We start from the raw sequence: 72,089 nt of genomic DNA, 5'->3' as shown, positions 1-72,089 counted from the left end.
TGGTTGCCAACGGTACTGGAATGTGTGATACTTTTACAAATCCTCTCCATGGCAAAATCTGATCTTCACAAGGTACATCACAGTACGTGCCTAAGGCCAATGACATAGAGCTTTGTAGCTAGATTACCAAGCATTTTACTTAGAGGCACAATAGAATGTAGAAAAGGCCATTTCTCCTTCTGTCTTTTTCTGCTCAAAGGTCACTCACCATCTCAGAAGTTTTCCATAAACTCAGACTATATAATGTCACTTAATGTGAATGTAGCTCAACATTCTGTTTTAGTACAGCTAATCTCACATTATTTTATTGGTCCTAAATATGTAAATCATCAGCAAAGTTTTGTACTTAACTTTTTTTTTGGATGTGGACCATTTGTTAAAGTCTTCATTGAATTTGTTACAATACTGCTTCTGTTTTATGTTCTGGTTTTTTGGCTGCGAGGCATGTGGGACCATAGCTCCCCGACTAGGGATTGAACCCACACCCCCCTGCATTGGAAGGCGAAGTCTTAACCACTGGACCGCCAGGGAAGTCCCTGTACTTAACTTTTAAAAATAATTAAAATAAGCTATTCAACACATTTTTCCTAAAAAAAAAAAAAAAAAAGTAATTCTTCTTAGGCTGGCCCTGGGCACATACATGACTTTGCCATTTTTTCCATGGATTATTTTCTTATCTGATCTACTGTGTCACATTTCTTCTACCTTCTCAAAAAGAAGCATTTAAAAATTCATCTACGCGTTCATGCATTCATACATTTATTAAATAAATCTACTGAACACCTACATACGGCACAGAAAAGGAGGCAGAAAACTAATCTGGGTTGCACAGAAAGTAATGAACTCAGTTAAAATTTTTGGTGAAAACAGGTGTTACTCAATCTACCGGAAATTACATTTCATTATGGGGACTCACACACTCAAGGAAAACCAAGACCTAAATAATAATAAAGTAATAAAAGCACTAGCCATTTACTGAGTGCCTGCTTTTACCTGACTCTGAAACTCTAAAATCATTATGGATGTTTTGAGGATTGTCTGATATAATTGTAATTTCTATTTTACAGATGAAAATAACAAGGTTCAGAGACATTAGGTTACTTGCCTAAAGTGAAGTGGCCCAGAAACTACACAACTGGAAATTGAACCTTAGATTTCATAATGCCACAATCTGTGCTTTTAATCACAATGTGTGTGTGTGTGTGTGTGTGTGTGTGTGTGAGAGAGAGAGAGAGAGAGAGACAGAGAGAGACAGAGAGATAGAGAGAGAGAAAGAGAGAGAATGTGTTTAATAGAGAACTTCTGAGAAATGGCAAGAAAACTGCCAGGTACCCATAAAACAATAATTTAGGAGCTTCTTACTATACAAGTAATTGTTAATCATATGGCTGAACTAAGGATCTCTCACTTTTGAACTAAGAAATCAAAAGCTTCCAGAAGTTGAGTCTAAATTTTACACTTACATAAGATACTTCATACAGAATGCTAAAGTATACTAACTAAAGAGTTCTGAAAATACTGGAAGCATTCATACTAGTATGATTTCATAATGTGGATAATAGAGGATTTAAGAAATTGGCAGAGGCAACTGCAGACTCATTTCTTATCATTTCTGTGAAGGGCAAGATAAATCAATAAAATGAGAAAAATGAAAAAAGAATGGCTAGCAATTTTAGGTAGTTTGCTTCATCTCCATACTAGAAAAGACTAAGCAAAAAAAAAAAACTTCTCGAAATTTTATTTTGAAAGCACCTACAAGTGTATATGGTCTTTTTATACCAAATAACTTGGAATTATGAACTGTCCAATAAGTCTAATCTTCTCTGATGATAAAATTGCTGGCTTTATTTGAAACTATGAAATGAAAAGTGAGGTAATAATCAGAAATTCTTAAGAAAAGGAGTAGACAAAACAAAATTCTAAGAGTTGTGTCAAAAAATATTTTGAAACGAACATAAAATCCCCATTACTGGTACAGAGCTTTTAAAACTTTATCTTGGTTTTAAGCTTTAATAAATATTGATATGTTTACATAATTACTGTCATAAGGAAGACACAATTTTAGGTCAGCTTTCTTCATTCTTTCTTTATTAAGCATTATTTTATTTTGCTCCATCATCTTGTAATTATAATATAGTAACTGTGTCACTTTCTACTAAGTGGATATAATTTCCTAAACTGTTGTCCTATTCTTAACAATTAAAGGTGTTTCCAATGTTTTGTTATTACAAATGACATGACAATGAGCATCTTTATATAATAATTTTCTGGATTATAAATTATTTATCGGCATAAGCTTCCAGAATTAGAATTAATGTGTAAAAAGCTATTAACATTTTTATCTTGCTAGACATTGCCAAATTACTTGTCAAAAGATGGAACCAAATTATATTGCAAAAATCTTTGCCAACAGAAAACATTATATACAATTTTTGATTTTGCTGAATTATTAAGTTGGAAACCTATGTTCCATTTCTTTGAATTCTTTGATAACAGCGTGCTGCTGCAGGCTGCGAGGGCAGCCATGTCCATGAAGGCTCCCCAGAGTTGGAGCGGGGAAGTGGAAAAAGGTAAAAAAAAAATACTAATTGTATTTTCCCTCGATTGTTATCTCTCATTCTTTTCTGCCTCTGTGTAACTTATATCCAGGTAGCTGGAGAAACATCATGTGGCAGGGAAAATTGGTATTCCAATAAATTAATAAACACCAACTTCAAATGGATTTTCAAGACTGGAAATATTGCTCTGACTTACAGTAAGTTCTTTCTAATTCTCCTTAAGGACTATTTTCTTAGAAGCTTTCCCTACCCTCCTCAAATTTTCCTCCATCCTCTCTACTTCCTTCACTCTGAGCTGGTGAGGCGCTTCCTAACTCATTAGGAACACAGAAGTCAGTAAATAGTCCACTGCCAAATCCGTTAATTCATTAGCATTTGCATTGATCTTTGTATTCCCTTGCACTACAGGAGTTCAAGTTCAAAGGCCACGTGCACTACAGATAGCATTTCATTTTCTCTCATCTTCTCAAGTACTTCACAGCACTGCATTTTCTACAACCCATCTACTCCTTATGAATGATTCTTGCCAAAATTCAACCTCATTCTAGACTAGTAACTCCAACTTAAAATGTTAAAAACTATACGTGTAACACGAAAGCCTCCCTCCTCCTCTAATCCCTGCATATCTTCTTTAGCCAATTCATGTCTGAACTTTTCAAAATTGTTATCATCATATATTGTTTCCATTTCCTCACGTCCCATCTACTCTATAATTTACATCCATCTGACTTCCCTCACCGTAATCTCTCTGCCCACTGTCCTGAAATTTTACTTATGAAGGTCACCAGCGATCTCCATGTCAGTATAGCCAATGAATAGTTTTTGTCCTATTTCTAGGCTCTTTCCTTCTTTAAAAAAGAAAAAGAAAAACAAAACCCATTTTTTTTCCTCTATCCTTTCACACTCTCATCATCTTCTGTCCTGGTATATTTTACTGGCTTTCCGTGTTTAATCTGATTTCTAATATTCTATGAGTTTCCTTTATCTTCAGTGGAATAAACCACTATATGAAGGATTATTCTCAACAGTTAGTTCTCATAATAACAGTACTAGTAGCAGCAGTCAATACTTCTATAATGCTTATCATGTGCCAGACACTATTCTAAGACACTGTTTAAATACATATATATAGACACACACACACACACACACACACACACACACGAAGTTTTCCTCCTCATAGGCGTATGAAATAAGCCGATTATTATACCCATGTTACAAATGAGAAAACGGAGGCAATGAGAGGCCAAGGTCACATGATCAGTACTTGGTGAAGCCCCGCCTGAGTTAATGCTGGAACTTTAGAGGAGACAAGTTAAATAATGTCTCACAGATTGGCCTTAAAAGTGAGCAACATTTAATTAATGACTTGTGAAAGTATCAGAAAAAAAGGGGACATTTTAAATTGAATGGGATCTACTAAGTCATGGATCAGTAACTAAGAATGACTCTTATTGAATGAAATCATTTTTCATTATTCTTTTGAAAGAAGAATAATCTTGTGTTAGTGTTTCACAGTTTTTTTTTTCATTCACATATTTATTCTTTATTAGACACACATTTCCTACACACCTACGTGCCAGTGTCCGCTGCAAGCCTTGGAAGCAAAAAATTACAAAGTCCCTGCTCTTAAGCAAATGTCCAGTGGTGGAGGAAGACAGAGGAAACGTGTAAATAAATGTTGTACAGTGACAGAAATACGACTGGACAAAGGGATGGAGAGGCACTGAGGAGGCAGGTCTCTTTGGTCAAGATAGTAGTGGTGGCGTTTGAACCGAGACCTTAACGATAAGAGGGAAATTGGTCTGGGTAGATGGATTAGCCAATCTAAAGCTGGGAGAGCAAGAAGTAGAGCTTGTTGCATCTGAGGGACTGAAAAGGACAACTGTGCCTCGAGCCCCATGAAGGTCAGGGAAAGATGTAGTAAGTGACCAGAGCACATGGTCTCTGTGAGCCTGGCTAAGTAGTTGAAAATTTCATCTCTTTACAATAGATAGCCTTTAGAGGTTAGAAGCAGTGCAATAATAGCGTCTGATTTGTGCTTTTTAAAAGACTACTTTGACTGTTGAATGTCCTACAAAAGCAAAATACCTGTGTCTCTATGAAGCGCAGATAGTAAATTTTAAAAAGCCCAATGAGCTCATAAGCAGTTGGTTGACTAACTGTTATCATTTATCTTAACTAGACTTCATTAATAGAAGCTTGGTGACCTTGGGGTCCTGGGACATATTAGATTAGGGCAACCCAGCTATTTTCAAATAGTGTGATTTGAAGAATCCTTGAAATTGTTAGGGTCCAGGAAGATTATTTTATTGCTGGGGCTGGATGGGAAGTTTAGAATAAGAAAAGAAAGTATGATGGCTGGCTTCCATCTATTCTCCCTTTCTCTGGGAGAAATGATGGTGGGGTGACTACTTTGCTGTTGACCCAATGCTTCAATTTCAGAGCTGGTTCAATCCAGTAACTATTTGCTGAACAACTATTATATGTTAGGCACCCAGCTGCAACTGGGAATATAAAGAGAATAATTAATAAGAAAAGCAGGTATTACTAACAAGAGACAGGCACTGTGCTAATGCTTAACACGCACCATCTCAAGTTACATTAATTTACACACTAACCATATGAGGTAGATGCATTTATTATACCATTTTCCAGGTGAGAAATCTAATCCCTTTAAGGGGCTTAAGTTACTTCTCCAAGGTTACACAGCTAGTTAGGGGCATAGGCAGTATTTGGACTCAGGTCTGGTATCAGCACCAATTCTCTTAGCCATTATGCTCTCTAAGGACCTTACTTGAGAAGTTCAGATTATACATATATGGGTACAACCAACCCTAAGACCATCTGGCAAAACTGGCTGCTTGAGAAGTCCTGGATTTATGTAAGATGCTCTTGGAATGGAGAAGATCGTGAAGGAGGGTCCCCAAAACACACTCTCTATACTAAGGGGCAACAGAAGAGAGAAAGAATTAGCCTACAGCAGTATGATATTGAGGACCAAGAAACAGTGTTTCTCTCTTTTGTGAACAGTTATTAAATTATTTCTACTTCAGAATATCAGAAAGAAATCACAGGACTATGGACAGTTTGCTGAGCCACCCTATCTATCTTAGCGTGAATCCTGGCAGGTGTAGAGCTCATAGTATGACCCTGGCACCTAAGTGTAGTTAAGTAAGCTTTCATTTTTCTTCGGCCTTAAAGCAAAGCAGCTTTCTGATAGGTATAATTTAGGAAAGTCTTCCAAGAAAATAGTTAAAGTCCACTTTAAATATCTCAGAGAAAAGCAATTTTGCAAAAGATCTATCAGCAAAAGCAAGGCCAAACACACCAATTATTTAGTGAGACTTGTATTGTTATATCATTGCTCATGTTGTTTCTTTATGCATTTACCTGGAAGAAGGCTTTTAATGTTCAACAATTCTCAAAGAGATAAAGACCCACACTGATGTGCCAGAAAGAGCTTTGCCCTGGAATTAGATCAGTTTAGGTTTGGCTACTTACTAGAATTAGGTAACATTCTTAATCTTTCTGAGCCTGTCTCCTATCTGCAAATAGGGATACCACTATCTATTACAGAGGGATGTGGTTAAATTAAATGACACATGTAAGTGAAATATATCCTTCCAGGCTGAGAACATACCTAGTAAATGTTAAGTGATCTGCAAATATTCTGCTTTCTTGAAACGGATGAAACCTGTTATCATGATTTTAACCAATGGTCTAAATATCAAGACAATATTTAGTTAAATGTTACAGTTGTTCTTTCACTGTCCACCTGCATTTTAACATATTCTAACCTATTCTCCTTGATAAATTGTGTCAATATTAGTAACATTTGTCATTTCAGCTATTACTGTTCATATGTTTAAAATATTTCAATGTGATATAAGTCGTTACTCAAAGGGATGCCTAGCTGGCTTTGTCAAAGATTTATTTTAAGTAAAAATAAAAGACTCATTTTCACCAAGTTTGACTGAACAGTGTATTCATTAACTGTATGAACTTTCTGGCCAACCCAATACAGTAGCCAAGACATGGAAACAACCTCAGTGTTTTCTTGTGGATGAATGGATGAAGAAAATGGGGGTGCATACAACCTACTATTAGTCAGCCATGATAAAGAAGGAAATCTGGCTATTTGTGACCACATGCGTGGGTTTGGGGGGCATTATGCTAAATGAAATGTCAGACAGAGAAAGATAAATACTTTATGATCTCATATGTGAAATCTAAAATACTGAACTCATGATAGAAAGAATGGAATGACGGTTGCCAGAGCTGGGGGTTGGAGGTGACGAAAATGAGGGAAGATGATCAAAAGGTAAAAACTTCTAGTTATAAGACAAGTGAGTAATGGTGATGTAATGTACAGCTCGGTCACTACAGTTGACAATACCGTATTTTATGTTTGAAAGTTGCTAAGAGAGTAGATCTTGAAAGTTCTCATCACAAAGATAACATTTGTAATTATGTGAATTAAGGTTAACTAAACTTATTGTGGTAATCATTTCACACACACTATATATATATTAATCATCACATTGTACACCTTGGACGGATACAATATTATATATCAATTAAATGTAATTTCCGTCTGGCCCGTCATTTTCCAAAGGCCACTCAAGATCAGGGGACAGAACGCCTCCTCTCCAAGTGTCCTGCCAGCCCACCCACTCAAGATCAGAGGGACAAAATGCCTAACTAAAACAAAACAAAAGAGAAACACAAAAAAACTGGAGAGAGGGAGGAAAGGGTGCCCTGAAAAAGAAAAAAAAATTTTAAAAACTAAGTACGTTGACAGAGCTAAGAAGAAACTACCAGGAAAAAGAAACCCTACGTGTCAGATCCTAAAGTACAGAAGGGCAAGCCCGCCGGCAGTCCAGGCCCGGGGGGACCGGGGTCCCCAGCCCTGCAGAGCCAACCGCAGACCGGCTCGGGCGCCCCTCGGAAGCGCGGGGTCCCCGCGGCCGAGTCGGCGCCCCCGGCCGGCGCCGGCTCCCCTCTGCCCACCCTGCGCGCGGGGGCTGGAAACTGCCGCGGAGAACCACGGCGGGGCGGGAAGGGGGGCTCCAAAGAGGGTCTGGCGACTCGAGTCGCTCCGTTTCTCGGTGGGCTCAGCGCGCGCCGTGGGGGAACAGGAGCGGGGGTCCGGGAGGAGGGGACGGGTGGCACTTACGTAGACCGGCAGCGGCCACGGGTAGACGGCGGGCTCGGTCCCCAAGAGCGACTCCAGCCTCAGCTCCAGCTTCTCCCCCATGTCTTCGCGCGCGGGCCCCGCACCGCGCTAGTCTGGCGGTTGGGGGAGGGGCGCGGCGCCGCCGGCGGGGGCGGGGCAGACGGGCAGGCGGGAGGCTGAGGGGGGCCTGGTCTGGGCCTCAGCTGCCGCCACAGCGCTCCCGTCCGGCCCCCGGCTCCCTCTTTGTGCTCACAGGCCCGGGGCCTCCAGCGCTGCTGCGAACTCGGGCCGGCGTGAGGGGACCACAATGAGCCGGGGGCCGGGCTGAAACACTCCCGGCGCGCGCGGCCCGCCCCGTGGACTCGCACGCTCTCACGCACGCACGCTCCCACGCACGCACGCACGTACGCACGCACATACGCACGTCATCGGCTGCCCCTGGCCACACCCACCGGCCCGAAGTGGGGACCCGGCAAAACCTCTCAGGGCCAGTGGTGGCGAGTTCGACTCCCGACCTCGACGTACCGTGACACAACCCCTCCCCCCCAATAATAAGACTATAATTCCTATTAAATATGACAGCTGGAATCCCGGCTTCTGTTCACAAAATTGCCGTGTATTTAGCCTATGCTAGGCACCAGACCGCGGACGCTCAGTACTGGCCAAAAAGGAAATGCCCTGCCCTCATAGCACTGCCATTTTAATTGGAATAGTAGTGACAATGGTCAAGGGAGAAAATAAAGTGTCATCATCGCCACGGGGATGGTTAATCTCATGTGCGCACTGCGTGGGGCCCCGGCAACCACAAACATTATTCCAGATGTGGCCAGGAAGGGATTTTTCAGAAGAGATTAACACTGAAATTGGTCCACTTTGCGTAAAGGAGGAACGAATACAAGGAATTTATATATGCAGTACATATATATTTTTATTCTACATGCTTTTCTATGTAGGTGTATATGCGTGTCTATATGTATGTACGTGTATGTATTGCATATATTATATGTGTATGTATGTATACTGTATATATACACACCTAAATATCTTTCTATGTGTGTATATATGTATGATATAGACGTACCTAGGTGTGTACATTGCATATGTTATACGTATGTGTACATACTGTATATACACAAACGATGCATTTCATATGTGTGTATGTATAGTGTATGTGTCTATTGTATATATTACGTGTATATGTGTGTATACATACTGTATATATACAAACTATGCATTTTATATATATGTGTGTATATATGTGTTTGCGTATTGTATATACTATATGTGTATATGTCTGTATGCGTACTGCATATATACACAGCTGTATATTTTTGTATGCGTGTACATATGTACGTGTGTGTGTATATACACACACACCCTATGGATTCTGTTTGTCTGGAGAACCCTCACTGATACGGCCACTTATGACAATTGAGCACCTGCTCTTTGCCAGCCAGGGAGCCAAACGCTTGTCCTTTCTGTGTCTCCCTTAAGTGTCACAAGTCCCGGGAGGGAAGGTGATGCCGCTCCTACCAGTTGAGGTGCCTCAGGGACAGAGAGGTGCACAGGGCGGGGGGCTGGAGCCTGGTGGAGCCCAGGTGCAGTTCTAGCAGCAGTACAGCCTAGCAGTCCCACTTCCCCGGGTGCCTCTCACAAAGACGCCGAGGGAGAGACGGGGTCTGAAGGAGGGGATGAGGAAGCTTCCGTGGGTCTGCAAGCCCAGACCAAGGCTGACTCGTCAAGGGTGTTAGAGGTCAGGACTCTGGTTACCCTGGGGATGGGGTTACACAGAGCCATTCCCATTCGGAAAAAGTATCCATTCTGCTCTTGTTTGTATGTTTACCCCCCTCCCCCAAATCTTTTAAAAACAGATTCTCTTGGTTGCTGGGAGCACACAAGGGGAAGTCGTGTGTGAGGGGGTGTGATCCAGGGGACAGGGAGGATAAGCCCCCCCCTCGTAGGGCCGGGAGTGGCTCAGCTTTGTGAGCTAAGGATGGCCTGCGAGGTCCCAGAGAGAAGGGTCCCTGCTCCGTCCCTGCTCCGTCCTTGCTCCGTGCACCCCATTCCCAGCCTGAGAAGTCCAGAGCCCCCCGCCCCCGCACACACACACACCAGGGAGGAGTGCCAGTCACAATGGCTCCCAGGCTCCGGCTCCAGGGCTCCCGGCACTAGGAGCTATTTTCAGCTTTCATGCCCTAGGACACGGCCAGAGCTATTGTCTCCGGAAACTCTCTGTCTGTCTCTCGCCCGCCCGCCATCCCTCCCTCCCTCCCTCCTCCGCCTTTTCCCCTCCCGCTCCAGCTGTCCTGCCCTCCACCCTGCATTTCTACACAGGGTGGCTCACAGACAGCTGCTCCCCGTGCCCACCCGCCACCATTCGATGGATGTCAAAGCAAGCCCTGGGGACTTCCCTGGAGGTCCAGCGATTAAGACTCCGAGCTTCCACTGCAAGGGGTGCGGGTTCAAAGCCTGGTCAGGGAAATAAGATCCCACATGCCGCCCAGCACGGCCAAAGAAATAAATGAGTAAAAAATAAAGTTATAGTGATGAAACAGCCCTAGTGGTGCAAGGATGGGACGTATAGCTCTATGGTAGAGAATAAAGGTCCAGAAACAGATAGATGAGAACTTGATATGACAGAAAGTGAGGAAATTAAGGAGTTTTCAATAAATGGCATTAGGACAATTGCATATCCATGTGGGGAAAAGTAAATTAGAAAAAAAGAAAACAAGCAAGCCCTGGTCAGGTGTGACCTTGGGCCCAGGGCCATCGGCACACGTTGTCGTGTGGGACGTTCTTCCTTAGACTCCTCCCTCCCTCCTGTGTCACTGTCACTTCCTCCAGAACCTTCCTGGACTCCCCTACACAAGCCCGGGGTGTGCCCTCACCCGCCCACCCTGGATCACCGGAATTCCAATCCTGGCCCACCCTTCCCCGCCAGGTGAAGAACTGTGCCTGGTCAGTAAGACCGTAGAGGTCCTTGGCCATTGCTATTGCAGTTGGAATTGTTACTGTGTTTACACAGGGTGACCAACACCCGCCCCCACTTTGCCCAGGACCGCTCAGGTTTGAGCGCTGGAACTATGGGGAAACCCTCATTTCTGGGGAACCCAGAAGGCTGGTCAGCCTATTTAGGATGGATCTTTCACTTGATATCCCAATCCCCGAGAGCCAGAAAGGGAATCTCCCCCCTCCTTCCATGGTAACCTTCATTCATTCATCCACTCATCCCTTTATTCAACTCCTTTATTCAGCAAGTATTTATGAAGCATCTACTACATAGCAGACACTCTTCTAGGTGCTGGGGACAGTAAACTGAGAAGGTGTGATTTCTTACATGGGGATGATGTCTCGGAGACCACTGCAGGGCATGGGAGGTGGGAGAGGGAAGGGGCAGTTCTAAATGCAGGCTCTGACGGGATTGGGGCAGACCTTGCCCTAAGCCAGGCTGCTTGCTTCAACACAGCTGTCCTCACCCAGGGCCATCCTGCTTCCGCCTCCCCCAGGTCTTCAGTGATGTCTGGGGAAAATCTGTGGTTGTCACAACTGGGGGGGAGGGGACCCTGGAATCAAATGGGTGGGGACAGGGATGCTGCTGAACCCCACACAGTGCCCAAGAGGGGCCCCCAGCAGAGAATGACCCGCCCCAAATAACCCCAGTGCCATGGGGGAGACCCTGCACTAATATTATTCAGACCCGCTTGTGCCCCGAGATTCCTGCACAGGCTGGGACTCTAACCGGGTCACCTCTGTATCCCGAGGTGACCTAGAGTGGGGCAGCCAGGAGGGCTGAGTATCAGGGATGAAATGACCAATCTCTGTGCCCACTCTCCCCGCCACACCCCAGGGTCGATGGCCTCTATCTCCTCCCTGTGCAGCTAGCTTTTCCTGAGCCATTTCTTCTTGTCAAGGTCCCTGTCGCAGGTTGTGTTTCCAGAAGATGACGTTGAGAGCAGCGATTGGAGTGCAGGTGCTTGATGTGAGACGTGCAGTGAACAGATACAGCTGCCATAGGGTCCCGCAATTCGAGTCCTAGGCATAGATCTGGAGAAAACTCTAATTCAAAAATATACATACACCCCTGGGATTTCCCTGGTGGTCTAGTGGTTAAGACTCTGTGCTTCCAGTGCAGGGAGCATGGGTTCCATCTCTGGCCAGGGAACTAAGATCCCACAGGGTGTGTGACAAAAAACTAAAGAGAGAGAAAAAATGAAAGAAAAAGAAAGAAGGAAAGAAAGAAAGAAACAAAGAAAGAAAGAAAGAAAAGATACATGCACCCCAATGTTCATTGCATCACTATTTATAATAGGCAAGATGTGGAAGCTGCCTAAATGTCCACTGATGGGTGAGTGGATAAAGAAGATGTGGTACATATATACAATGGAATATATTCAGCCATAAAAAGAATGAAATAATGCTATTTGCAGCAACGTCGTGGATGGACCTAGAGATTATCATACTAAGTGAAGTAAGTCAGAAGAGAAAGACACATATATGATCTCTCTTATATGTGAAATCTAAAATACGACACAAATGAACTTGTCTACGAAACAAAAACAGACTCACAGACATAGAGAACAGACTTGTGGTTGCCAAGGGGGAGAAAGAGTGAGGGAGGGTTGGATTGGGAGTTTGGGGTTAGCAGACGCAAACTATTAAATATAGGATGGATAAGCTACAAGGTCCTACTGTCTAGCACAGGGAACTATATTCAATATCCTGTGATAAGCCATAATGGAAAAGAAAAAGTTTTATTTATAGGTTCCATCCCTAACTGAGCTGGCCCATCCCCTCCCATGGTTCTAAGTGCAGCCCGAGGCTGCAGACTTCCCACCCTGGTCTTCAGCTCCAGAGCAAGCCACCTGCAAACCAGCCGCATCTTCCCAGGGGCTGGCAACTCTCCTTTGCTACTGATTCCAAGACACATCCAGATAGCACAAATGTGACCATGAAAACAAACTCAGGCACGTTCAAATCAGGGAAATAACATTCTTATCTCTGTTTAGTAGTTGCTTAATTTTAGAATAGCTTAGAGTTACAAAAAAGTTGCAAAGATCTGTACAGAGTGTACAGAGTGCTGTGGACCCCCGACCCAGTACCCCTATTTCCAACACGTTAGTACTTTAGTACGTTAGTACGACATGCTTATCCAACTAAGGAACCGAGATGGATACGTTATTATTAACTAAAGTCCACACTTTATTAGAATTTCCCTAGCTTTCCCCTAACACCCTTTTTCTGTCCCAGTCTCCTCTGGGCTGTGACATTTCTCAGACGTCCCTGGGTTTTGATACCTTGAAAGTTTTGAGGAGGACTGGTCAGGTATTTTGTCCCTCAATTTGTTTGTCTGTTGGTTTTCTGATGTTTTTCTTATGGTTGGGCTGGAGTTATGGGGTTTGGGGCGGAAGATGCAGACAGAGATAAAAATGTCATTCTCCTCAGGTCACATCATCAAGGATACACACCATCAAGGATACACACATCAAGGATACACACCATCAACGGGACTTGTGACAAACAATTTTACCCTTGATCACCTGGCCAGTAGCGTCTTTTTTTTTTTTTTTTTTTTTTTGCTGCGTTGGGTCTTCATTGCTGCACACGGGCTTTCTCTAGTTGCGGCGAGCAGGGGCTCCTCTTTGTTGCGGGCATGTGCTTCTCATTACAGTGGCTTCTTTTGTTTCGGAGCACGGACTCTAGATGTGCGGGCTTCTGTAGTTGTGGCATGGGGGCTCAGTAGTTGTGGCTCCCAGGATCTAGAGCGCAGGCTCAATAGTTGTGGCCCACGGGCTTAGTTGATCTGCGGCACATGGGATCTTCCCGGACCAGGGCTCGAACCCGGGTCCCCTGCATTGGCAGGTGGATCCTTTTTTTGTTTTCTTTGTTCCGTTTGGAACCAATACTTTAATCCCAAGGAGTCTCACAAAACATATTACAAATGACAGCATGAAAAAAAAATTGCACAGTAACTCAAAGTTCAGCTCTACAATATACTCTTAATCTGGCAGGACACTGGTGTCTTGATAATCTCAACTTCCAAAAAACTTTACAAAGAGCTATGTATTCATCTACAGCAATCACAGAGGGGACTTATGACCTAACTCAAAGGTTAACTAACTTCCTTGAAACTTCTTAGATGCTAAACTCACTGGACAACCTCTTGTCCAGTGTGAAGACTAGTGGAATTCTTAAACCTCTAATCTAGGGTAAGGGTGCGGCTTTCATTTCTACCTGCTGGCTTGTGTTCACAGTACCTTTTAAAGACTGCTTGCTTGACTACAGCTGCATACCACATCCCAGCTACAGAAAGTCTTTTCAATGTTTGCCAGTGTTGTTTCCATAATAATAAACATCACACTTTAGGTGGGCAGGAGTTAGAGTTTTATTATCAGTCTAGGCAAGACCAAAAATTCAAAGCAAATTCAATTCTGCTTAAGAGAACATTGTAAAGAAACAATTCTTCATATTACATGCCTCATATGACCCATTTCAAACCACAGAGAATGACACCTTTATGTGTCACTGTCCCAAGAGACAAACAAACGGGAACAGCTAAAACATTTAAAAAGTGCATCAAGCTTCGGAAGTCTCAAACGAAACTTGAATTTTCTGTACATACTCCTGTCAAATGAAGGTATTTCCTGTGCACCACTCCTCTTGCAAAGTGGTCTGCTATTTCCTTTCATTTGACCTGGATCGGCTAGGAGACCTAGAGAAAGATCGGGACGGCTTGCGATTTCTCTCCTGGCACAGTGATCTCTCTCTTCTCCTATATCTACTAAAGGGACCTGCTCCAGCTGCGGGAGAAGCTTCTCCGTCTTGGAGATCTGTGGTGAGGGGGAGGACTCCTCCTCCGATAATCATCTCGAGGGCGACGACCCCAAGAAGGAGGCGGCCACGATTTCGACTTCTCCCTTCCCCTTTCGACAGGTCTACTCTTACTCGGCAGCCACAGAGTGTTCTCCCGTCTACTTCTCAGACAGCATCCGCTGCATCTCGGGGATCTTCATTTTCAACAAGAGTGAAACCGGGAGGGTTTTTAGCAACCCACACACTTCGGAGTGGTCCATAATATCCTAAAGCTTGTTCGAATTCAGTCTTCTTACCACTGTTTCCAAGGCTCCTTACATAAACGTTCCAGTCCAACGGACAGGAATCCCGATGCAAGACCCTCCTGGCACCTGGCTTTCATGGGCCACAGGGTGATCCCGGGCCTCTAGAATCTGACAGCTGAATCGGCTCGGACAAGCTGTCCCGTGGGGATGCTTTTCCCCCTATGTGTCCAGCCCGGGGCCATGCTGTCTAGGCCCGACCTCCAGGGTGACAGGGTGAACCCCAGGTCCCTGGAGCAAACACTCAGAGCCCTGGTGACCAGACTCAGGGGGCTGGGGCGGCAGCTGGACATGTGTGGCCACCCTGGTGGTGTTTGGCCCCATCTGCAGTTCCAGTTCCAGCTGAGAAAGAGCCTCGCTGTGTTATTTTCTCCTGGTTGTGTAAGGATCGACGGTGTCATTTGACAGAAATGTAGATGGTGTGTTCTTTCTCTCTTTTCTCCCTGCTTCCACTCGTCCCTCTCTCCCTCCCTCTCTCCCTCTCCCTCCCTCCTTCTCCTCCCTCTCCCTCTGGCTCCAACTCTCCTCCCTCCATCTCTCCCTCTCCCTCACTCCCTCCCAGAGAGGCAGAGATAAGGCAGAGGGAGAGAGGAAGAGGGAGAGATGGAGGGAGAGGGAGAGGGAGGGAGAGGGAGAGAGGGAGAGGGAGGGAGAGGGAGAGAGGGAGAGGGAGAGAGGGAGAGGGAAATAGGTCTCTTCCTCCCTCCCTCTCCCTCTCTCCTCCTTCTCTCCCTCTCTCCCTCTCCCTCTCTCTCTCCCTGTCCCTGTTTCCCTGTTCCAGTCTCCCTCTGCCTCTCTCCCTCTCCCTTGTCTCTGCCTCTCCCTCCATCTCTCCCTCTCTGAGAGGGAGTGAGGGCGAGGGAGAGATGGAGGGAGAGGGAGTGAGGGCGAGGGAGAGAGGGAGGGAGAGGGAGGAAGAGGAAGAGTGGAAGGGAAAGGGCGAGGGAAGGAGAGGGGGAGACGGAGGAGAGAGGGAGAGGGAGGGAAGAAGAGACCATTTTCCCTCTCCCGCTCTCCCTCTCTATCTCTCTCTGCCTCTGTCCCTCTCTCTCTTCTTCTCTCCCTCTCCCTCCATCTCCCCCTCTCCCTCTCTGTCTCTCCCTCCATCTCTCCCTTTCTGGGAAAGAGTGAGGGAGATGGAGACATGGAGGGAGAGGGAGGAGAAGGAGAGAGGGAGGGAGAGAGGTGTAGAGGGAGAGAGGGAGAGACGTCTTCGCTCCCTCCCTCTATCCCTCTCTCCCTTTCCCCCCTCTCTCTCCCTCTCCCCCTCCCTCTCCTGCTCTCCCTCTCCCTCTTTCCTTCTCCCTCTCCCTCCACCTCCTTCCCTCTCTGGAGAGGGAAGGAGGTGGAGGGAGAGGGAGAGCGGAACAGGGAAACAGGGACAGGGAGAGAGGGAGGGAGGAAGAGACCTCTTTCCATCTCCCTCTCACCCCCCCTCTCCCTCTCCTCTCCATATCTCTCTCCCTCCCTCTCCCTCTCCCTCCATCTCTCCCTCTCCCTCTCTCCCTCTCCCTTGTCTCTGCCTCTCTATCTCTCCCTCTCTGGGAGGGAGTGAGGGAGAGGGAGAGATGGAGGGAGTGGGAGAGTTGGAGGGAGGGAGAGGGAGAGAGGGAGGGAGGGAGAGAGGGATAGAGGGAGGGAGCGAGAGAGGGATAGAGGGAGGGAGGGAGAGGGATAGAGGGAGGGAGGGAGAGAGGGATGGAGGGAGGGAGTGAGAGGGAGGGAGGGAGGGAGGGAGGGAGCGAGAGACGGTCTTTCGCTCCCTCCCTCTCTCCCTCTCTCCCTCTCACCCCTCTCTCTCCCTCTCCCCCCTCCCTCTCCTGCTCTCTCTCCCTGTTCCTCCACCTCCTTCCCTCTCTGGAGAGGGAAGGAGGTGGAGGGACAGGGAGAGGGAAAGAGGTAGAGGGAGAGCGTGCGGAACAGGGAAACAGGGACAGGGAGAGAGGAAAGAAGAGAGGGAGGGGGAAGAGGGACGGGGGAGGCAGGAAGAGGGAGGGGGAGGAGGGAGAGAGACGGGGGAGAGCGAGGAGGTAGAGGGAGAGGGAGGGGAGAGGGAGAGGGATGGGGAGAGCAAGGGGGAGACGGAGGTGGAGAGGGAGTTGGGAGAGGGACAGGGAGAGGGACGGGGAGGGGGGAGAGGGAGGGGGGAGGGAGAGAGGGAAAGAGAGAGACGCAGAGGAAAGAGGGAGAGGGAAGAGAGAGAGGGACAGCGGGAGAGGGAGAGAGGGAGGAGGAGAGGGACGAGAGGAAGCAGGGAGAAAAGAGAGAAAGAACACACCATCTACATTTTTGTCAAATGACACCGGGGATCCTTACACAACCAGGAGAAAATAAGACAGCGAGGCTCTTTCTCAGCTGGAACTGGAACTGCAGATGGGGCCTAACACCACCAGGGTGGCCACACATGTCCAGCTGCCGCCCCAGCCCCCTGAGTCTGGTCACCAGGGCTCTGAGTGTTTGCTCCAGGGACCTGGGGTTCACCCTGTCACCCTGGAGGTCGGGCCTAGACAGCATGGCCCCGGGCTGGACACATAGGGGGAAAAGCATCCCCACAGGCCAGCTTGTGCGAGCCGATTCAGCTGCCAGATTTTAGAGGCCCGAGATCACCCTGTGGCCCATGAAAGCCAGGAGCCAGGAGGGTCTTGCATCGGGATTCCTGTCCGTTGGACTGGAACGTTTATGTAAGGAGTCTTGGAAACAGTGGTAACAAGACTGAATTCGAACGAGCTTTAGGATATTATGGACCACTCCGAAGTGTGTGGGTTGCTAAAAACCCTCCCGGCTTCACTCTTGTTGAAAATGAAGATCCCCGAGATGCAGCGGATGCTGTCTGAGAAGTAGACGGGAGAACACTCTGTGGCTGCCGAATAAGAGTGGACCTGTCGAATGGGGAAGGGAGAAGTCGAAATCGTGGCCGCCTCCTTCTTGGGGTCGTCGCCCTCGAGATGATTATCGGAGGAGGAGTCCTCCCCCTCACCACAGATCTCCAAGACGGAGAAGCTTCTCCCGCAGCCGGAGCAGGTCCCTTTAGTAGATATAGGAGAAGAGAGAGATCACTGTCCCAGGAGAGACATCGCAAGCCGTCCCGATCTTTCTCTAGGTCTCCTAGCCGATCCAGGTCAAATGAAAGGAAATAGCAGACCACTTTGCAAGAGGAGTGGTGCACAGGAAATACCTTCATTTGACAGGAGTATGTACAGAAAATTCAAGTTTCGTTTGAGACTTCCGAAGCTTGATGCACTTTTTAAATGTTTTAGCTGTTCCCGTTTGTCTGTCTCTTGGGACAGTGACACATAAAGGTGTCATTCTCTGTGGTTTGAAATGGGTCATATGAGGCATGTAATATGAAGAATTGTTTCTTTACAATGTTCTCTTAAGCAGAATTGAATTTGCTTTGAATTTTTGGTCTTGCCTAGACTGATAATAAAACTCTAACTCCTGCCCACCTAAAGTGTGATGTTTATTATTATGGAAACAACACTGGCAAACATTGAAAAGACTTTCTGTAGCTGGGATGTGGTATGCAGCTGTAGTCAAGCAAGCAGTCTTTAAAAGGTACTGTGAACACAAGCCAGCAGGTAGAAATGAAAGCCGCACCCTTACCCTAGATTAGAGGTTTAAGAATTCCACTAGTCTTCACACTGGACAAGAGGTTGTCCAGTGAGTTTAGCATCTAAGAAGTTTCAAGGAAGTTAGTTAACCTTTGAGTTAGGTCATAAGTCCCCTCTGTGATTGCTGTAGATGAATACATAGCTCTTTGTAAAGTTTTTTGGAAGTTGAGATTATCAAGACACCAATGTCCTGCCAGATTAAGAGTATATTGTAGAGCTGAACTTTGAGTTACTGTGCAATTTTTTTTTCATGCTGTCATTTGTAATATGTTTTGTGAGACTCCTTGGGATTAAAGTATTGGTTCCAAACGGAACAAAGAAAACAAAAAAAGGATCCACCTGCCAATGCAGGGGACCCGGGTTCGAGCCCTGGTCCGGGAAGATCCCATGTGCCGCAGATCAACTAAGCCCGTGGGCCACAACTATTGAGCCTGCGCTCTAGATCCTGGGAGCCACAACTACTGAGCCCCCATGCCACAACTACAGAAGCCCGCACATCTAGAGTCCGTGCTCCGAAACAAAAGAAGCCACTGTAATGAGAAGCACATGCCCGCAACAAAGAGGAGCCCCTGCTCGCCGCAACTAGAGAAAGCCCGTGTGCAGCAATGAAGACCCAACGCAGCAAAAAAAAAAAAAAAAAAAAAAAGACGCTACTGGCCAGGTGATCAAGGGTAAAATTGTTTGTCACAAGTCCCGTTGATGGTGTGTATCCTTGATGTGTGTATCCTTGATGGTGTGTATCCTTGATGATGTGACCTGAGGAGAATGACATTTTTATCTCTGTCTGCATCTTCCGCCCCAAACCCCATAACTCCAGCCCAACCATAAGAAAAACATCAGAAAACCAACAGACAAACAAATTGAGGGACAAAATACCTGACCAGTCCTCCTCAAAACTTTCAAGGTATCAAAACCCAGGGACGTCTGAGAAATGTCACAGCCCAGAGGAGACTGGGACAGAAAAAGGGTGTTAGGGGAAAGCTAGGGAAATTCTAATAAAGTGTGGACTTTAGTTAATAATAACGTATCCATCTCGGTTCCTTAGTTGGATAAGCATGTCGTACTAACGTACTAAAGTACTAACGTGTTGGAAATAGGGGTACTGGGTCGGGGGTCCACAGCACTCTGTACACTCTGTACAGATCTTTGCAACTTTTTTGTAACTCTAAGCTATTCTAAAATTAAGCAACTACTAAACAGAGATAAGAATGTTATTTCCCTGATTTGAACGTGCCTGAGTTTGTTTTCATGGTCACATTTGTGCTATCTGGATGTGTCTTGGAATCAGTAGCAAAGGAGAGTTGCCAGCCCCTGGGAAGATGCGGCTGGTTTGCAGGTGGCTTGCTCTGGAGCTGAAGACCAGGGTGGGAAGTCTGCAGCCTCGGGCTGCACTTAGAACCATGGGAGGGGATGGGCCAGCTCAGTTAGGGATGGAACCTATAAATAAAACTTTTTCTTTTCCATTATGGCTTATCACAGGATATTGAATATAGTTCCCTGTGCTAGACAGTAGGACCTTGTAGCTTATCCATCCTATATTTAATAGTTTGCGTCTGCTAACCCCAAACTCCCAATCCAACCCTCCCTCACTCTTTCTCCCCCTTGGCAACCACAAGTCTGTTCTCTATGTCTGTGAGTCTGTTTTTGTTTCGTAGACAAGTTCATTTGTGTCGTATTTTAGATTTCACATATAAGAGAGATCATATATGTGTCTTTCTCTTCTGACTTACTTCACTTAGTATGATAATCTCTAGGTCCATCCACGACGTTGCTGCAAATAGCATTATTTCATTCTTTTTATGGCTGAATATATTCCATTGTATATATGTACCACATCTTCTTTATCCACTCACCCATCAGTGGACATTTAGGCAGCTTCCACATCTTGCCTATTATAAATAGTGATGCAATGAACATTGGGGTGCATGTATCTTTTCTTTCTTTCTTTCTTTGTTTCTTTCTTTCTTTCCTTCTTTCTTTTTCTTTCATTTTTTCTCTCTCTTTAGTTTTTTGTCACACACCCTGTGGGATCTTAGTTCCCTGGCCAGAGATGGAACCCATGCTCCCTGCACTGGAAGCACAGAGTCTTAACCACTAGACCACCAGGGAAATCCCAGGGGTGTATGTATATTTTTGAATTAGAGTTTTCTCCAGATCTATGCCTAGGACTCGAATTGCGGGACCCTATGGCAGCTGTATCTGTTCACTGCACGTCTCACATCAAGCACCTGCACTCCAATCGCTGCTCTCAACGTCATCTTCTGGAAACACAACCTGCGACAGGGACCTTGACAAGAAGAAATGGCTCAGGAAAAGCTAGCTGCACAGGGAGGAGATAGAGGCCATCGACCCTGGGGTGTGGCGGGGAGAGTGGGCACAGAGATTGGTCATTTCATCCCTGATACTCAGCCCTCCTGGCTGCCCCACTCTAGGTCACCTCGGGATACAGAGGTGACCCGGTTAGAGTCCCAGCCTGTGCAGGAATCTCGGGGCACAAGCGGGTCTGAATAATATTAGTGCAGGGTCTCCCCCATGGCACTGGGGTTATTTGGGGCGGGTCATTCTCTGCTGGGGGCCCCTCTTGGGCACTGTGTGGGGTTCAGCAGCATCCCTGTCCCCACCCATTTGATTCCAGGGTCCCCTCCCCCCCAGTTGTGACAACCACAGATTTTCCCCAGACATCACTGAAGACCTGGGGGAGGCGGAAGCAGGATGGCCCTGGGTGAGGACAGCTGTGTTGAAGCAAGCAGCCTGGCTTAGGGCAAGGTCTGCCCCAATCCCGTCAGAGCCTGCATTTAGAACTGCCCCTTCCCTCTCCCACCTCCCATGCCCTGCAGTGGTCTCCGAGACATCATCCCCATGTAAGAAATCACACCTTCTCAGTTTACTGTCCCCAGCACCTAGAAGAGTGTCTGCTATGTAGTAGATGCTTCATAAATACTTGCTGAATAAAGGAGTTGAATAAAGGGATGAGTGGATGAATGAATGAAGGTTACCATGGAAGGAGGGGGGAGATTCCCTTTCTGGCTCTCGGGGATTGGGATATCAAGTGAAAGATCCATCCTAAATAGGCTGACCAGCCTTCTGGGTTCCCCAGAAATGAGGGTTTCCCCATAGTTCCAGCGCTCAAACCTGAGCGGTCCTGGGCAAAGTGGGGGCGGGTGTTGGTCACCCTGTGTAAACACAGTAACAATTCCAACTGCAATAGCAATGGCCAAGGACCTCTACGGTCTTACTGACCAGGCACAGTTCTTCACCTGGCGGGGAAGGGTGGGCCAGGATTGGAATTCCGGTGATCCAGGGTGGGCGGGTGAGGGCACACCCCGGGCTTGTGTAGGGGAGTCCAGGAAGGTTCTGGAGGAAGTGACAGTGACACAGGAGGGAGGGAGGAGTCTAAGGAAGAACGTCCCACACGACAACGTGTGCCGATGGCCCTGGGCCCAAGGTCACACCTGACCAGGGCTTGCTTGTTTTCTTTTTTTCTAATTTACTTTTCCCCACATGGATATGCAATTGTCCTAATGCCATTTATTGAAAACTCCTTAATTTCCTCACTTTCTGTCATATCAAGTTCTCATCTATCTGTTTCTGGACCTTTATTCTCTACCATAGAGCTATACGTCCCATCCTTGCACCACTAGGGCTGTTTCATCACTATAACTTTATTTTTTACTCATTTATTTCTTTGGCCGTGCTGGGCGGCATGTGGGATCTTATTTCCCTGACCAGGCTTTGAACCCGCACCCCTTGCAGTGGAAGCTCGGAGTCTTAATCGCTGGACCTCCAGGGAAGTCCCCAGGGCTTGCTTTGACATCCATCGAATGGTGGCGGGTGGGCACGGGGAGCAGCTGTCTGTGAGCCACCCTGTGTAGAAATGCAGGGTGGAGGGCAGGACAGCTGGAGCGGGAGGGGAAAAGGCGGAGGAGGGAGGGAGGGAGGGATGGCGGGCGGGCGAGAGACAGACAGAGAGTTTCCGGAGACAATAGCTCTGGCCGTGTCCTAGGGCATGAAAGCTGAAAATAGCTCCTAGTGCCGGGAGCCCTGGAGCCGGAGCCTGGGAGCCATTGTGACTGGCACTCCTCCCTGGTGTGTGTGTGTGCGGGGGCGGGGGGCTCTGGACTTCTCAGGCTGGGAATGGGGTGCACGGAGCAAGGACGGAGCAGGGACGGAGCAGGGACCCTTCTCTCTGGGACCTCGCAGGCCATCCTTAGCTCACAAAGCTGAGCCACTCCCGGCCCTACGAGGGGGGGGCTTATCCTCCCTGTCCCCTGGATCACACCCCCTCACACACGACTTCCCCTTGTGTGCTCCCAGCAACCAAGAGAATCTGTTTTTAAAAGATTTGGGGGAGGGGGGTAAACATACAAACAAGAGCAGAATGGATACTTTTTCCGAATGGGAATGGCTCTGTGTAACCCCATCCCCAGGGTAACCAGAGTCCTGACCTCTAACACCCTTGACGAGTCAGCCTTGGTCTGGGCTTGCAGACCCACGGAAGCTTCCTCATCCCCTCCTTCAGACCCCGTCTCTCCCTCGGCGTCTTTGTGAGAGGCACCCGGGGAAGTGGGACTGCTAGGCTGTACTGCTGCTAGAACTGCACCTGGGCTCCACCAGGCTCCAGCCCCCCGCCCTGTGCACCTCTCTGTCCCTGAGGCACCTCAACTGGTAGGAGCGGCATCACCTTCCCTCCCGGGACTTGTGACACTTAAGGGAGACACAGAAAGGACAAGCGTTTGGCTCCCTGGCTGGCAAAGAGCAGGTGCTCAATTGTCATAAGTGGCCGTATCAGTGAGGGTTCTCCAGACAAACAGAATCCATAGGGTGTGTGTGTATATACACACACACGTACATATGTACACGCATACAAAAATATACAGCTGTGTATATATGCAGTACGCATACAGACATATACACATATAGTATATACAATACGCAAACACATATATACACACATATATATAAAATGCATAGTTTGTATATATACAGTATGTATACACACATATACACGTAATATATACAATAGACACATACACTATACATACACACATATGAAATGCATCGTTTGTGTATATACAGTATGTACACATACGTATAACATATGCAATGTACACACCTAGGTACGTCTATATCATACATATATACACACATAGAAAGATATTTAGGTGTGTATATATACAGTATACATACATACACATATAATATATGCAATACATACACGTACATACATATAGACACGCATATACACCTACATAGAAAAGCATGTAGAATAAAAATATATATGTACTGCATATATAAATTCCTTGTATTCGTTCCTCCTTTACGCAAAGTGGACCAATTTCAGTGTTAATCTCTTCTGAAAAATCCCTTCCTGGCCACATCTGGAATAATGTTTGTGGTTGCCGGGGCCCCACGCAGTGCGCACATGAGATTAACCATCCCCGTGGCGATGATGACACTTTATTTTCTCCCTTGACCATTGTCACTACTATTCCAATTAAAATGGCAGTGCTATGAGGGCAGGGCATTTCCTTTTTGGCCAGTACTGAGCGTCCGCGGTCTGGTGCCTAGCATAGGCTAAATACACGGCAATTTTGTGAACAGAAGCCGGGATTCCAGCTGTCATATTTAATAGGAATTATAGTCTTATTATTGGGGGGGAGGGGTTGTGTCACGGTACGTCGAGGTCGGGAGTCGAACTCGCCACCACTGGCCCTGAGAGGTTTTGCCGGGTCCCCACTTCGGGCCGGTGGGTGTGGCCAGGGGCAGCCGATGACGTGCGTATGTGCGTGCGTACGTGCGTGCGTGCGTGGGAGCGTGCGTGCGTGAGAGCGTGCGAGTCCACGGGGCGGGCCGCGCGCGCCGGGAGTGTTTCAGCCCGGCCCCCGGCTCATTGTGGTCCCCTCACGCCGGCCCGAGTTCGCAGCAGCGCTGGAGGCCCCGGGCCTGTGAGCACAAAGAGGGAGCCGGGGGCCGGACGGGAGCGCTGTGGCGGCAGCTGAGGCCCAGACCAGGCCCCCCTCAGCCTCCCGCCTGCCCGTCTGCCCCGCCCCCGCCGGCGGCGCCGCGCCCCTCCCCCAACCGCCAGACTAGCGCGGTGCGGGGCCCGCGCGCGAAGACATGGGGGAGAAGCTGGAGCTGAGGCTGGAGTCGCTCTTGGGGACCGAGCCCGCCGTCTACCCGTGGCCGCTGCCGGTCTACGTAAGTGCCACCCGTCCCCTCCTCCCGGACCCCCGCTCCTGTTCCCCCACGGCGCGCGCTGAGCCCACCGAGAAACGGAGCGACTCGAGTCGCCAGACCCTCTTTGGAGCCCCCCTTCCCGCCCCGCCGTGGTTCTCCGCGGCAGTTTCCAGCCCCCGCGCGCAGGGTGGGCAGAGGGGAGCCGGCGCCGGCCGGGGGCGCCGACTCGGCCGCGGGGACCCCGCGCTTCCGAGGGGCGCCCGAGCCGGTCTGCGGTTGGCTCTGCAGGGCTGGGGACCCCGGTCCCCCCGGGCCTGGACTGCCGGCGGGCTTGCCCTTCTGTACTTTAGGATCTGACACGTAGGGTTTCTTTTTCCTGGTAGTTTCTTCTTAGCTCTGTCAACGTACTTAGTTTTTAAAATTTTTTTTTCTTTTTCAGGGCACCCTTTCCTCCCTCTCTCCAGTTTTTTTGTGTTTCTCTTTTGTTTTGTTTTAGTTAGGCATTTTGTCCCTCTGATCTTGAGTGGGTGGGCTGGCAGGACACTTGGAGAGGAGGCGTTCTGTCCCCTGATCTTGAGTGGCCTTTGGAAAATGACGGGCCAGACGGAAATTACATTTAATTGATATATAATATTGTATCCGTCCAAGGTGTACAATGTGATGATTAATATATATATAGTGTGTGTGAAATGATTACCACAATAAGTTTAGTTAACCTTAATTCACATAATTACAAATGTTATCTTTGTGATGAGAACTTTCAAGATCTACTCTCTTAGCAACTTTCAAACATAAAATACGGTATTGTCAACTGTAGTGACCGAGCTGTACATTACATCACCATTACTCACTTGTCTTATAACTAGAAGTTTTTACCTTTTGATCATCTTCCCTCATTTTCGTCACCTCCAACCCCCAGCTCTGGCAACCGTCATTCATGAGTTCAGTATTTTAAATTTCACATATGAGATCATAAAGTATTTATCTTTCTCTGTCTGACATTTCATTTAGCATAATGACCCCAAACCCACCCATGTGGTCACAAATAGCCAGATTTCCTTCTTTATCATGGCTGAATAATAGTAGGTTGTATGCACCCCATTTTCTTCATCCATTCATCCACAAGAAAACACTGAGGTTGTTTCCATGTCTTGGCTACTGTATTGGGTTGGCCAGAAAGTTCATACAGTTAATGAATACACTGTTCAATCAAACTTGGTGAAAATGAGTCTTTTATTTTTACTTAAAATAAATCTTTGACAAAGCCAGCTAGGCATCCCTTTGAGTAACGACTTATATCACATTGAAATATTTTAAACATATGAACAGTAATAGCTGAAATGACAAATGTTACTAATATTGACACAATTTATTAAGGAGAATATGTTAGAATATGTGAAAATGCAGATGGACAGTGAAAGAACAGCTATAACTTTTAACTAAATATTGTCTTGATATTTAGACCATTGGTTAAAATCATGATAACAGGTTTCATCCGTTTCAAGAAAGCAGAATATTTGCAGATCACTTAACATTTACTAGGTATGTTCTCAGTCTGGAAGGATATATTTCACTTACATGTGTCATTTAATTTAACCACATCCCTCTGTAATAGATAGTGGTATCCCTATTTGCAGATAGGAGACAGGCTCAGAAAGATTAAGAATGTTACCTAATTCTAGTAAGTAGCCAAACCTAAACTGATCTAATTCCAGGGCAAAGCTCTTTCTGGCACATCAGTGTGGGTCTTTATCTCTTTGAGAATTGTTGAACATTAAAAGCCTTCTTCCAGGTAAATGCATAAAGAAACAACATGAGCAATGATATAACAATACAAGTCTCACTAAATAATTGGTGTGTTTGGCCTTGCTTTTGCTGATAGATCTTTTGCAAAATTGCTTTTCTCTGAGATATTTAAAGTGGACTTTAACTATTTTCTTGGAAGACTTTCCTAAATTATACCTATCAGAAAGCTGCTTTGCTTTAAGGCCGAAGAAAAATGAAAGCTTACTTAACTACACTTAGGTGCCAGGGTCATACTATGAGCTCTACACCTGCCAGGATTCACGCTAAGATAGATAGGGTGGCTCAGCAAACTGTCCATAGTCCTGTGATTTCTTTCTGATATTCTGAAGTAGAAATAATTTAATAACTGTTCACAAAAGAGAGAAACACTGTTTCTTGGTCCTCAATATCATACTGCTGTAGGCTAATTCTTTCTCTCTTCTGTTGCCCCTTAGTATAGAGAGTGTGTTTTGGGGACCCTCCTTCACGATCTTCTCCATTCCAAGAGCATCTTACATAAATCCAGGACTTCTCAAGCAGCCAGTTTTGCCAGATGGTCTTAGGGTTGGTTGTACCCATATATGTATAATCTGAACTTCTCAAGTAAGGTCCTTAGAGAGCATAATGGCTAAGAGAATTGGTGCTGATACCAGACCTGAGTCCAAATACTGCCTATGCCCCTAACTAGCTGTGTAACCTTGGAGAAGTAACTTAAGCCCCTTAAAGGGATTAGATTTCTCACCTGGAAAATGGTATAATAAATGCATCTACCTCATATGGTTAGTGTGTAAATTAATGTAACTTGAGATGGTGCGTGTTAAGCATTAGCACAGTGCCTGTCTCTTGTTAGTAATACCTGCTTTTCTTATTAATTATTCTCTTTATATTCCCAGTTGCAGCTGGGTGCCTAACATATAATAGTTGTTCAGCAAATAGTTACTGGATTGAACCAGCTCTGAAATTGAAGCATTGGGTCAACAGCAAAGTAGTCACCCCACCATCATTTCTCCCAGAGAAAGGGAGAATAGATGGAAGCCAGCCATCATACTTTCTTTTCTTATTCTAAACTTCCCATCCAGCCCCAGCAATAAAATAATCTTCCTGGACCCTAACAATTTCAAGGATTCTTCAAATCACACTATTTGAAAATAGCTGGGTTGCCCTAATCTAATATGTCCCAGGACCCCAAGGTCACCAAGCTTCTATTAATGAAGTCTAGTTAAGATAAATGATAACAGTTAGTCAACCAACTGCTTATGAGCTCATTGGGCTTTTTAAAATTTACTATCTGCGCTTCATAGAGACACAGGTATTTTGCTTTTGTAGGACATTCAACAGTCAAAGTAGTCTTTTAAAAAGCACAAATCAGACGCTATTATTGCACTGCTTCTAACCTCTAAAGGCTATCTATTGTAAAGAGATGAAATTTTCAACTACTTAGCCAGGCTCACAGAGACCATGTGCTCTGGTCACTTACTACATCTTTCCCTGACCTTCATGGGGCTCGAGGCACAGTTGTCCTTTTCAGTCCCTCAGATGCAACAAGCTCTACTTCTTGCTCTCCCACCTTTAGATTGGCTAATCCATCTACCCAGACCAATTTCCCTCTTATCGTTAAGGTCTCGGTTCAAACGCCACCACTACTATCTTGACCAAAGAGACCTGCCTCCTCAGTGCCTCTCCATCCCTTTGTCCAGTCGTATTTCTGTCACTGTACAACATTTATTTACACGTTTACTCTGTCTTCCTCCACCACTGGACATTTGCTTAAGAGCAGGGACTTTGTAATTTTTTGCTTCCAAGGCTTGCAGCGGACACTGGCACGTAGGTGTGTAGGAAATGTGTGTCTAATAAAGAATAAATATGTGAATGAAAAAAAAAACTGTGAAACACTAACACAAGATTATTCTTCTTTCAAAAGAATAATGAAAAATGATTTCATTCAATAAGAGTCATTCTTAGTTACTGATCCATGACTTAGTAGATCCCATTCAATTTAAAATGTCCCCTTTTTTTCTGATACTTTCACAAGTCATTAATTAAATGTTGCTCACTTTTAAGGCCAATCTGTGAGACATTATTTAACTTGTCTCCTCTAAAGTTCCAGCATTAACTCAGGCGGGGCTTCACCAAGTACTGATCATGTGACCTTGGCCTCTCATTGCCTCCGTTTTCTCATTTGTAACATGGGTATAATAATCGGCTTATTTCATACGCCTATGAGGAGGAAAACTTCGTGTGTGTGTGTGTGTGTGTGTGTGTGTGTGTCTATATATATGTATTTAAACAGTGTCTTAGAATAGTGTCTGGCACATGATAAGCATTATAGAAGTATTGACTGCTGCTACTAGTACTGTTATTATGAGAACTAACTGTTGAGAATAATCCTTCATATAGTGGTTTATTCCACTGAAGATAAAGGAAACTCATAGAATATTAGAAATCAGATTAAACACGGAAAGCCAGTAAAATATACCAGGACAGAAGATGATGAGAGTGTGAAAGGATAGAGGAAAAAAAATGGGTTTTGTTTTTCTTTTTCTTTTTTAAAGAAGGAAAGAGCCTAGAAATAGGAGAAAAACTATTCATTGGCTATACTGACATGGAGATCGCTGGTGACCTTCATAAGTAAAATTTCAGGACAGTGGGCAGAGAGATTACGGTGAGGGAAGTCAGATGGATGTAAATTATAGAGTAGATGGGACGTGAGGAAATGGAAACAATATATGATGATAACAATTTTGAAAAGTTCAGACATGAATTGGCTAAAGAAGATATGCAGGGATTAGAGGAGGAGGGAGGCTTTCGTGTTACACGTATAGTTTTTAACATTTTAAGTTGGAGTTACTAGTCTAGAATGAGGTTGAATTTTGGCAAGAATCATTCATAAGGAGTAGATGGGTTGTAGAAAATGCAGTGCTGTGAAGTACTTGAGAAGATGAGAGAAAATGAAATGCTATCTGTAGTGCACGTGGCCTTTGAACTTGAACTCCTGTAGTGCAAGGGAATACAAAGATCAATGCAAATGCTAATGAATTAACGGATTTGGCAGTGGACTATTTACTGACTTCTGTGTTCCTAATGAGTTAGGAAGCGCCTCACCAGCTCAGAGTGAAGGAAGTAGAGAGGATGGAGGAAAATTTGAGGAGGGTAGGGAAAGCTTCTAAGAAAATAGTCCTTAAGGAGAATTAGAAAGAACTTACTGTAAGTCAGAGCAATATTTCCAGTCTTGAAAATCCATTTGAAGTTGGTGTTTATTAATTTATTGGAATACCAATTTTCCCTGCCACATGATGTTTCTCCAGCTACCTGGATATAAGTTACACAGAGGCAGAAAAGAATGAGAGATAACAATCGAGGGAAAATACAATTAGTATTTTTTTTTTACCTTTTTCCACTTCCCCGCTCCAACTCTGGGGAGCCTTCATGGACATGGCTGCCCTCGCAGCCTGCAGCAGCACGCTGTTATCAAAGAATTCAAAGAAATGGAACATAGGTTTCCAACTTAATAATTCAGCAAAATCAAAAATTGTATATAATGTTTTCTGTTGGCAAAGATTTTTGCAATATAATTTGGTTCCATCTTTTGACAAGTAATTTGGCAATGTCTAGCAAGATAAAAATGTTAATAGCTTTTTACACATTAATTCTAATTCTGGAAGCTTATGCCGATAAATAATTTATAATCCAGAAAATTATTATATAAAGATGCTCATTGTCATGTCATTTGTAATAACAAAACATTGGAAACACCTTTAATTGTTAAGAATAGGAAAACAGTTTAGGAAATTATATCCACTTAGTAGAAAGTGACACAGTTACTATATTATAATTACAAGATGATGGAGCAAAATAAAATAATGCTTAATAAAGAAAGAATGAAGAAAGCTGACCTAAAATTGTGTCTTCCTTATGACAGTAATTATGTAAACATATCAATATTTATTAAAGCTTAAAACCAAGATAAAGTTTTAAAAGCTCTGTACCAGTAATGGGGATTTTATGTTCGTTTCAAAATATTTTTTGACACAACTCTTAGAATTTTGTTTTGTCTACTCCTTTTCTTAAGAATTTCTGATTATTACCTCACTTTTCATTTCATAGTTTCAAATAAAGCCAGCAATTTTATCATCAGAGAAGATTAGACTTATTGGACAGTTCATAATTCCAAGTTATTTGGTATAAAAAGACCATATACACTTGTAGGTGCTTTCAAAATAAAATTTCGAGAAGTTTTTTTTTTTTGCTTAGTCTTTTCTAGTATGGAGATGAAGCAAACTACCTAAAATTGCTAGCCATTCTTTTTTCATTTTTCTCATTTTATTGATTTATCTTGCCCTTCACAGAAATGATAAGAAATGAGTCTGCAGTTGCCTCTGCCAATTTCTTAAATCCTCTATTATCCACATTATGAAATCATACTAGTATGAATGCTTCCAGTATTTTCAGAACTCTTTAGTTAGTATACTTTAGCATTCTGTATGAAGTATCTTATGTAAGTGTAAAATTTAGACTCAACTTCTGGAAGCTTTTGATTTCTTAGTTCAAAAGTGAGAGATCCTTAGTTCAGCCATATGATTAACAATTACTTGTATAGTAAGAAGCTCCTAAATTATTGTTTTATGGGTACCTGGCAGTTTTCTTGCCATTTCTCAGAAGTTCTCTATTAAACACATTCTCTCTCTTTCTCTCTCTCTATCTCTCTGTCTCTCTCTGTCTCTCTCTCTCTCTCTCTCTCACACACACACACACACACACACACACACACACACATTGTGATTAAAAGCACAGATTGTGGCATTATGAAATCTAAGGTTCAATTTCCAGTTGTGTAGTTTCTGGGCCACTTCACTTTAGGCAAGTAACCTAATGTCTCTGAACCTTGTTATTTTCATCTGTAAAATAGAAATTACAATTATATCAGACAATCCTCAAAACATCCATAATGATTTTAGAGTTTCAGAGTCAGGTAAAAGCAGGCACTCAGTAAATGGCTAGTGCTTTTATTACTTTATTATTATTTAGGTCTTGGTTTTCCTTGAGTGTGTGAGTCCCCATAATGAAATGTAATTTCCGGTAGATTGAGTAACACCTGTTTTCACCAAAAATTTTAACTGAGTTCATTACTTTCTGTGCAACCCAGATTAGTTTTCTGCCTCCTTTTCTGTGCCGTATGTAGGTGTTCAGTAGATTTATTTAATAAATGTATGAATGCATGAACGCGTAGATGAATTTTTAAATGCTTCTTTTTGAGAAGGTAGAAGAAATGTGACACAGTAGATCAGATAAGAAAATAATCCATGGAAAAAATGGCAAAGTCATGTATGTGCCCAGGGCCAGCCTAAGAAGAATTACTTTTTTTTTTTTTTTTTTTAGGAAAAATGTGTTGAATAGCTTATTTTAATTATTTTTAAAAGTTAAGTACAGGGACTTCCCTGGCGGTCCAGTGGTTAAGACTTCGCCTTCCAATGCAGGGGGGTGTGGGTTCAATCCCTAGTCGGGGAGCTATGGTCCCACATGCCTCGCAGCCAAAAAACCAGAACATAAAACAGAAGCAGTATTGTAACAAATTCAATGAAGACTTTAACAAATGGTCCACATCCAAAAAAAAAGTTAAGTACAAAACTTTGCTGATGATTTACATATTTAGGACCAATAAAATAATGTGAGATTAGCTGTACTAAAACAGAATGTTGAGCTACATTCACATTAAGTGACATTATATAGTCTGAGTTTATGGAAAACTTCTGAGATGGTGAGTGACCTTTGAGCAGAAAAAGACAGAAGGAGAAATGGCCTTTTCTACATTCTATTGTGCCTCTAAGTAAAATGCTTGGTAATCTAGCTACAAAGCTCTATGTCATTGGCCTTAGGCACGTACTGTGATGTACCTTGTGAAGATCAGATTTTGCCATGGAGAGGATTTGTAAAAGTATCACACATTCCAGTACCGTTGGCAACCACAGCTACCAAAAACTCCAATTTAAATTGATGAGCCTAATATCAGATGATAGTATCATTTCCTTGTGGGTGTTCTGGGAAAAGGTGGGTAGGAAATGTATAAAAGTGAATACTTTATTGACTGAAATAACACTTCATCATTTTGAAAACATAAAATACATTAAAGTTGTTATAGCATCATACATGAATATTTCACTGTATTTTAGACCTTGCCTACGAGCAATGTTTTCTGCCCTTTGAAAGAGAACCATGCTTGTGGTATGCATTAATCATAGAAAAGATTAAACACTGAAAAGAAATTCAGCCTTTAAAGACAATTTGCTTTGATTTATTCAGTGGGTTCTCCTAAAAAGTTAATACCCAGAATTATTGCTTGTTAAATTGGAGTTACAAATTCTTTCAGAGTTACTTAGTATTTTCTTTAATATCAGTATCAAGGAAGGCAAAGCAAATTTACATATTTATTAGGAAATACAGGCACATAATCATAAAACAAGAAAACACAACGTTTTTATAGACTTTATTTTTTAGAAGTGTTTTAATTTTCCAGAAAAATTGAGAAGATAGTATAAAGTGTTTCCATATACACTATACCCATTTCCCTCTGTGACGATCAACTTATATTAGTATGTTACATTGTTACAATCAGTGAACAAATATTGATACATTATTGTTTACTATAGTCCATACATTAGTCCAGTTCCTTAGTTTTTACCTAATGTCCTTTTTCTATTCCAGGATTTCATCCAAAACATCACATTACATTTAGTTGCCATGTTTCCTTAGGCTCCTCTTGGGTTTGATAGCTTCTCAGATTTTCCTTGCATGACCTTGGCAATTTTGAGTAGTTAGGCTTGTGTAGGATGCCCGCTACTAGAATTTGTTTGATGCATGTTTCATGATAATATTGGGATTATGTGTTTGGGGGAGGAAGACCACAAGAGTAGAAGGGTTATTTTGTCAGATCACATCAAGTGTACAAAGTATCAATATGCATTATGAATGCTGAGGTCGACCTTGATCACCAGGCTGAGGTAGTGTTTTTCAGGTTTCTCCATTGTAAAATTACTGTTTTCCCTTCTCCATATTGTACTTTTTGGAAGGAAGTCAATATGCTCAGCCCACAACTAAGGAATAGAGAGTTATGCTTAAGATGGAGTACTACATAAACTATTTGGAATTCTTTTGCACTGGAGATTTATCTATTCTCCCGCATTTATTTATGTATCCAATTATTTATTTATATCAGAAGAACTCACGGATTTTTATTTTATACTTTGGGTCATAATCTAATTCTACGTTAGTTACTTTGTTCCTCAAATTGCTCTAGTCCTGACCCTTGTGAACTCTTTTCAGTTCAGTGGCTCGTGCGCCACTCTGAGGTATCCCCATCCTATATATTTTTTTGGAACTTCCTTACTTTCTGACACTATAAGATGGCCTTGTATATAAATCTTGTATATTTACTGCCCCAGTCCTAGAATCAGCTATTTCTTCAAGGATAACTAGGTCTTTTTAGTGGAGAACAGCATTAGACAGCAGGATCTGGGTGTGGGGTGTGCTAATTGCTGCCCGGATGTCATTGCTTCTAGATCGTCTCAGCTGACAGAGCAAAGAGATAACATGTGTGTACATTCCCCACGTATATGGACATATCTATAAGTATCTCTCTACATAACCATGTGTGTTAAGGTAATATGAAGCAATATTAAGCTAAGCATGAATGTATATTGATGTTTCCAACTTTAATCTGTTACCACATAGATCATCTTAGCCTCATCTCTTGCTTATCTTTAAATTTCAACTGCGGCAAAACACTTGACTTTTAGAAGTATGAAAATCAAATTGTAGCTACTTTGGGAAGCCACATCATCTAGCAGAAGAATTCTTAAAGGGCAAGGTGTATATCATCAAATTTTAATTTACAGTCAGCAGTACTTTGTAACATCCATAGGCCTCCAGACCTCTGCTTCCAAGAAGGTGAAGTAGCCCATTTCTCCCAGGTTCTTCCACTTAAAACTAAAACCCTGAACATAACAACAGACAAACATAGGAAGACACTGAAAGGTGGAAATGAGAAGGCAGACTTAACTAGGGACTTTGGGACTTGAGGAATAACATGGTGATGAGTCCCCTGTGTTTCCTGTTGCTTCCCATACATCCTGGAGAGGGTATTACAGGAACCCCCAATCAATAACCACCAACAGAACAACAGACAAAAAAGCTTCAAAAAAGAAAACACAAAACCCCCGTTCCCCCTAGCCAAGGTATGAGGAAAGGGGTTGTCAAAGACAGAAAACCATTTGGGCAATAATATACACACTACTCGAGCCAAGTGCCAGTGGAATATTGCACCCATCCCCTATGTCCTGTGGTTTCAGTTGGGCCAAGCTAGGATTTGATCTTCCACACCACCCCACTCCTGCCCTCCAGAAGAGGCAGCGCTCTGATTCGCCACCAGGGCTGTTTCAGTGTGGTGCAGTGGTGAGCTGAGCCTCCACCCCTTTGCATTAGCAAAGAGACTTTCAAAGGTGGTGCCTGACAGGCTAGTTAACACTGGGCTGCCCTCACACAGTCGTGGGGTCCAATGGTGGGACCTAGCCTCCGTCTCTCCCTGACATCGATAAGAATAGGATGTTACAGGTTGGAGGGAGTAGGCACCCCACTAACCCCCAACACATGGTGTCCGTGAGACCCAATGGGGTGCTGAATCCCCATGACCGTCCTGAGGCAGTAAGACAGAATGAGATGGCACAAGCAGGGCTAGTTGGCAGTTCTCTTCCTCTTACCCTGGTGTCAGTGGGGCCAGCAGGTAGCTGACCCTCTACCCACACCCGGCATCAACAAGAAGGAATGAAGTGGGAGGAAGGACAGCAAACACAGCAAACACTTCACCTCTCCCCTCCCCTGGTGTCAAGAAATCTACTGGGGAGATGAACTTCCACTCCTACTAAAAGGCAACAGAATGATATTAATGTTCCCACTTTTGGGGGGAAGGTGTCAGAAGGGCCAGTAGGATAGCTGAACTTCTACTTGATCTGTCTGCAGTGAGAGAATGTAAGTGCCCACTTTTGCTGGGGTTTTGACAGTAGGGCCCAGTGGAAATCTGTACGTAACCCCCCAGTCCTCATACTCCACCTCCAATAGGATGACTTCCTTCTAAAAAGTAATAATAAAATTAAATGGGATACAGAGTCATATAATAACTCACAATGTTTAGAATCCAATTGAAAAATACTCATGGCACCAAGAAGCAGGAAATCACAGAATAAATGAGAAAAGACAATAGACCTACACCAGCACTGAGATAAAACATCTATTGAAATTATCAGACAGGGGTTTTAAATAAGCTGTCACATAAATGCTTCAATTAGCAATTATGTGTTCCTTGACGGAAATGGGAAAAATAGAAAATGTGAACAAAGAACTAGAAGTTATAAGAATAAAAACAAATGAGAACAGTAGAACTGAAAAATACAACAATCAAAAAACTTTGTTCAAGAGTAGAGTGGAGATTACAAAGCACAGAATCATGAACTTAGAAGAGATCAATACAATGTACCACATGTACAGAGAAAAATAGGCTGAGGGGTAGAGATGGGAGAAAGAACAGGATCTCACACCTGTAAACAGTAACAAAAGCACTAACATTCATATCATCAAGGTTCCAGAATGAAAACAGAGAGCACGTAGGACTGACAAAGTATTCAGAGAAATAATGACTGAAACGTTCCCAATTTTTTAGAAGACATAAGCACACATCCAAGGATCTGAGCAAATCCAAAGAGGAAAAACACAAAGGTATCCTTGTCAAGACGCGTCATAATTAAACTTCTGAAAAGTAGAGACAAAACAAATCTCGAAAGTGGACAGGCAGAAACGATGCATCACTTATTGAGAAACCAATTCCAATGACAGCATATTTCTTGTCTAAAATTATGGAGTCAGAAGCATTGACATAACATTTTTCAAGTAGTAAAAGAAAAGAACTCTCAGCCACAAATTCACACTTTTTATATCCACTTTCTTGTTTGACTTATATTAATGGACTACCAACTCATCTTTCTATATCCGGGCCTGCCATCAGACTTCTCCAAAAATCTAGTCACAGTATTTCCAGAGTGATCTTTCTGAAAAAGAAACAAATTTTTCTTATAAAAGTACCTGATTGTGTTATGAAACTTTTCTCTCTTCTAAGTTACCAGGTAAAATCCTTCAATGGATTCCCATCTTTCTTGGAGGAAAATCTCACATCCAAACTCTCTTTGTCCTTTTGGGCTGCTGTAAGATTATACTGCAGGTTGGGTGGCTCATAAACACCAGGAATTTTTTTTCTCACGGCTCCGGAGGCTGCGAGTTCAAGAATAGGTTGCCAGTATGGTCAGATGAGGGCCCTCTTCTGAATCACAGACTTCTCATTGTATCCTCACATGGCAGAAGAGCTTAGGGAGCTCTGTGGGGTCTCTTTTATAAGAGCACTAATACCATAATCATTTCCCAAAGGCCCCACCTACTAATACTATCAGCTACGGAAATTAAGATTTCAACGTATGAATTTGGAGGGGAACACAAAGACTAGACCATAGCACTTACTATACATACATGGACTATGCATGATCTGGCGTCTACCCCCCTCTCCATTGTCTTCTTTTTCTACACGCCAGTGAGCATTTGTCTTTTTTTTTTTTTCTTTTTTTTTGCGGTACGCGGGCCTCTCACTGTTGTGGCCTCTCCCGTTGCGGAGCACAGGCTCCGGACGCGCAGGCTCAGTGTCCATGGCTCACGGGGCCTAGCCGCTCCGCGGCATGTGGGATCTTCCTGGACCGGGACACGAACCCGTGTCCCCTGCATCGGCAGGTGGCCTCTCAACCACTGCGCCACGAGGGAAGCCCTAGTGAGCATTTCTTATACTGATTATGAATGGAACTCCTTTCTGGACTGATCCTTAACCATTCATTTTCTGGCAACTGTGAATTTATCTTCTCTTTTCCTCAAAACTTCACCCTTCCTTCATGTTACATATCCATTTCAGTTGCCTTCTACAGGAAACCCTACTGATATCGCCCATATACTACTGTCCACAGCATGAATTAAGGTCTTACTGTGTCTTCCTATAGCACTCTGTAATATCTTTTACGGTAACTATGGATTTTCTTACTTGAGTGTCACAATACATTGAATTCTAGGTGTCACTATAATGATTTTAGTAACAGTAACACTGGTGCCTAGTTTATCCCATGACATACTTTAGGTGTTCAATAAATGTGTGTTGAATGAGTGAATGAATGAATGGTCAATTTGAAATCTTAATCATGTTACTTTTCAAAAATCTGTTACAAGATACCACAGTTTTCCAGAAGATTAGGGAGTTAGGACCTTAAACTTGATTTAACAGAGGAAATTTTTACTCATACATCATGCTTAAATACCTCAAAGTAAAACCATAAACCCAGGAATTTAAGGTTATCCATTTGGACTTTTAAGCCAATAATTAATATCTCCTGCCCCGACTGTATTAGATGGTTTCGATGCTCCACTCATATCTCCCCAGCACTCATCATTCCAGTATATGCTGATAGAATCATGCTGCCGCCTGCAATTATCCACCTTAGGGCAGGCCAGAAGTGTACAGGAGTTAATGTATCTGGGTGTAGCTTTCAGCCAAGGACAGAGGGGACTGGAAGATAAGTACTTCAAGTTTCTCACCGATTCTTGGGATAACTCTGAGACATGTTCTGTAGAGTTTCACAGAACTCGCCTGAAGTACTGGCAGCAGTTCCCTGCAGGAGTAATTTATTCGGTAATACACCTCTGTTGGCTTCCTTCCATGCCTCCATTCTCAATTCCCACTCCACTTCTGAGTTTTCTGGAAGCACCTCCCAGATGAGCAGTTTGCACTCAAATTATCGCCTCAAGTTCTGCTTCTAGGGGAACTCAGTTGATAGCCTCCTAACAACCCAGTGCTCCTTACAGAGCCGTCACTGGTACAAGTACCAAGGCACGGCACATTATGTATCACTCCTCCTAAATCCTAATATTTTTAAACAGATAGGAAAGAGCATGACCTTGAAGAGAAAAAGAGTTCATATGAGGATGGCCAATGGATAAAGGGAAGGAGGGACAGTGCCATTTGTTTTCCATTAATGATAGTGTGAAATGTATGGGCAGATGGTCTAACAGGTGTGACTATAATTTGAGGAGCCTGCTCCCTTGGTTTCAGAAGACTGCTATTGTTATTATTTTGGAACCACAACCTCATGACTTTATAGTTTCACTTGATGTAACCTTCTCCTTTACCTTTAAATCTTCGTACATCACTGAATTGCAGCCAATAGATTTATTTTCTCCCTATGGCTCCATCACAGAAAAAGACACACACGTGCACACACACACACACGCGCGCACACACACACACACACAGAGTTTTGTGTATGCCAGTGCTAGAAAAGACAAGCTCATGGTGCATGTATGCAATGGATATTGTACATTACAGGTCTCTGTGAAATAGTCTTCTGCAGGTTCCTATGTTTATTTTATGAATAATTAACTTTAGTAAAGTTAATTTCCTGAAGATCTTGTTGAAGACTGAAGAAAGGAAGTAAATTGTAAAGAAAAAGACTTCGAAACTTGCCCTTTTCGCCCTCTCTTTGTGTCTTAATGAACAAAGGATAACTGGGCCTTTTTTGAAGCCTTTGCTTGAGTTGAAGACACAAAATGCAACCTGTACTCTTATCATAATATGCTCAGTTTATGAGTACCCAAACTTATAAACCGTGAATTTCCCTAAAGTTATTATACCATCTAGAAGATGTTTGCTTGGACGTTTACTTAAAACCAAACAATTGAGGTCTGTGTGTCCAAATAATTTCCTTCTCTCTTGTTGTCTCCATTTCAGTTTCCTGAGTTTCTGGGAAGGCCTGGTTTCCCCAAAGGAACGATTTCTGGTAGAAGTCTGAAGGTCTGACCGAAGAAAAAAAATCCAGTACAGCCAATGAATTGAGGACAAGAAGGTTTCCGATCAGGTAGGAACATTTAATCTCATACATTACAATCACCTTAAGTAAGGTGTGCTGATAGCTGGATATGATTTAACTGCTTGGAAAAAGATGCATATATATTATATAACCTACCCCACAAGGAAGCTGTTCTCAATTCTCTTAGAGGTTGTGGTGTTTATCAGAGAGCGCCTTGGGGGAATATGAATACAATAACAGTATGATGCTTTTTTTTTTTTTTTAGCTCATTGTTGCCAAGTACACTTGGTGATCTTGGTGCCTGTGGTTTAATCCCAGGAGGTTAGACATGTGGAACAGCACATTAACCCTCTTTAGTATTTTCTCCCAAGACAAATCATTTTTATAGGTTGTCTCCATGGTCTTCTAGTTGCTTATCAAAATTAAGCATCAAGTCTTCTAAGTGAGCAATAGCCCCAGTCAGTGTGAGGAAATCAGCTTGGTTCTTATTGGGTCACAGCTTCTTGTCCTTGGCACAAAGTGAGTTCACATAGGGAGTTAGAAGGAGGAGAACGGGACATGAGAAAGGGGAGTTCTGTGTTCTCATTTAGCTATGCATGTTGAAACTCCACTAACAGCTTTATTTTCATTAGCAATTTGTGATAAAAACTTAGGGTAAAGGGAATAATGAAGCTGTCCCATTATATGGCAGGACAAAAGATAGTAGTGACATCAAAATCAGGGCCTGTCCATCTCGTTTGCAGCTATATACTGAGTGTTTAGCATAGCATTTGACCCCTCATCAGTATTCAATAAGAAGATGCGTGTTGAATGACTTAGGGATGAATTAATGAATGAAAAAAGTTAATATGGTAGAAAATGTGTTTTATCCTTGTATTTTCGTGTGTTGACTTCTGTATTTCAAGACCCAGCACTGTAACTGACACATAGAATATAAGCAATAAAATGTGTTGAAAGAATGAATGAGTCCCCACTATTCTAAGAATAATTTTAAGACCAACACGGACCCCATATCTGCCAGAGGTATCCAGAGGTGAAAGCCTGGATCTCAGCTAGTGGTAGAGCTGACAGAATTTATCTAGTTTTAATAATTTATAGCCCATCCCATTACATTTAGGCATAGTACCCACATGAGCCATACAATTAAATGTTGACTGGAAAACAATGCACAACCTAGAAGTTGAGAATTATGTTTTATGTGGAGGACATACTGAGGACTGAAGTCAGGAGACAGCCTCTCAGATAGCTCTGAGGGACTGTTCTGAAGAGGTAAGGGAGGGCACAGGGTATTTAGGGGTTCTTGCAAAAAAACAAACAGGTAGTTGGAACATCAAAAGATTACTGTTAATTAAAGAAACTAGACATCTTAAGTTAATAAATGTAGCACTTTTCTATATATGGTGAGATGCAAGAATCTGGTCTCCTGGGAATCATTCCCTTGATTTGCACTTTATTTATCTAGGGCCAGTATCCTGTTTTCTCCATCCTGAATCCCCTCAGGGTGTGGCTTTGGGTGTGGCTTCAGTGGCTGATGGCTTGATGGTTATAACATCCTGTGTTACCGATAAGGCTGGCTACATTCTTTGTCTACATAAATGACTTGAATATGGATAGTAAATCTGTGGATTTGCAAAACGTAATTCTTGGAGCATTTTTATAAGGACAAAGTTCAGGGCAATTTCAGAATCACTAGCGGCTAAAATTGCTATTTATACTTTGGTTTGGGAAATAAATTATTTTTATTGTCATTTCAGCCTTTCTTTAATTTTCGAGATTGTTAAAAGAGGGCAAAGAAAGAGGAGAAGACCCCTGAGTCAGGTAATCCTCCTTTTCCTGGCGACTCCCCTAGTTAAAAGCTCAGTTTACAATGGTGGTCAGTTTTTCAGTCCATTTGTGCTAATTTCTGTTACTAACAACATAGCATCTTATTTTCTATTTGAGGTTTTTGGATTTTTCCTAATTATGCTTTTGCTTTTTATTCTATCAAATGTCCATGAATTTGATAAAGTCCTCGGTATTAAAAGAAAACCAGTAAGATTCATAAAAATAAAAATAAGTTCTTGGATAAATTTATAAATTTCTACCTGCATTCAAAGTGGAGTAAGTTGGAAAGAAATTTATAATGGGCAGATACTCTAAGGAGCACTCGCATTCAGAAACTCAAAATGGTTGCACGTGTTTATCCTGTAAGAGGTCTGTGATGAAACAGCAGGATGAAGGCTATATGTCCAAACTTAAATGCAATCTTTTAAATCACCTTTCATGTCAGGCCAGGTAAGAACTGGGCAATTCAATAAGTAAATTAGAACAATTCTTATTTTCAATAATTTCTTAGGTCAACAGAATAATGAAAAACTTATCTTTAACTCCAAGAAATCTGGACAGTTATTAAAGCAAATGTGTTGTCCTCCTGGCCTACACCTGGTTATAAACAGCAGTACGACTTCAGAAAACCCTGGACACTGAGTGGACTTTCTAAATATAGCTTTTTCTTTCTATAAAGGTGTTTTCCAAGAATGCTATCTTTTGTGAAAATGTGGCCTTTGTAAATGGTACGCAGACACTAAGGTCTGTGACTTTTCGACCTAGAAAAGATTTGAAATATTTTCTTAGCCTGGGAATCCACATTTTAGAGGCACAGAAAGAGAAACCCAATGAAATTAATTATTTTACCCACCATCAAACGGCAAACAAGTAATAACGACAGCATTGTCCTCAACACTACATTTCTTCTGTGCCTTATCCCTCTTCTTTTAAGAGGAATGACAACATTATCTGCAAACTTTATCTATAACTAATTTTTTTAAAATTTTGCTGTTTTGTAACTCATTTTCGAAAAATTCTGTTTCTATGTTGAAAATGTGTAAGGACATTTACCTTCTTTCTTGAAACACCTTTGCCTGCATTTATCACATTTTATTGTTGAACTATTGTGTAGCAATAAGTACAAAAGTGCGTCTAGTAGAGGAGATAATGTCAGAGGCAACAAGTTGTGTGTATGGGGGGGGCGGGGTTAGAGTTGACATACCTTAAGGGAGATGAGGAGAGAGGGAGGAGAATAGAAATTTTATTTATTTGAAAAAAATATGATTGCAAGTTAGACAATGTTTGGCTAAACTTAATACAGTATAGCTTTCCTTAACTTAAATTCTGGGTAAACTTGCACTGTTTACATTGCCACAGACTAGGGAATAAACAAAGCAAAAAGATTTTTGGTACCACCATTTTGTGTTAATTTCATAAAGATTTCTACAAGACATTTTAAAAATAAATTGAAAAACGAAAGACTTGTCTTTAGCTTATTTTCCCTGCTTGCTTGCACTTTAATAAGTTGATAAATGACATTTAAACTCAATAATTATGATTAATTCTGTCCCGCAATTTTTAAAAGCACTGGTGATTGTGTGCGCCTGCATGTGCGCACCTTTACAACCAGTAAAATAAAGTTCTTGATCAAAAAATTATTATCATTTAGACTATTGAATAAAATCAGATATGATAGAGGGGCCAGCTGTTGGTAGGTTTAAAAGTCACCCTAGGTGATTAATTCATGCAGCAGTGTTGCAGGTCTCTTTAGATGAAGCACTTAGAAGTATAACCAAGCATGGCTCTAATTTCATATCTGAGTTCATATTTAGAGTTCTTTAGCAAGTGCTTGCTCTATGTGTTTTTATAGTCTTTGGTTGTGCTCTAAAAATATCAAAATTATGAATTAACAGATATGCAAAAGTGAAATCCTAGAAGATAGGATAAACATGAAGTCCTCTAATTATCACTCAAATAAGTTTGGTTGACACAGAACTGGGAATCACATAAAGACATTAATAAGTCATAATGCTGAAATTAAAACCTTCTAGTTACAGTACAAAAGAAATCCTAATTTGTACCACAAGGTAATGAATTCAGTACTTTTCATTTGTTAAATATTTGCTTATTACCCTGCACCGTGCATATAACACTGTTCCAAAATTTGGAGGGCAAACAGGAAAAACAGAAACTCTCTACCCTCAAGTTGTTTATACTGCAGTCAGTGAAATTTCTCTACTTTGAGATCTTTTAATTCCTCAGTTCATTGTAACATCTTCTTCAGATGAATTGTGTTCTATTTGTTAAAACCAAGGTTTAGCACTTTACATAGTTTCTTCAGTGTTCCTGATAGTGAAATAGAGTCATAATGCTAATTTCCAGTACTAATTATAGAGTTGATAGGAGAAATGCTCAAGATCGATAGTAACGTGATTTCGATAATCTACAAAATGTCTTGAGGTTTCCCAGATAACAACTCGTCTCCCAGACAAAAATGCACTTATTATTTATATTCCAAGCTTATAAATTTTTTTGTATTTTAATCATATAGAGGTTTTACAACATCTTTTATTTTTTTATTATTATTATTTTCTATTTACTATTATTTTCTTTTGCGGTCCACGGGCCTCTCACTGTTGTGGCCTCTCCCGTTGCAGAGCACAGGCTCCGGATGCGCAGGCTCAGCGGCCATGGCTCACGGGCCCAGCCGCTCTGTGGCATGTGGGATCTTCCCGGACCGGGGCACGAACCCGTGTCCCCTGCATCGGCAGGCGGACTCTCAACCACTGTGCCACCAGGGAAGCCCTACAACATCTTTTAATTCACATTTTAAGATATTTTGTTCAGTGGATTATCTCATTTTGAAACTATTGATTTATATGTACATACTATGTAAATATTAGTATATATTTCTCAATGGCTAGGTTAGTGCTTTCTTAACTACTTAAGTTTGTTTAATTCATATTGTTGTTCTTCAGCATTTCTTTTACTCACTGGAGCCTATCCTACTGACTTCGAAAAGCCTGAAAAAGTCTGAAAATCCCATTTAAAGTAATTGTATGGAAAATCTTTAAAATAACATTATAATAATAGTAGAGAAGAAGAGTATTTAACATTGTGCTGAAGATCATTCCATTAATAAAGAGATTAATCAATAATTCTAACATTCAGACATATAATAAAAATGAAAAACATTAATCATAATACTGAGCAGTGACACTTTCAGTAAAGGGAGATATTAAATATCGTATAGGAAACTAGTATCTGCAGAGCAGATAAGTTGGCAATGATTATACATATATTTAAAATATGTTGAAACAGTCATAGACAGTTTTTCTTTTTGGCTGAAAAGAGGCATATTGAAGTATTTAAGCACTACTTCAACTGGAATAGATATTTAGACGCTCTACAGAAAACACATGATTGCAGAAGAGCAGATATTAGCAGGTGTGTGAATGTGTATGTCTTTAATTAATGCATTTTCACTCATTCAAAAAGGAGAAGACTGCCAAATTTACTTTAAAGGTGGCATTGACTTTTGCTGCTGTTGCTGTTCCTTTAGTGTTCACCAAAGAGTACCGTCCTGTCATTTATCCAAGTTAGAAATCTAGAAGCAATCCTAGGATTCTCATTATAGGGTCCCCTACCTTCATGCTCCCCACTCAATAAGTAACAAATTCTTGGCTCTCCTGTGTAGGAAAGCTCTCTCCAATGTACGCCTGCTCTGTCACTCTCCGGGTCCAGCATCTCTGCCTCACCCTCCCATTGAAGTCACTTCTAGTTCATTCTGTGCAGGGCCATTTTTAAACCTTCCTCAGTCCTAGGCAGTTGCCCTTTTAGAAGCTTTACCCTCAATGTTATCAAATGCATTAAAATGTGCCCAAGTCACATATCCAATATAATTTATAGATAACTATATGAAAGCTGAGTAACATTGCTGTTGTAGTAATATTAGTTGAAAATATTAATTACACAAGTTTTTATCTCAATTTTGCAGATTTTTTTTCCTATTCTGGAGCCATGTTTTCCAGGTGTCAAACAATTTTCTAAGTCCTTCTCAAACTCCTAGTCCCTAGTGAGTGTGGTTGAACAGCCCAGACAGCAAGATGTCTGAAGATGAAGACCATCACATGGTTGAGTAGATCAGATACGTGAAGGAAATAAGTAAGGTAAGAAGGAAAAAGAATTGAAAGAGCTGAAAGATGTGTTACTTGGCTGTCAGGTGTTAGGAGAGTTTATTTGTGCTTTTTCTTAGTCTTCATAATGCTCTTGTCAGAATGGTGGTAACATACCCATTTTTTTAGATGAGCGACCTTTAACTATAGGTTGCACTTGATTGTCTGCCAGGTCTTCAAGTCTGTGATGGGGACAGTAACGTCAGAAATTTCAATCCCAGTCAGATCAAGACCCGGTAGAGACGCCATTACGGAAGTGCATGGTTTTGACCCAAATTTGACCACATTAAAATGTTGTTCTTTCTTCTCCAGGATGATAGTCTATATTTCAAGAAGAATTATAATTCTTGCCCCATAACAATTTCTCTGAGCTCTTTGTTCCAACTAAAGCCTTTGATTGATTTTCATATTAGCAAAGCCCTGGAATTATATGCAAAATGCTATGAATAGTTATCTACCTATCTAATTATTTTTAGCAAAAGGATGCAGAGCCGTTATCGGATTCTCAAAACTCAATCAGATTATCTAACAGTTTACATTAAATGAGGTAATGAGTGCCCTATCTGGATCCGAACATTATAATACTTTTAATCCTTACCGTGGTCCCTGAAATGTCTATTATCTCTAATTATCAGTAAGGGAACTGAGGCGTAGTAAAGTCTAAGTAAGTGAGAGGTCTGGAATTCAAATCCAGGTCAGTTTCAGGCTTGAACACCACTAATTCTAGAGCCTACACTGCATTCTATGCTCTCACTGTAGATAATCAATAAGTGTTCATTTATTTCCTTTACCCCAGTTGGGGACAAAGAACATGGGTGTGTGAAAGAAAGTACAGATTCGTTTTAATGTAAATGATATAATAATAATGCTAGTCAACAGTTACGGAATATTCATATTGTGCTAGGAGTTGAGCATTAAGTACTTTACAGGCATTCTTTTATTTAAAATCTCATATATATACTACCTACCTTAGGAAGTAGGGAATATAAATGTGCCAAGGTGATTGAAATAACGTGGTCATGTACAAGGCAATGAAACCAGGACAGGGTTTTCTGGGCTGATGGTTGAATTTTGGCCAAGACGCTAAGGGGAGAAGGGATGAGCACTGGTGGGGAGACTGAAAACTTATTCATCGTGGGGAGAAAGCACTGGTGTAAGCATCGTACTGGTTGCTTCAGAACCGTTACCCTCGTAACCCGAAAACTGAGGTTTTGCTGAAAGCTGAAGGCAGATTGCTTGCAGTGTGAAAAAGAATTTACTGATATCTATTCATCTCTTCATGTTTGAACCTGACTGTTTTGCAGATTTGTTGAAATGACTCAAGTTGTCTTTCAGATCTGGACTAAATGTCTGTATCACAGCATTAGGGCCCATGGAGCAGCATTTGCAAGCCCATACTCACCTCCCCCCTTTTTAGTGTTTTGCACTCTGGAAAAGCAAACAACAGCAACAACAATATCTTATTTCCTTTTATCTATAGTTATTATTCATCTTGTCAAGAAACCCAATTTGATATATTTATGCTAAAATATAAATGAAATTTTTGCAGTTTTATTGAGATTTAATTGATATATAATATTGTATCTGTCCAAGGTGTACAATGTGATGATTGATATATATATATATAGTGTGCGAAATGATTACCACAATAAGTTTAGTTAACCTTAATTCACATAATTACATATGTTATCTTTGTGATGAGAACTTTCAAGATCTACTCTCTTAGCAACTTTCAAACATAAAATACGGCATTGTTAACTGTAGTGACCGAGCTGTACATTACATCACCATTACTCACTTGTCTTATAACTAGAAGTTTTTACCTTTTGATCATCTTCCCTCATTTTCGTCACCTCCAACCCCCAGCTCTGGCAACCGTCATTCATGAGTTCAGTATTTTAAATTTCACATATGAGATCATAAAGTATTTATCTTTCTCTGTCTGACATTTCATTTAGCATAATGACCCCAAACCCACCCATGTGGTCACAAATAGCCAGATTTCCTTCTTTATCATGGCTGAATAATAGTAGGTTGTATGCACCCCATTTTCTTCATCCATTCATCCACAAGAAAACACTGAGGTTGTTTCCATGTCTTGGCTACTGTATTGGGTTGGCCAGAAAGTTCATACAGTTAATGAATACACTGTTCAATCAAACTTGGTGAAAATGAGTCTTTTATTTTTACTTAAAATAAATCTTTGACAAAGCCAGCTAGGCATCCCTTTGAGTAACGACTTATATCACATTGAAATATTTTAAACATATGAACAGTAATAGCTGAAATGACAAATGTTACTAATATTGACACAATTTATTAAGGAGAATATGTTAGAATATGTGAAAATGCAGATGGACAGTGAAAGAACAGCTATAACTTTTAACTAAATATTGTCTTGATATTTAGACCATTGGTTAAAATCATGATAACAGGTTTCATCCATTTCAAGAAAGCAGAATATTTGCAGATCACTTAACATTTACTAGGTATGTTCTCAGTCTGGAAGGATATATTTCACTTACATGTGTCATTTAATTTAACCACATCCCTCTGTAATAGATAGTGGTATCCCTATTTGCAGATAGGAGACAGGCTCAGAAAGATTAAGAATGTTACCTAATTCTAGTAAGTAGCCAAACCTAAACTGATCTAATTCCAGGGCAAAGCTCTTTCTGGCACATCAGTGTGGGTCTTTATCTCTTTGAGAATTGTTGAACATTAAAAGCCTTCTTCCAGGTAAATGCATAAAGAAACAACATGAGCAATGATATAACAATACAAGTCTCACTAAATAATTGGTGTGTTTGGCCTTGCTTTTGCTGATAGATCTTTTGCAAAATTGCTTTTCTCTGAGATATTTAAAGTGGACTTTAACTATTTTCTTGGAAGACTTTCCTAAATTATACCTATCAGAAAGCTGCTTTGCTTTAAGGCCGAAGAAAAATGAAAGCTTACTTAACTACACTTAGGTGCCAGGGTCATACTATGAGCTCTACACCTGCCAGGATTCACGCTAAGATAGATAGGGTGGCTCAGCAAACTGTCCATAGTCCTGTGATTTCTTTCTGATATTCTGAAGTAGAAATAATTTAATAACTGTTCACAAAAGAGAGAAACACTGTTTCTTGGTCCTCAATATCATACTGCTGTAGGCTAATTCTTTCTCTCTTCTGTTGCCCCTTAGTATAGAGAGTGTGTTTTGGGGACCCTCCTTCACGATCTTCTCCATTCCAAGAGCATCTTACATAAATCCAGGACTTCTCAAGCAGCCAGTTTTGCCAGATGGTCTTAGGGTTGGTTGTACCCATATATGTATAATCTGAACTTCTCAAGTAAGGTCCTTAGAGAGCATAATGGCTAAGAGAATTGGTGCTGATACCAGACCTGAGTCCAAATACTGCCTATGCCCCTAACTAGCTGTGTAACCTTGGAGAAGTAACTTAAGCCCCTTAAAGGGATTAGATTTCTCACCTGGAAAATGGTATAATAAATGCATCTACCTCATATGGTTAGTGTGTAAATTAATGTAACTTGAGATGGTGCGTGTTAAGCATTAGCACAGTGCCTGTCTCTTGTTAGTAATACCTGCTTTTCTTATTAATTATTCTCTTTATATTCCCAGTTGCAGCTGGGTGCCTAACATATAATAGTTGTTCAGCAAATAGTTACTGGATTGAACCAGCTCTGAAATTGAAGCATTGGGTCAACAGCAAAGTAGTCACCCCACCATCATTTCTCCCAGAGAAAGGGAGAATAGATGGAAGCCAGCCATCATACTTTCTTTTCTTATTCTAAACTTCCCATCCAGCCCCAGCAATAAAATAATCTTCCTGGACCCTAACAATTTCAAGGATTCTTCAAATCACACTATTTGAAAATAGCTGGGTTGCCCTAATCTAATATGTCCCAGGACCCCAAGGTCACCAAGCTTCTATTAATGAAGTCTAGTTAAGATAAATGATAACAGTTAGTCAACCAACTGCTTATGAGCTCATTGGGCTTTTTAAAATTTACTATCTGCGCTTCATAGAGACACAGGTATTTTGCTTTTGTAGGACATTCAACAGTCAAAGTAGTCTTTTAAAAAGCACAAATCAGACGCTATTATTGCACTGCTTCTAACCTCTAAAGGCTATCTATTGTAAAGAGATGAAATTTTCAACTACTTAGCCAGGCTCACAGAGACCATGTGCTCTGGTCACTTACTACATCTTTCCCTGACCTTCATGGGGCTCGAGGCACAGTTGTCCTTTTCAGTCCCTCAGATGCAACAAGCTCTACTTCTTGCTCTCCCACCTTTAGATTGGCTAATCCATCTACCCAGACCAATTTCCCTCTTATCGTTAAGGTCTCGGTTCAAACGCCACCACTACTATCTTGACCAAAGAGACCTGCCTCCTCAGTGCCTCTCCATCCCTTTGTCCAGTCGTATTTCTGTCACTGTACAACATTTATTTACACGTTTACTCTGTCTTCCTCCACCACTGGACATTTGCTTAAGAGCAGGGACTTTGTAATTTTTTGCTTCCAAGGCTTGCAGCGGACACTGGCACGTAGGTGTGTAGGAAATGTGTGTCTAATAAAGAATAAATATGTGAATGAAAAAAAAAACTGTGAAACACTAACACAAGATTATTCTTCTTTCAAAAGAATAATGAACAATAATTTCATTCAATAAGAGTCATTCTTAGTTACTGATCCATGACTTAGTAGATCCCATTCAATTTAAAATGTCCCCTTTTTTTCTGATACTTTCACAAGTCATTAATTAAATGTTGCTCATTTTAAGGCCAATCTGTGAGACATTATTTAACTTGTCTCCTCTAAAGTTCCAGCATTAACTCAGGCGGGGCTTCACCAAGTACTGATCATGTGACCTTGGCCTCTCATTGCCTCCGTTTTCTCATTTGTAACATGGGTATAATAATCGGCTTATTTCATACGCCTATGAGGAGGAAAACTTCGTGTGTGTGTGTGTGTGTGTGTGTGTGTGTGTGTGTGTCTATATATATGTATTTAAACAGTGTCTTAGAATAGTGTCTGGCACATGATAAGCATTATAGAAGTATTGACTGCTGCTACTAGTACTGTTATTATGAGAACTAACTGTTGAGAATAATCCTTCATATAGTGGTTTATTCCACTGAAGATAAAGGAAACTCATAGAATGTTAGAAATCAGATTAAACACGGAAAGCCAGTAAAATATACCAGGACAGAAGATGATGAGAGTGTGAAAGGATAGAGGAAAAAAAATGGTTTTTGTTTTTCTTTTTCTTTTTTAAAGAAGGAAAGAGCCTAGAAATAGGAGAAAAACTATTCATTGGCTATACTGACATGGAGATCGCTGGTGACCTTCATAAGTAAAATTTCAGGACAGTGGGCAGAGAGATTACGGTGAGGGAAGTCAGATGGATGTAAATTATAGAGTAGATGGGACGTGAGGAAATGGAAACAATATATGATGATAACAATTTTGAAAAGTTCAGACATGAATTGGCTAAAGAAGATATGCAGGGATTAGAGGAGGAGGGAGGCTTTCGTGTTACACGTATAGTTTTTAACATTTTAAGTTGGAGTTACTAGTCTAGAATGAGGTTGAATTTTGGCAAGAATCATTCATAAGGAGTAGATGGGTTGTAGAAAATGCAGTGCTGTGAAGTACTTGAGAAGATGAGAGAAAATGAAATGCTATCTGTAGTGCACGTGGCCTTTGAACTTGAACTCCTGTAGTGCAAGGGAATACAAAGATCAATGCAAATGCTAATGAATTAACGGATTTGGCAGTGGACTATTTACTGACTTCTGTGTTCCTAATGAGTTAGGAAGCGCCTCACCAGCTCAGAGTGAAGGAAGTAGAGAGGATGGAGGAAAATTTGAGGAGGGTAGGGAAAGCTTCTAAGAAAATAGTCCTTAAGGAGAATTAGAAAGAACTTACTGTAAGTCAGAGCAATATTTCCAGTCTTGAAAATCCATTTGAAGTTGGTGTTTATTAATTTATTGGAATACCAATTTTCCCTGCCACATGATGTTTCTCCAGCTACCTGGATATAAGTTACACAGAGGCAGAAAAGAATGAGAGATAACAATCGAGGGAAAATACAATTCGTATTTTTTTTTTACCTTTTTCCACTTCCCCGCGCCAACTCTGGGGAGCCTTCATGGACATGGCTGCCCTCGCAGCCTGCAGCAGCACGCTGTTATCAAAGAATTCAAAGAAATGGAACATAGGTTTCCAACTTAATAATTCAGCAAAATCAAAAATTGTATATAATGTTTTCTGTTGGCAAAGATTTTTGCAATATAATTTGGTTCCATCTTTTGACAAGTAATTTGGCAATGTCTAGCAAGATAAAAATGTTAATAGCGTTTTACACATTAATTCTAATTCTGGAAGCTTATGCCGATAAGTAATTTATAATCCAGAAAATTATTATATAAAGATGCTCATTGTCATGTCATTTGTAATAACAAAACATTGGAAACACCTTTAATTGTTAAGAATAGGAAAACAGTTTAGGAAATTATATCCACTTAGTAGAAAGTGACACAGTTACTATATTATAATTACAAGATGATGGAGCAAAATAAAATAATGCTTAATAAAGAAAGAATGAAGAAAGCTGACCTAAAATTGTGTCTTCCTTATGACAGTAATTATGTAAACATATCAATGTTTATTAAAGCTTAAAACCAAGATAAAGTTTTAAAAGCTCTGTACCAGTAATGGGGATTTTATGTTCGTTTCAAAATATTTTTTGACACAACTCTTAGAATTTTGTTTTGTCTACTCCTTTTCTTAAGAATTTCTGATTATTACCTCACTTTTCATTTCATAGTTTCAAATAAAGCCAGCAATTTTATCATCAGAGAAGATTAGACTTATTGGACAGTCCATAATTCCAAGTTATTTGGTATAAAAAGACCATATACACTTGTAGGTGCTTTCAAAATAAAATTTCGAGAAGTTTTTTTTTTTGCTTAGTCTTTCCTAGTATGGAGATGAAGCAAACTACCTAAAATTGCTAGCCATTCTTTTTTCATTTTTCTCATTTTATTGATTTATCTTGCCCTTCACAGAAATGATAAGAAATGAGTCTGCAGTTGCCTCTGCCAATTTCTTAAATCCTCTATTATCCACATTATGAAATCATACTAGTATGAATGCTTCCAGTATTTTCAGAACTCTTTAGTTAGTATACTTTAGCATTCTGTATGAAGTATCTTATGTAAGTGTAAAATTTAGACTCAACTTCTGGAAGCTTTTGATTTCTTAGTTCAAAAGTGAGAGATCCTTAGTTCAGCCATATGATTAACAATTACTTGTATAGTAAGAAGCTCCTAAATTATTGTTTTATGGGTACCTGGCAGTTTTCTTGCCATTTCTCAGAAGTTCTCTATTAAACACATTCTCTCTCTTTCTCTCTATCTCTCTGTCTCTCTCTGTCTCTCTCTCTCTCTCTCTCACACACACACACACACACACACACACATTGTGATTAAAAGCACAGATTGTGGCATTATGAAATCTAAGGTTCAATTTCCAGTTGTGTAGTTTCTGGGCCACTTCACTTTAGGCAAGTAACCTAATGTCTCTGAACCTTGTTATTTTCATCTGTAAAATAGAAATTACAATTATATCAGACAATCCTCAAAACATCCATAATGATTTTAGAGTTTCAGAGTCAGGTAAAAGCAGGCACTCAGTAAATGGCTAGTGCTTTTATTACTTTATTATTATTTAGGTCTTGGTTTTCCTTGAGTGTGTGAGTCCCCATAATGAAATGTAATTTCCGGTAGATTGAGTAACACCTGTTTTCACCAAAAATTTTAACTGAGTTCATTACTTTCTGTGCAACCCAGATTAGTTTTCTGCCTCCTTTTCTGTGCCGTATGTAGGTGTTCAGTAGATTTATTTAATAAATGTATGAATGCATGAACGCGTAGATGAATTTTTAAATGCTTCTTTTTGAGAAGGTAGAAGAAATGTGACACAGTAGATCAGATAAGAAAATAATCCATGGAAAAAATGGCAAAGTCATGTATGTGCCCAGGGCCAGCCTAAGAAGAATTACTTTTTTTTTTTTTTTTAGGAAAAATGTGTTGAATAGCTTATTTTAATTATTTTTAAAAGTTAAGTACAGGGACTTCCCTGGCGGTCCAGTGGTTAAGACTTCGCCTTCCAATGCAGGGGGGTGTGGGTTCAATCCCTAGTCGGGGAGCTATGGTCCCACATGCCTCGCAGCCAAAAAACCAGAACATAAAACAGAAGCAGTATTGTAACAAATTCAATGAAGACTTTAACAAATGGTCCACATCCAAAAAAAAAGTTAAGTACAAAACTTTGCTGATGATTTACATATTTAGGACCAATAAAATAATGTGAGATTAGCTGTACTAAAACAGAATGTTGAGCTACATTCACATTAAGTGACATTATATAGTCTGAGTTTATGGAAAACTTCTGAGATGGTGAGTGACCTTTGAGCAGAAAAAGAAGGAGAAATGGCCTTTTCTACATTCTATTGTGCCTCTAAGTAAAATGCTTGGTAATCTAGCTACAAAGCTCTATGTCATTGGCCTTAGGCACGTACTGTGATGTACCTTGTGAAGATCAGATTTTGCCATGGAGAGGATTTGTAAAAGTATCACACATTCCAGTACCGTTGGCAACCACAGCTACCAAAAACTCCAATTTAAATTGATGAGCCTAATATCAGATGATAGTATCATTTCCTTGTGGGTGTTCTGGGAAAAGGTGGGTAGGAAATGTATAAAAGTGAATACTTTATTGACTGAAATAACACTTCATCATTTTGAAAACATAAAATACATTAAAGTTGTTATAGCATCATACATGAATATTTCACTGTATTTTAGACCTTGCCTACGAGCAATGTTTTCTGCCCTTTGAAAGAGAACCATGCTTGTGGTATGCATTAATCATAGAAAAGATTAAACACTGAAAAGAAATTCAGCCTTTAAAGACAATTTGCTTTGATTTATTCAGTGGGTTCTCCTAAAAAGTTAATACCCAGAATTATTGCTTGTTAAATTGGAGTTACAAATTCTTTCAGAGTTACTTAGTATTTTCTTTAATATCAGTATCAAGGAAGGCAAAGCAAATTTACATATTTATTAGGAAATACAGGCACATAATCATAAAACAAGAAAACACAACGTTTTTATAGACTTTATTTTTTAGAAGTGTTTTAATTTTCCAGAAAAATTGAGAAGATAGTATAAAGTGTTTCCATATACACTATACCCATTTCCCTCTGTGACGATCAACTTATATTAGTATGTTACATTGTTACAATCAGTGAACAAATATTGATACATTATTGTTTACTATAGTCCATACATTAGTCCAGTTCCTTAGTTTTTACCTAATGTCCTTTTTCTATTCCAGGATTTCATCCAAAACATCACATTACATTTAGTTGCCATGTTTCCTTAGGCTCCTCTTGGGTTTGATAGCTTCTCAGATTTTCCTTGCATGACCTTGGCAATTTTGAGTAGTTAGGCTTGTGTAGGATGCCCGCTACTAGAATTTGTTTGATGCATGTTTCATTGATAATATTGGGATTATGTGTTTGGGGGAGGAAGACCACAAGAGTAGAAGGGTTATTTTGTCAGATCACATCAAGTGTACAAAGTATCAATATGCATTATGAATGCTGAGGTCGACCTTGATCACCAGGCTGAGGTAGTGTTTTTCAGGTTTCTCCATTGTAAAATTACTGTTTTCCCTTCTCCATATTGTACTTTTTGGAAGGAAGTCAATATGCTCAGCCCACAACTAAGGAATAGAGAGTTATGCTTACGATGGAGTACTACATAAACTATTTGGAATTCTTTTGCACTGGAGATTTATCTATTCTCCCGCATTTATTTATGTATCCAATTATTTATTTATATCAGAAGAACTCACGGATTTTTATTTTATACTTTGGGTCATAATCTAATTCTACGTTAGTTACTTTGTTCCTCAAATTGCTCTAGTCCTGACCCTTGTGAACTCTTTTCAGTTCAGTGGCTCGTGTGCCACTCTGAGGTATCCCCATCCTATATATTTTTTTGGAACTTCCTTACTTTCTGACACTATAAGATGGCCTTGTATATAAATCTTGTATATTTACTGCCCCAGTCCTAGAATCAGCTATTTCTTCAAGGATAACTAGGTCTTTTTAGTGGAGAACAGCATTAGACAGCAGGATCTGGGTGTGGGGTGTGCTAATTGCTGCCCGGATGTCATTGCTTCTAGATCTTCTCAGCTGACAGAGCAAAGAGATAACATGTGTGTACATTCCCCACGTATATGGACATATCTATAAGTATCTCTCTACATAACCATGTGTGTTAAGGTAATATGAAGCAATATTAAGCTAAGCATGAATGTATATTGATGTTTCCAACTTTAATCTGTTACCACATAGATCATCTTAGCCTCATCTCTTGCTTATCTTTAAATTTCAACTGCGGCAAAACACTTGACTTTTAGAAGTATGAAAATCAAATTGTAGCTACTTTGGGAAGCCACATCATCTAGCAGAAGAATTCTTAAAGGGCAAGGTGTATATCATCAAATTTTAATTTACAGTCAGCAGTACTTTGTAACATCCATAGGCCTCCAGACCTCTGCTTCCAAGAAGGTGAAGTAGCCCATTTCTCCCAGGTTCTTCCACTTAAAACTAAAACCCTGAACATAACAACAGACAAACATAGGAAGACACTGAAAGGTGGAAATGAGAAGGCAGACTTAACTAGGGACTTTGGGACTTGAGGAATAACATGGTGATGAGTCCCCTGTGTTTCCTGTTGCTTCCCATACATCCTGGAGAGGGTATTACAGGAACCCCCAATCAATAACCACCAACAGAACAACAGACAAAAAAGCTTCAAAAAAGAAAACACAAAACCCCCGTTCCCCCTAGCCAAGGTATGAGGAAAGGGGTTGTCAAAGACAGAAAACCATTTGGGCAATAATATACACACTACTCGAGCCAAGTGCCAGTGGAATATTGCACCCATCCCCTATGTCCTGTGGTTTCAGTTGGGCCAAGCTACGATTTGATCTTCCACACCACCCCACTCCTGCCCTCCAGAAGAGGCAGCGCTCTGATTCGCCACCAGGGCTGTTTCAGTGTGGTGCAGTGGTGAGCTGAGCCTCCACCCCTTTGCATTAGCAAAGAGACTTTCAAAGGTGGTGCCTGACAGGCTAGTTAACACTGGGCTGCCCTCACACAGTCGTGGGGTCCAGTGGTGGGACCTAGCCTCCCTCTCTCCCTGACCTCGATAAGAATAGGATGTTACAGGTTGGAGGGAGTAGGCACCCCACTAACCCCCAACACATGGTGTCCGTGAGACCCAATGGGGTGCTGAATCCCCATGACCGTCCTGAGGCAGTAAGACAGAATGAGATGGCACAAGCAGGGCTAGTTGGCAGTTCTCTTCCTCTTACCCTGGTGTCAGTGGGGCCAGCAGGTAGCTGACCCTCTACCCACACCCGGCATCAACAAGAAGGAATGAAGTGGGAGGAAGGACAGCAAACACAGCAAACACTTCACCTCTCCCCTCCCCTGGTGTCAAGAAATCTACTGGGGAGATGAACTTCCACTCCTACTAAAAGGCAACAGAATGATATTAATGTTCCCACTTTTGGGGGGAAGGTGTCAGAAGGGCCAGTAGGATAGCTGAACTTCTACTTGATCTGTCTGCAGTGAGAGAATGTAAGTGCCCACTTTTGCTGGGGTTTTGACAGTAGGGCCCAGTGGAAATCTGTACGTAACCCCCCAGTCCTCATACTCCACCTCCAATAGGATGACTTCCTTCTAAAAAGTAATAATAAAATTAAATGGGATACAGAGTCATATAATAACTCACAATGTTTAGAATCCAATTGAAAAACACTCATGGCACCAAGAAGCAGGAAATCACAGAATAAATGAGAAAAGACAATAGACCTACACCAGCACTGAGATAAAACATCTATTGAAATTATCAGACAGGGGTTTTAAATAAGCTGTCACATAAATGCTTCAATTAGCAATTATGTGTTCCTTGACGGAAATGGGAAAAATAGAAAATGTGAACAAAGAACTAGAAGTTATAAGAATAAAAACAAATGAGAACAGTAGAACTGAAAAATACAACAATCAAAAAACTTTGCTCAAGAGTAGAGTGGAGATTACAAAGCACAGAATCATGAACTTAGAAGAGATCAATACAATGTACCACATGTACAGAGAAAAATAGGCTGAGGGGTAGAGATGGGAGAAAGAACAGGATCTCAAGAACCTGTAAACAGTAACAAAAGCACTAACATTCATATCATCAAGGTTCCAGAATGAAAACAGAGAGCACGTAGGACTGACAAAGTATTCAGAGAAATAATGACTGAAACGTTCCCAATTTTTTAGAAGACATAAGCACACATCCAAGGATCTGAGCAAATCCAAAGAGGAAAAACACAAAGGTATCCTTGTCAAGACGCGTCATAATTAAACTTCTGAAAAGTAGAGACAAAACAAATCTCGAAAGTGGACAGGCAGAAACGATGCATCACTTATTGAGAAACCAATTCCAATGACAGCATATTTCTTGTCTAAAATTATGGAGTCAGAAGCATTGACATAACATTTTTCAAGTAGTAAAAGAAAAGAACTCTCAGCCACAAATTCACACTTTTTATATCCACTTTCTTGTTTGACTTATATTAATGGACTACCAACTCATCTTTCTATATCCGGGCCTGCCATCACACTTCTCCAAAAATCTAGTCACAGTATTTCCAGAGTGATCTTTCTGAAAAAGAAACAAATTTTTCTTATAAAAGTACCTGATTGTGTTATGAAACTTTTCTCTCTTCTAAGTTACCAGGTAAAATCCTTCAATGGATTCCCATCTTTCTTGGAGGAAAATCTCACATCCAAACTCTCTTTGTCCTTTTGGGCTGCTGTAAGATTATACTGCAGGTTGGGTGGCTCATAAACACCAGGATTTTTTTTTCTCACGGCTCCGGAGGCTGTGAGTTCAAGAATAGGTTGCCAGTATGGTCAGATGAGGGCCCTCTTCTGAATCACAGACTTCTCATTGTATCCTCACATGGCAGAAGAGCTTAGGGAGCTCTGTGGGGTCTCTTTTATAAGAGCACTAATACCATAATCATTTCCCAAAGGCCCCACCTACTAATACTATCAGCTACGGAAAGTAAGATTTCAACGTATGAATTTGGAGGGGAACACAAAGACTAGACCATAGCACTTACTATACATACATGGACCATGCATGATCTGGCTTCTACGCCCCTCTCCATTGTCTTCTTTTCCTACACGCCAGTGAGCATTTCTCTTTTTTTTTTTTTTTTCTTTTTTTTTGCGGTACGCGGGCCTCTCACTGTTGTGGCCTCTCCCGTTGCGGAGCACAGGCTCCGGACGCGCAGGCTCAGTGTCCATGGCTCACGGGGCCTAGCCGCTCCGCGGCATGTGGGATCTTCCCGGACCGGGACACGAACCCGTGTCCCCTGCATCGGCAGGCGGACTCTCAACCACTGCGCCACCAGGGAAGCCCCAGTGAGCATTTCTTATACTGATTATGAATGGAACTCCTTTCTGGACTGATCCTTAACCATTCATTTTCTGGTAAGTGTGAATTTATCTTCTCTTTTCTTCAAAACTTCACCCTTCCTTCATGTTACATATCCATTTCAATTGCCTTCTACAGGAAGCCCTACTGATATCGCCCATATACTACTGTCCACAGCATGAATTAAGGTCTTACTGTGTCTTCCTATAGCACTCTGTAATATCTTTTACGGTAACTGTGGATTTTCTTACTTGAGTGTCACAATACATTGAATTCTAGGTGGCACTATAATGATTTTAGTAACAGTAACACTGGTGCCTACTTTATCCCATGACATACTTTAGGTGTTCAATAAATGTGTGTTGAATGAGTGAATGAATGAATGGTCAATTTGAAATCTTAATCATGTTACTTTTCAAAAATCTGTTAAAAGATACCACAGTTTTCCAGAAGATTAGGGAGTTAGGACCTTAAACTTGATTTAACAGAGGAAATTTTTACTCATACATCCTGCTTAAATACCTCAAAGTAAAACCATAAACCCAGGAATTTAAGGTTATCCATTTGGACTTTCAAGCCAATAATTAATATCTCCTGCCCCGACTGTATTAGATGGTTTCGATGCTCCACTCATATCTCCCCAGCACTCATCATTCCAGTATATGCTGATAGAATCATGCTGCCGCCTGCAATTATCCACCTTAGGGCAGGCCAGAAGTGTACAGGAGTTAATGTATCTGGGTGTAGCTTTCAACCAAGGACAGAGGGGACTGGAAGATAAGTACTTCAAGTTTCTCACCGATTCTTGGGATAACTCTGAGACATGTTCTGTAGAGTTTCACAGAACTCGCCTGAAGTACTGGCAGCAGTTCCCTGCAGGAGTAATTTATTCGGTAATACACCTCTGTTGGCTTCCTTCCATGCCTCCATTCTCAATTCCCACTCCACTTCTGAGTTTTCTGGAAGCACCTCCCAGATGAGCAGTTTGCACTCAAATTATCGCCTCAAGTTCTGCTTCTAGGGGAACTCAGTTGATAGCCTCCTAACAACCCAGTGCTCCTTACAGAGCCGTCACTGGTACAAGTACCAAGGCACGGCACATTACGTATCACTCCTCCTAAATCCTAATATTTTTAAACAGATAGGAAAGAGCATGACCTTGAAGAGAAAAAGAGTTCATATGAGGATGGCCAATGGATAAAGGGAAGGAGGGACAGTGCCATTTGTTTTCCATTAATGATAGTGTGAAATGTATGGGCAGATGGTCTAACAGGTGTGACTATAATTTGAGGAGCCTGCTCCCTTGGTTACAGAAGACTGCTATTGTTATTATTTTGGAACCACAACCTCATGACTTTATAGTATCACTTGATGTAACCTTCTCCTTTACCTTTAAATCTTCGTACATCACTGAATTGCAGCCAATAGATTTATTTTCTCCCTATGGCTCCATCACAGAAAAAGACACACACGTGCGCACACACACACACGCGCGCACACACACACACACACACACAGAGTTTTGTGTATGCCAGTGCTAGAAAAGACAAGCTCATGGTGCATGTATGCAATGGATATTGTACATTACAGGTCTCTGTGAAATAGTCTTCTGCAGGTTCCTATGTTTATTTTATGAATAATTAACTTTAGTAAAGTTAATTTCCTGAAGATCTTGTTGAAGACTGAAGAAAGGAAGTAAATTGTAAAGAAAAAGACTTCGAAACTTGCCCTTTTCGCCCTCTCTTTGTGTCTTAATGAACAAAGGATAACTGGGCCTTTTTTGAAGCCTTTGCTTGAGTTGAAGACACAAAATGCAACCTGTACTCTTATCATAATATGTTCAGTTTATGAGTACCCAAACTTATAAACCGTGAATTTCCCTAAAGTTATTATACCATCTAGAAGATGTTTGCTTGGACGTTTACTTAAAACCAAACAATTGAGGTCTATGTGTCCAAATAATTTCCTTCTCTCTTGCTGTCTCCATTTCAGTTTCCTGAGTTTCTGGGAAGGCCTGGTTTCCCCAAAGGAAGGATTTCTGGTAGAAGTCTGAAGGTCTGACCCAAGAAGAAAAAAATCCAGTACAGCCAATGAATTGAGGACAAGAAGTTTTCCGATCAGGTAGGAACATTTAATCTCATACATTACGATCGCCTTAAGTAAGGTGTGCTGATAGCTGGATATGATTTAACTGCTTGGAAAAAGATGCATATATATTATATGACCTACCCCACAAGGAAGCGGTTCTCAATTCTCTTAGAGGTTGTGGTGTTTATCAGAGAGCGCCTTGGGGGAAAATGAATACAATAACAGTATGATGCTTTTTTTTATTATTAGCTCATTGTTGCCAAGTACACTTGGTGACCTTGGTGCCTGTGGTTTAATCCAGGGGGTTAGACATGTGGAACAGCACATTAACCCTCTTTAGTATTTTCTCCCAAGACAAATCATTTTTATAGGTTGTCTCCATGGTCTTCTAGTTGCTTATCAAAATTAAGCATCAAGCCTTCTAAGTGTGCAATAGCCCCAGTCAGTGTGAGGAAATCAGCTTGGTTCTTATTGGGGCACAGCTTCTTGTCCTTGGCACAAAGTGACTTCACATAGGGAGTTAGAAGGAGGAGAACGGGACATGAGAAAGGGGAGTTCTGTGTTCTCATTTACCTATGCATGTTGAAACTCCACTAACAGCTTTATTTTCATTAGCAATCTGTGATAAAAACTTAGGGTAAAGGGAATAATGAAGCTGTCCCATTATATGGCAGGACAAAAGATAGTAGTGACATCAAAATCAGGGCCTGTCCATCTCGTTTGCAGCTATATACTGAGTGTTTAGCATAGCATTTGACCCCTCATCAGTATTCAATAAGAAGATGCGTGTTGAATGATTTAGGGATGAATTGATGAATGAAAAAAGTTAATATGGTAGAAAATGTGTTTTATCCTTGTATTTTCGTGTGTTGACTTCTGTATTTCAAGACCCAGCACTGTAACTGACACATAGAATATAAGCAATAAAATGTGTTGAAAGAATGAATGAGTCCCCACTCTTCTAAGAATAATTTTAAGACCAACACAGACCCCATATCTGCCAGAGGTATCCAGAGGTGAAAGCCTGGATCTCAGCTAGTGGTAGAGCTGACAGGATTTATCTAGTTTTAATAATTTACAGCTCATCCCATTACATTTAGGCATAGTACCTACATGAGCCATACAATTAAATGTTGACTGGAAAACAATGCACAACCTAGAAGTTGAGAATTATGTTTTATGTGGAGGACATACTGAGGACTGAAGTCAGGAGACAGCCTCTCAGATAGCTCTGAGGGACTGTTCTGAAGAGCTAAGGGAGGGCACAGGGTATTTAGAGGTTCTTGCAAAAAAAAAAAAAAAGACAGGTAGTTGGAACATCAAAAGATTACTGTTAATTAAAGAAACTAGACATCTTAAGTTAATAAATGTAGCACTTTTCTATATATGGTGAGATGCAAGAATCTGGTCTCCTGGAAATCATTCCCTTGATTTGCACTTGAATTATCTAGGGCCAGTATCCTGTTTTCTCCATCCTGAATCCCCTCAGGGTGCGGCTTTGGGTGTGGCTTCAGCGGCTGATGGCTTGATGGCTATAACATCCTGTGTTACTGATAAGGCTGGCTACATTCTTTCTCCACATAAATGACTTGAATATGGATAGTAAATCTGTGGATTTGCAAAACGTAATTCTTGGAGCATTTTTATAAGGACAAAGTTAAGGGCAATTTCAGAATCACTAGTGGCTAAAATTGCTATTTATACTTTTCCACTGGTAGGTAGTAATCTGCTGTTGCTGTCTTCAGTATTCCCAAGGGATAACAAAAGCCATTTAATTCAAGAAAGAAAGGTAAAATTTAGCACAATGCAGCTTCCACAAAACCAAACACACACCCAACTCTCTCAGATATGAAGTAGTAATCTGAAATAGAATCCTGGAACTAATTGCAAAACAAGAGCAAATGTACTCATATTGGATAATTTTATTCTTTTATTAATGTTTGATACATATATGTATTTATTATTAAAATTCAAAGTTGCTGTATGGAGAAATAGTTTTGTACCAATAGTGTCTTTGTATGTGTTTATCAATAATGTATGAGATTGCCTCCTATGCTCCTTTTCTTTTATTGGGGGGGGGAGGGGGTGTGTCACGCTACGTCAAGGTCGGGAGTCAAACCCGCCACGACTGTCCATGAGGGGTTTTCCCGGGTCCCCACTTCAGGCCGGTGAGGGTGGCCAGGGGCAGCCGAAGACGTGCGTACGTGCGTGCGTGCGTGCGTGCGAGCCTGCGAGTCCACGGGGCGGGCCGCGCGCGCCGGGAGTGTTTCAGCCCGGCCCCCGGCTCATTGTGGTCGCCTCACGCCGGCCCGAGTTCGCAGCAGCGCTGGAGGCCCCGGGCCTGTGACCACAAAGAGGGAGCCGGGGGTCGGACGGGAGCGCTGCGGCGGCAGCTGAGGCCCAGACCAGGCCCCCCTCAGCCTCCCGCCTGCCCGTCTGCCCCGCCCCCGCCGGCGGCGCCGCGCCCCTCCCCCAACCGCCAGACTAGCGCGGTGCGGGGCCCGCGCGCGAAGACATGGGGGAGAAGCTGGAGCTGAGGCTGGAGTCGCTCTTGGGGACCGAGCCCGCCGTCTACCCGTGGCCGCTGCCGGTCTACGTAAGTGCCACCCGTCCCCTCCTCCCGGACCCCCGCTCCTGTTCCCCCACGGCGCGCGCTGAGCCCACCGAGAAACGGAGCGACTCGAGTCGCCAGACCCTCTTTGGAGCCCCCCTTCCCGCCCCGCCGTGGTTCTCCGCGGCAGTTTCCAGCCCCCGCGCGCAGGGTGGGCAGAGGGGAGCCGGCGCCGGCCGGGGGTCACAGACTCGGCCGCGGGGATCCCGCGCTTCCGAGGGGCGCCCGAGCCGGTCTGCGGTTGGCTCTGCAGGGCTGGGGACCCCGGTCCCCCCGGTCCTGGAATGTCGGCGGGCTTGCCCTTCTGTACTTTAGGATCTGACACGTAGGGTTTCTTTTTCCTGGTAGTTTCTTCTTAGCTCTGTCAACGTACTTAGTTTTTAAAATTTTTTTTTATTTTTCAGGGCACCCTTTCCTCCCTCTCTCCAGTTTTTTTGTGTTTCTCTTTTGTTTTGTTTTAGTGAGGCATTTTGTCCCTCTGATCTTGAGTGGGTGGGCTGGCAGGACACTTGGAGAGGAGGCGTTCTGTCCCCTGATCTTGAGTGGCCTTTGGAAAATGACGGGCCAGACGGAAATTACATTTAATTGATATATAATATTGTATCCGTCCAAGGTGTACAATGTGATGATTAATATATATAGTGTGTGTGTGAAATGATTACCACAATAAGTTTAGTTAACCTTAATTCACATAATTACAAATGTTATCTTTGTGATGAGAACTTTCAAGATCTACTCTCTTAGCAACTTTCAAACATAAAATACGGTATTGTTAACTGTAGTGACCGAGCTGTACATTACATCACCATTACTCACTTGTCTTATAACTAGAAGTTTTTACCTTTTGATCATCTTCCCTCATTTTCGTCACCTCCAACCCCCAGCTCTGGCAACCGTCATTCCATTCTTTCTATCATGAGTTCAGTATTTTAGATTTCACATATGAGATCATAAAGTATTTATCTTTCTCTGTCTGACATTTCATTTAGCATAATGCCCCCCAAACCCACCCATGTGGTCACAAATAGCCAGATTTCCTTCTTTATCATGGCTGACTAATAGTAGGTTGTATGCACCCCCATTTTCTTCATCCATTCATCCACAAGAAAACACTGAGGTTGTTTCCATGTCTTGGCTACTGTATTGGGTTGGCCAGAAAGTTCATACAGTTAATGAATACACTGTTCAGTCAAACTTGGTGAAAATGAGTCTTTTATTTTTACTTAAAATAAATCTTTGACAAAGCCAGCTAGGCATCCCTTTGAGTAACGACTTATATCACATTGAAATATTTTAAACATATGAACAGTAATAGCTGAAATGACAAATGTTACTAATATTGACACAATTTATCAAGGAGAATAGGTTAGAATATGTTAAAATGCGGGTGGACAGTGAAAGAACAACTATAACTTTTAACTAAATATTGTCTTGATATTTAGACCATTGGTTAAAATCATGATAACAGGTTTCATCCGTTTCAAGAAAGCAGAATATTTGCAGATCACTTAACATTTACTAGGTATGTTCTCAGCCTGGAAGGATATATTTCACTTACATGTGTCATTTAATTTAACCACATCCCTCTGTAATAGATAGTGGTATCCCTATTTGCAGATAGGAGACAGGCTCAGAAAGATTAAGAATGTTACCTAATTCTAGTAAGTAGCCGAACCTAAACTGATCTAATTCCAGGGCAAAGCTCTTTCTGGCACATCAGTGTGGGTCTTTATCTCTTTGAGAATTGTTGAACATTAAAAGCCTTCTTCCAGGTAAATGCATAAAGAAACAACATGAGCAATGATATAACAATACAAGTCTCACTAAATAATTGGTGTGTTTGGCCTTGCTTTTGCTGATAGATCTTTTGCAAAATTGCTTTTCTCGGAGATATTTAAAGTGGACTTTAACTATTTTCTTGGAAGACTTTCCTAAATTATACCTATCAGAAAGCTGCTTTGCTTTAAGGCCGAAGAAAAATGAAAGCTTACTTAACTACACTTAGGTGCCAGGGTCATACTATGAGCTCTACACCTGCCAGGATTCACGCTAAGATAGATAGGGTGGCTCAGCAAACTGTCCATAGTCCTGTGATTTCTTTCTGATATTCTGAAGTAGAAATAATTTAATAACTGTTCACAAAAGAGAGAAACACTGTTTCTTGGTCCTCAATATCATACTGCTGTAGGCTAATTCTTTCTCTCTTCTGTTGCCCCTTAGTATAGAGAGTGTGTTTTGGGGACCCTCCTTCACGATCTTCTCCATTCCAAGAGCATCTTACATAAATCCAGGACTTCTCAAGCAGCCAGTTTTGCCAGATGGTCTTAGGGTTGGTTGTACCCATATATGTATAATCTGAACTTCTCAAGTAAGGTCCTTAGAGAGCATAATGGCTAAGAGAATTGGTGCTGATACCAGACCTGAGTCCAAATACTGCCTATGCCCCTAACTAGCTGTGTAACCTTGGAGAAGTAACTTAAGCCCCTTAAAGGGATTAGATTTCTCACCTGGAAAATGGTATAATAAATGCATCTACCTCATATGGTTAGTGTGTAAATTAATGTAACTTGAGATGGTGCGTGTTAAGCATTAGCACAGTGCCTGTCTCTTGTTAGTAATACCTGCTTTTCTTATTAATTATTCTCTTTATATTCCCAGTTGCAGCTGGGTGCCTAACATATAATAGTTGTTCAGCAAATAGTTACTGGATTGAACCAGCTCTGAAATTGAAGCATTGGGTCAACAGCAAAGTAGTCACCCCACCATCATTTCTCCCAGAGAAAGGGAGAATAGATGGAAGCCAGCCATCATACTTTCTTTTCTTATTCTAAACTTCCCATCCAGCCCCAGCAATAAAATAATCTTCCTGGACCCTAACAATTTCAAGGATTCTTCAAATCACACTATTTGAAAATAGCTGGGTTGCCCTAATCTAATATGTCCCAGGACCCCAAGGTCACCAAGCTTCTATTAATGAAGTCTAGTTAAGATAAATGATAACAGTTAGTCAACCAACTGCTTATGAGCTCATTGGGCTTTTTAAAATTTACTATCTGCGCTTCATAGAGACACAGGTATTTTGCTTTTGTAGGACATTCAACAGTCAAAGTAGTCTTTTAAAAAGCACAAATCAGACGCTATTATTGCACTGCTTCTAACCTCTAAAGGCTATCTATTGTAAAGAGATGAAATTTTCAACTACTTAGCCAGGCTCACAGAGACCATGTGCTCTGGTCACTTACTACATCTTTCCCTGACCTTCATGGGGCTCGAGGCACAGTTGTCCTTTTCAGTCCCTCAGATGCAACAAGCTCTACTTCTTGCTCTCCCAGCTTTAGATTGGCTAATCCATCTACCCAGACCAATTTCCCTCTTATCGTTAAGGTCTCGGTTCAAACGCCACCACTACTATCTTGACCAAAGAGACCTGCCTCCTCAGTGCCTCTCCATCCCTTTGTCCAGTCGTATTTCTGTCACTGTACAACATTTATTTACACGTTTCCTCTGTCTTCCTCCACCACTGGACATTTGCTTAAGAGCAGGGACTTTGTAATTTTTTGCTTCCAAGGCTTGCAGCGGACACTGGCACGTAGGTGTGTAGGAAATGTGTGTCTAATAAAGAATAAATATGTGAATGAAAAAAAAAACTGTGAAACACTAACACAAGATTATTCTTCTTTCAAAAGAATAATGAAAAATGATTTCATTCAATAAGAGTCATTCTTAGTTACTGATCCATGACTTAGTAGATCCCATTCAATTTAAAATGTCCCCTTTTTTTCTGATACTTTCACAAGTCATTAATTAAATGTTGCTCACTTTTAAGGCCAATCTGTGAGACATTATTTAACTTGTCTCCTCTAAAGTTCCAGCATTAACTCAGGCGGGGCTTCACCAAGTACTGATCATGTGACCTTGGCCTCTCATTGCCTCCGTTTTCTCATTTGTAACATGGGTATAATAATCGGCTTATTTCATACGCCTATGAGGAGGAAAACTTCGTGTGTGTGTGTGTGTGTGTGTGTGTGTGTCTATATATATGTATTTAAACAGTGTCTTAGAATAGTGTCTGGCACATGATAAGCATTATAGAAGTATTGACTGCTGCTACTAGTACTGTTATTATGAGAACTAACTGTTGAGAATAATCCTTCATATAGTGGTTTATTCCACTGAAGATAAAGGAAACTCATAGAATATTAGAAATCAGATTAAACACGGAAAGCCAGTAAAATATACCAGGACAGAAGATGATGAGAGTGTGAAAGGATAGAGGAAAAAAAATGGGTTTTGTTTTTCTTTTTCTTTTTTAAAGAAGGAAAGAGCCTAGAAATAGGACAAAAACTATTCATTGGCTATACTGACATGGAGATCGCTGGTGACCTTCATAAGTAAAATTTCAGGACAGTGGGCAGAGAGATTACGGTGAGGGAAGTCAGATGGATGTAAATTATAGAGTAGATGGGACGTGAGGAAATGGAAACAATATATGATGATAACAATTTTGAAAAGTTCAGACATGAATTGGCTAAAGAAGATATGCAGGGATTAGAGGAGGAGGGAGGCTTTCGTGTTACACGTATAGTTTTTAACATTTTAAGTTGGAGTTACTAGTCTAGAATGAGGTTGAATTTTGGCAAGAATCATTCATAAGGAGTAGATGGGTTGTAGAAAATGCAGTGCTGTGAAGTACTTGAGAAGATGAGAGAAAATGAAATGCTATCTGTAGTGCACGTGGCCTTTGAACTTGAACTCCTGTAGTGCAAGGGAATACAAAGATCAATGCAAATGCTAATGAATTAACGGATTTGGCAGTGGACTATTTACTGACTTCTGTGTTCCTAATGAGTTAGGAAGCGCCTCACCAGCTCAGAGTGAAGGAAGTAGAGAGGATGGAGGAAAATTTGAGGAGGGTAGGGAAAGCTTCTAAGAAAATAGTCCTTAAGGAGAATTAGAAAGAACTTACTGTAAGTCAGAGCAATATTTCCAGTCTTGAAAATCCATTTGAAGTTGGTGTTTATTAATTTATTGGAATACCAATTTTCCCTGCCACATGATGTTTCTCCAGCTACCTGGATATAAGTTACACAGAGGCAGAAAAGAATGAGAGATAACAATCGAGGGAAAATACAATTAGTATTTTTTTTTTACCTTTTTCCACTTCCCCGCTCCAACTCTGGGGAGCCTTCATGGACATGGCTGCCCTCGCAGCCTGCAGCAGCACGCTGTTATCAAAGAATTCAAAGAAATGGAACATAGGTTTCCAACTTAATAATTCAGCAAAATCAAAAATTGTATATAATGTTTTCTGTTGGCAAAGATTTTTGCAATATAATTTGGTTCCATCTTTTGACAAGTAATTTGGCAATGTCTAGCAAGATAAAAATGTTAATAGCTTTTTACACATTAATTCTAATTCTGGAAGCTTATGCCGATAAATAATTTATAATCCAGAAAATTATTATATAAAGATGCTCATTGTCATGTCATTTGTAATAACAAAACATTGGAAACACCTTTAATTGTTAAGAATAGGAAAACAGTTTAGGAAATTATATCCACTTAGTAGAAAGTGACACAGTTACTATATTATAATTACAAGATGATGGAGCAAAATAAAATAATGCTTAATAAAGAAAGAATGAAGAAAGCTGACCTAAAATTGTGTCTTCCTTATGACAGTAATTATGTAAACATATCAATATTTATTAAAGCTTAAAACCAAGATAAAGTTTTAAAAGCTCTGTACCAGTAATGGGGATTTTATGTTCGTTTCAAAATATTTTTTGACACAACTCTTAGAATTTTGTTTTGTCTACTCCTTTTCTTAAGAATTTCTGATTATTACCTCACTTTTCATTTCATAGTTTCAAATAAAGCCAGCAATTTTATCATCAGAGAAGATTAGACTTATTGGACAGTTCATAATTCCAAGTTATTTGGTATAAAAAGACCATATACACTTGTAGGTGCTTTCAAAATAAAATTTCGAGAAGTTTTTTTTTTTTGCTTAGTCTTTTCTAGTATGGAGATGAAGCAAACTACCTAAAATTGCTAGCCATTCTTTTTTCATTTTTCTCATTTTATTGATTTATCTTGCCCTTCACAGAAATGATAAGAAATGAGTCTGCAGTTGCCTCTGCCAATTTCTTAAATCCTCTATTATCCACATTATGAAATCATACTAGTATGAATGCTTCCAGTATTTTCAGAACTCTTTAGTTAGTATACTTTAGCATTCTGTATGAAGTATCTTATGTAAGTGTAAAATTTAGACTCAACTTCTGGAAGCTTTTGATTTCTTAGTTCAAAAGTGAGAGATCCTTAGTTCAGCCATATGATTAACAATTACTTGTATAGTAAGAAGCTCCTAAATTATTGTTTTATGGGTACCTGGCAGTTTTCTTGCCATTTCTCAGAAGTTCTCTATTAAACACACTCTCTCTCTTTCTCTCTCTCTCTCTCTCTGTCTCTCTCTGTCTCTCTCTCTCTCTCTCACACACACACACACACACACACACACACATTGTGATTAAAAGCACAGATTTTGGCATTATGAAATCTAAGGTTCAATTTCCAGTTGTGTAGTTTCTGGGCCACTTCACTTTAGGCAAGTAACCTAATGTCTCTGAACCTTGTTATTTTCATCTGTAAAATAGAAATTACAATTATATCAGACAATCCTCAAAACATCCATAATGATTTTAGAGTTTCAGAGTCAGGTAAAAGCAGGCACTCAGTAAATGGCTAGTGCTTTTATTACTTTATTATTATTTAGGTCTTGGTTTTCCTTGAGTGTGTGAGTCCCCATAATGAAATGTAATTTCCGGTAGATTGAGTAACACCTGTTTTCACCAAAAATTTTAACTGAGTTCATTACTTTCTGTGCAACCCAGATTAGTTTTCTGCCTCCTTTTCTGTGCCGTATGTAGGTGTTCAGTAGATTTATTTAATAAATGTATGAATGCATGAACGCGTAGATGAATTTTTAAATGCTTCTTTTTGAGAAGGTAGAAGAAATGTGACACAGTAGATCAGATAAGAAAATAATCCATGGAAAAAATGGCAAAGTCATGTATGTGCCCAGGGCCAGCCTAAGAAGAATTACTTTTTTTTTTTTTTTTTTAGGAAAAATGTGTTGAATAGCTTATTTTAATTATTTTTAAAAGTTAAGTACAGGGACTTCCCTGGCGGTCCAGTGGTTAAGACTTCGCCTTCCAATGCAGGGGGGTGTGGGTTCAATCCCTAGTCGGGGAGCTATGGTCCCACATGCCTCGCAGCCAAAAAACCAGAACATAAAACAGAAGCAGTATTGTAACAAATTCAATGAAGACTTTAAAAAATGGTCCACATCCAAAAAAAAAGTTAAGTACAAAACTTTGCTGATGATTTACATATTTAGGACCAATAAAATAATGTGAGATTAGCTGTACTAAAACAGAATGTTGAGCTACATTCACATTAAGTGACATTATATAGTCTGAGTTTATGGAAAACTTCTGAGATGGTGAGTGACCTTTGAGCAGAAAAAGACAGAAGGAGAAATGGCCTTTTCTACATTCTATTGTGCCTCTAAGTAAAATGCTTGGTAATCTAGCTACAAAGCTCTATGTCATTGGCCTTAGGCACGTACTGTGATGTACCTTGTGAAGATCAGATTTTGCCATGGAGAGGATTTGTAAAAGTATCACACATTCCAGTACCGTTGGCAACCACAGCTACCAAAAACTCCAATTTAAATTGATGAGCCTAATATCAGATGATAGTATCATTTCCTTGTGGGTGTTCTGGGAAAAGGTGGGTAGGAAATGTATAAAAGTGAATACTTTATTGACTGAAATAACACTTCATCATTTTGAAAACATAAAATACATTAAAGTTGTTATAGCATCATACATGAATATTTCACTGTATTTTAGACCTTGCCTACGAGCAATGTTTTCTGCCCTTTGAAAGAGAACCATGCTTGTGGTATGCATTAATCATAGAAAAGATTAAACACTGAAAAGAAATTCAGCCTTTAAAGACAATTTGCTTTGATTTATTCAGTGGGTTCTCCTAAAAAGTTAATACCCAGAATTATTGCTTGTTAAATTGGAGTTACAAATTCTTTCAGAGTTACTTAGTATTTTCTTTAATATCAGTATCAAGGAAGGCAAAGCAAATTTACATATTTATTAGGAAATACAGGCACATAATCATAAAACAAGAAAACACAACGTTTTTATAGACTTTATTTTTTAGAAGTGTTTTAATTTTCCAGAAAAATTGAGAAGATAGTATAAAGTGTTTCCATATACACTATACCCATTTCCCTCTGTGACGATCAACTTATATTAGTATGTTACATTGTTACAATCAGTGAACAAATATTGATACATTATTGTTTACTATAGTCCATACATTAGTCCAGTTCCTTAGTTTTTACCTAATGTCCTTTTTCTATTCCAGGATTTCATCCAA

General features: G+C 41.2%; 1 long non-coding RNA gene across 2 annotated transcripts; it reads left to right on the top strand.

The window, feature by feature from the left end:
* The first annotated feature begins 39,197 nt into the window (after positions 1–39,197).
* Positions 39,198–62,119, top strand: LOC149747715 (uncharacterized). 2 transcript variants are annotated; one of them, XR_016395389.1, is made up of 4 exons: positions 39,198–39,405; positions 41,112–41,175; positions 45,161–45,332; positions 60,920–62,119. It is a non-coding gene; the product is annotated as an uncharacterized LOC149747715 (long non-coding RNA). The 2 variants fall into 2 exon arrangements; XR_016395388.1 differs by lacking the exon at positions 60,920–62,119 and having other exon boundaries at positions 39,239–39,405; positions 45,161–47,432.
* The last annotated feature ends 9,970 nt before the right edge of the window (positions 62,120–72,089 follow it).

Source organism: Delphinapterus leucas, chromosome 13 (assembly GCF_059928025.1).
Source record: "Delphinapterus leucas isolate spDelLeu-1000000601 "Yukka" chromosome 13, BTC_Dleu_Yukka2, whole genome shotgun sequence".
Classification (NCBI taxonomy): domain Eukaryota; kingdom Metazoa; phylum Chordata; class Mammalia; order Artiodactyla; family Monodontidae; genus Delphinapterus; species Delphinapterus leucas.
The sequence above is the reverse complement of the archived record's forward strand: the minus strand, read 5'-3'. Positions and strand labels throughout refer to the sequence as shown.